Source organism: Lontra canadensis, unplaced genomic scaffold (assembly GCF_010015895.1).
Source record: "Lontra canadensis isolate GAN:19392208 unplaced genomic scaffold, GSC_riverotter_1.0 scaffold28, whole genome shotgun sequence".
NCBI classification, from domain to species: Eukaryota; Metazoa; Chordata; class Mammalia; order Carnivora; family Mustelidae; genus Lontra; species Lontra canadensis.
In genome coordinates, this window is record NW_022631022.1 from 17738149 (window position 1) to 17808538 (window position 70390).

Genomic DNA, 70390 nt, shown 5'->3' on the forward strand with positions numbered 1-70390 from the left:
ACCTTCTGTCCTGGATGACTGCCTCCCTCTCATGTGGCCCATCCATGGAGATACTGGCCTGCCCCATATCCCAGGACAACTCAGGACCAAATCTGATCTTGACTTCATTCTGGCTGGAGCATGGAGAGGGGTTCTGGATGGACATGGCAGGACCAGTCTTCCCCACTGTGCAGGTCTTGGCAGCCAAACCTGCTCCAGCCTGATAGGCGGCTGGAGGCAGGGTCTGGTTGAAGAGGAGTGTCCCTCAGGAGGCATCTGAGCTGCTTTCACATCAGCCCCCATTCTGAACCTACTTCTGGCTTCCAGTTGCCTTCAGAATCAAGGCCAGTCCCCTCCGGCTGCCCTCCAACACCTCTGGATCCCCACCCAAAGCCCTCTCCGCACCTGCACATCCACCTCGGGCCCATCCTGTGTCCTCCATCCCACCCCACTCCCCTTTCTCGCTTCCCCCCTTCTCTTACCTTTCCTTCCTCTTCCTTCCTCCTAACTCTTCCCACCTCTCAAGGCCTGGCTCAAGCCCACGGCTGGCCACAGGAGGCCCTTCAGGAGGCCCAGCCACCTCCTGTGTCCTGAGATCATAAGGTCCTGGAGCTCTCAGCCAGGGTTCTCTGGGCTCTCACCATAGCTTGTTGGAGCGGTGGGCTGGGCACATGAGGAGGGAACAGAAGAGATGTGATTTATTGAGCACCTACTATGGTGTGTGCCAGGCACGAGGCTGGGCATTTCACATCTGCTACTTTTCTCATCTGGTCCTCATAGGTTCTTGTGAAGTGGTACCATAATCATTCCCATTTTACAAGCGAGGGAATAGACTCAGGTCTGATAGCTAGCCCAAGGTCATACAGCTAAGAAGTGGCAGGACTGGGATTTGAACCCAGGTCTCATTGCTTCCAAAATCTGGTCTCTTCCCACACCACCACGCCTGGGGACTCACTCAGTCCCTCTCAACAGTTGCTTCTGGAAGGGAACTAGGTTTTGGCCTCAGGCAGTCATGGATTTAAATCTCCTATCACTCCTGGCTCTGCCACTCCTAGTTACACAAATCTGGAAAAAAGGCCTCAAACTCAAGTTTCCTCACCTGTGAAATGGGGAGAATCAAAGTACCCACCTCATGGTCTTTGTGAAATTGAAGGAGTTAATGTGTGTAAAGTGCTAAACCAGTGCTTGGCACAGAGCAGACTCAATAAATAGAAGTTCGCCTCACCTCCCACCATACAGATGGGAAAACGGAGGGCCACGGAGGTGATAGGATGTGCTTGAGCCCCACAGGGAAGGAGGGGGTCTTCTGCTTCCAGGTGGTGAGATGTCAGGCTAGGACTGGACTTGAGACCAGAGATGGTGAGGAAGGGAGCCTGCTGAGAGGTCTTGGGGTCCTCTTCCCTGAGGACTGGAAAGAACACTTCCCCAGACCCTGTGGTGCCCAGCCTGAGGGCCAGGCCGGGTTGCTGGATGTAAGGTGACCTGGGTGTCCTGGCAACATGGGGTTACAATGTGCGCACATGTGAGTGGCTATCTACACGGCTCTACAGAGCACTACATAGCTATACATATACACATCTTACATACATATACATATACATGTTCATGTTCATATACATATCTTCCTAAGTTTGCAGTAGAAAAAAAATGCAAGACTCTCAGGGCCCTGGCCCCATTTTGTCTCAAAGACTCAGGTGACTGAGGCTCCCCAGGAACATATCCAGGGACAACCCCTTCCTGTGGGGGAAAAAGATGACCCCCACAGAATGGGGCTCCAAGTTCACAGCTACGGGGCTGGTGGGGACTGTTGCCCTAAAACGGATACAATAACAGATCTGCTCTAAGAAACCCCAAAGGTGGGTGACCCCTGCTGCCATCAAGCCCCAGAAACCCCCACCTGCCTTCTTCTGGCTTTTGCCTTTGGGCCCTGCCTGCTTCCCTTCCCCCTCCCTCCCTCCCTCTAGTGCTGAGTATTAAAATAGTCTATAAAAGCAAGTGACCAAAAATCTATAGCTCTAAGAATACCTGGTTATTTTCTGCTGTCTTTTGTTTTTCTGGTGTGGGTTTTTTTTTTTTAAATGATAATTATTATTGTTATTGGTATATCTCCTAATCACAGTTAAACCTGAAGGGAGAAAAAAAGAAGAGAGAAGAAGGAAGGAGGGGCCCCGCTCATAGATTGGACGGCAGTTTGGAGCGCACTGGCTCAGACCTGGCCCCAGGTTCCCTCTGGGGGGCAGCAGTCAGAGGGGGCCCCCCAGAAGAGGCGGCTCTTGCCCCAAACAAAGAAAGAGGGGGTGGCAAAGAACCTGAGGATGTCTTCCGAGGCAGAGTGACATGCTGGCCAGGGACGGCACCATAGGGCCTCCCCGGGGGAACGAGGCCCCCGCTGCCCCCGCTAGCGCCGCCGGCCCTGGGGACCAGCGGGAAGGCCGCCACGGACTCCCCCGAGGAGTGCGGAGAGGCTCTGCGGAGAGTCTGCGCCCCGTCCTGGGGCAGGGCCGGCTGGGAGGCTGAGATGAGCTTGAGGTCCTGGGTGAGGCGGCCCGGGGTGAGGGGTGGCGTGCCGCGGCGCTGCGGTACCTGGGGAGCCGGGGGGCTGGAGGCGGGCGGCAGGAGCAAGGAACCGTGGGAGCCGGAGGCCCGAGGGGGGGCACTTGGGAAAGTTCTTGGGGGGCCGGGGCTGTGGCCTGGGGGGCTGAGACCTCCGCGGGGGGGAAAGGCTACGGGAGAAGCCCCCCCGGAGACCCCCGCCACGAAGGACGGCCGCTCCGGTTGCCGCGGGGGCGTCTCTGGCGTACTTGGCGGGCCGGCGGCCAGGCCGGGGGACAGCTCCCCAGGTGGCTGGCCCAGCTGCCCGGGGCTGGCCGAAGGGGACCGGGAGGAGGGCGGGGGCGGCAGGAAGTGCTCCAGGAGTCCCAGGCCCCCCCGGGCCCCCGGCAGCGGGGGCGGCGGCTGGTTGGCCTGCGGCGAGCGGGCGCCGGACTGCAGCGGCGTGAGCAGCGGAGAGTCGGACGAGGACAGGGAGCCGCCCAGCGCCTTGTGGAAGTGGCCGAAGCCGGTGGCCGCGGTGGCGGCTGCGGAGGCGGAGGGCGTGGGAGCCGGGGAGGAGCCGCCGAGCCCGGGGGGCGGGGAGGAGCCGGACGAGGGCAGGAGCGGGCTCAGGCCCGCGGGCGCGGAGAAGCCGGCCAGCTGCTGGATGTGGAAGGAGGAGGAAGACGGCGTGTCCACCTGCGACGGGCTGCTGGCGGGCGAGGCGGAGCCCAGCGCCGACGGGATCAGGGACTGCAGCCGCTTCAGGTGTCGGGGCGTCTGCCCCGCGCCGAGGCCGCCCAGCCCGGGGCCGGGAGGGGGGCGGAAGATGGCGGCGGGCAGGCGGGGGTGGTGGGTGAGCGCGATGGCCACCGAGGTGGTGGCCGCGGCGGCCTGCAGCGGCGCCTGGATCAGCGGCGTCCAGATGACCGGCGTGGGGGTCGGGGTGGCCGAGGCGGCGGCCTGGACGCGGTGAGCGCAGTGAGCCATCTCGCGGTCATGCTGCACGATCTGCTGGATGATCTCGTTCTCCTGGTAGTTGAAGACGCCTGAGTTGAGGTCGTGCTGGACTTTGTGGAGGAGGATGGAGTTCTTCTTGCCTGGGCCACGGAAGGAGAGCAGGGGCTCAGGCCAGAGCGGGAGGCCAGGCGGTGGGCGAAGGGGTTCCCCTCCCAGCCGCCACCCGGCCCGGTCCCCTCACCGATGCGGTCCAGGCGGTCCAGCGCCACAGTCTCGAAGGCCCGCCGCATCATGGGGTACTCCTCCAGCACTTCATTGAAGTTGTCCACACTCAGCGAGTAGAGGCGGCAGTAGGTGTCGGCCCTCACGCTGGCCGTGCGCCGGCCCCGAGTCAGCAAGCAGATCTCTGCCAGGACAGCGGGAGGGGGTGCTCGAAGGGGCCTCCTGCTCGCCCCTGACCTGGGTTCCCAACGTCTGGTAGGGACGCCTGACGGTCACAAGGCCCCATCCCCAGGGGTGACCACACTAGATGCCCCCAAGTGGGTGCCAGGCTCTTCCTGGGCCCCAGCTCCCCCCCACACACAGGGCCACAGGCCCTCACCTCCAAGCAGGGGCCAGAAGAGCCCCAAACATCGCCCTCAGTATCTCTCCAGCCCGTTCCCCTGTCCCCCTAGGGCTCCGCCGGCCACCTCACCTCCAAAGTAGGAGCCATCTGCCAGCTTGGTCTCCTTGTTGCCCTTGGTGAGCACACTGACCACGCCATGCTGGATGAAGTACATCTTCTTGCCGATGGTGCCCTCGCGGATGATGTAGTCCCCGGGCTGGAAGACCTCGAAGCGCAGCTTGGTCAGCATGGAGGTCACGAAGTTGGGGTCCGCGTTGGCGAACAGCGGCATGGAGGCCACCAGCTTCCGGCAGTTGAAGTTGATGATCTCCTAATCCGCAGACAGGGTGGAGAAGATGAGGGAGCCGCCCTGCAGGAGGGAAGCTCCCCTCCTGGCCGCAAGCCCCCGCACCCCCCCGCCACCGCGTACCTCCCTCAGTGGCTCGCTCAGCTCGCCCAGGATGCTCTCCTCGTCGAACATCTTGCCTTGGTAGCGGTGCTCATAGTAGTCGTGGATGCGCTGCCGCGTGTCGGGTGGGAGCTTGTGGAAGGACATGTACTGCTCCACCTGCTTGTACTGAGTCGCGAGAGAGGGAGAGGGCGTCACCTCCTGAGGGCCTCGGCCTGCTGCTGACCAGAGCTGGCACGGACCCTGTGGGCCTCCTTGGCCCAGCCTGGCTCCTCGATGCCGAGATCCTCGGTGGGGGTGTGCCCCAAACCATGGTCCTGACTCCCAGCTGCCTGGGGCGGGGGAGGGCTTCCATCAGCGTGCCCGGGGCTCTGGAGCTGGCTGGGGACAACAGGGGCTATCCAAAGCCCCATTCCAGGCCAACCAACCAGAGTCCATCAAGTTTCCTCTGCCCCTGGCTCTTTCCTGTGTCACACTGTGGATGAGAGAAGGCTCACGGGTCCTGGAGGAACTCTTTGCTACCAGTGATCACACTGGCTGGGCAGCAGGGTCGGGCCACAGTGGGTTGAGGGGACCCAGAGGCTGAAGTCAGGATGCCTGACCCGTCATACACTGTGTATCCAAACACGGCCCCTGGCTGGCTCCAAGTCATTTTGTGGAAGAGTGACTCTAGCCCACGGGGATGGCCAGGGTAGAACAAGTTCCTTAAGCAGAGGTTGGGGATAAGAGATTTGAGACCTGAAATGCCCAGGGCTCAAGCAAATACGAAATGCTCCCATCTACCCGGGGTGAAGTTGTGGGGTCTGCTCCAGCATCCTGGGACTGCGGGTGCAGAGTGGGGGTCCACAGGGGCATGTTAGGCAGAAACAGAGTAGGCAAGAGCAGAGTTTTCCCACACTGAGATGGAAGGGAAATTCCTATACCCCAGGAACAAGCAGAAGAGGGGAGCCTGTTTTCACACATTGGTGCTCCCAAGAGGCGGGGATACAGTATGGCTGCAGACAGATGCCAGCAGGCAACCGAGGCCTGGGAGATGAAGTTTCCATGCATTCCTCCAGCCAAGCTGGCTCTGTCTGCTCGAGGTTGTGCCCAGCCCCAGGAGACAGGGACTTCCCTGCTGGCTATGGGAACAGGGGCAGAACAGCTAAAGCTGTGTTTTAGAGAATTCCCCATGCCTGGAACATCCATAGTGGTGGGGAGGCAGGGTCTGGAGACGGGGCGGGAGTTGGAAGCTGGCTAAAGTGGTCTAGGCGAGAGCGAGAAGTGGGGACCAAAGGGAGGTAATACATTTCAGAGAGATTTATGGGTGAATCATATTGGAGAGCCATTAGCTAAAGAACCAGATAAAGACAACTCTCAAATGGAAAGTCACAAGCAGCTTGGCTCTGCCCTCGAATTAACCTTGGTGCTTCTTCTAAACTATCCCTGACTGGAGTCCCGACTGAGCCCCCATCCCGGTCCCACACCTAGCCCTGATCCTGGTTTCACACGGAGTCCTGACCTGGTCACAGGCTGGGCCCTGATGCAGGCCCACATTGATCCCTCCCCTGGCCCTGGACTAAACCCTGGCCTTTATAACCTGACTCCTCCTCTCCTTCCTCTTTCCAGCTCCCTCATTCCTAACCCAGAACCCTTTGTTCTAATCAGGTTGATTTCTTTCCCACCCATCAAGCTCATCATGGTGGCTAGCCTAGAATTCTCTTCTACCTTCTTTCTCTGCCTCCCCAAACTGCCCCTCCCACCCTGGGCTGGCTCTGCAGACTCCTGAACTTTCCTTCTGGCAGGATGGGACCTGGGCCTCCATGTCTTGGTCACCCCAGCAAGGGACAGTACATGGGGCAGACAGGCAGGCAGCCAGTTAATCAATACACACTAAGCCCTGCTAAGTGCCTGACTTAGCAATTCAATAGAGAGGGACCCCAGCAATTCAATAGAGAGGGACAGACCTGGGTCCTGCCCTCACGGAGCCACCACCTGGACAGGCAGGACATGGACACTGAACAACAGACTGCACAGAGGAATCAAATATGGCAGGAGTCCCAAGTGTGGTGAAGGGGAATTAGAGGGCACCAGGGGTTCACATGATGGGTGGGGCTGACGGGGTCACAGAAAGCTCACCAAGGTGAAGTGCAGGCTGAGAGGTGGAGAAGTGGTCTGGTGAAAAGGAGCGAGGAGCGTTCCAGGCTAGTGTCCGTGCCAAGGCCCTGTGGCAGGAGGGCACATGCAAGGAGCAGGCCTGGTGAGGCTGGAATAGAGGGCTGTAGGGCCCATGGCATGATCTGGGCATGAGAAGGGCAAGGGCCAGATTATGCCCCTTAAATGCCAGGCTGAGGAACCCCACTGTGGAGCTCCTCTGCATCTGCAAGTAACAAGAAGACTCTGACGAGTTTTAAGCAGGATGATATGATCAACTTTACATTTTTTAGGTGCCTGATCTATCTGCCATGCAGAGTATGGAGTGGAAGGTGCCAGATGGAGCTCATTTAGCCAATAAATGTTGAAGAGCCTACTCCATGCTCACACAGTCTTAGCAGTTGGCACACAGCACTCCCTCCTCATAAACCCCATGATATGACCCCTTCTCCTTGCTGTCTCCATCTTACAGATAAGCAAATGGGCCACAGAGGTGGGAAGTAACATGCCCACACTCCATGGACAGCTGGGTATATCACTTGGACCCCACTGTACAGGGAGAGCTAGAAGGACCAGCCAGAGGGGGAGGATGGAAAGCCGAGAGTGTGCAGTTACAGAAACCAAGTGCCAAGCCAAGAAGGGAGTGATAACTGTCAAATACCACTGAGATGCCCTGCGGGTGGGGGGGACCCAAAGGGAACCATTGGCTTTAGTAATGCAGAGGGCACTGGCGAACTTCAATTCCATGGGCTGAGCCACGGATTCAGCAATCATAAACAACCTGCGGTTTTGTTTGTTTCAGGAACTTGCCCACGAGAAAGAGGCGAGCAGCCGAGGCCAGAGGATGTAGAAGGCAGAACACGTCAGGGGTCTGGTGGGGACCCACCCCGGCTGCCAGCCCGTGCTCCCTGGGGACCGCGGGTCAGGTTCTCCTGAGTCAACCCAAGAGGGACCCCAGCTTTCCGCCCTACCTTTTCCTGGTACTGGCGCCGGGAGGAGTCCAGGGACTGGATGAGGGCCGTGGCGTGGCCGATGAACATGGCATAGCAGGTGGCACCCACAATCATGCTGAGCATGGTGAGCCAGACGTCCGACATGCCCACGGGTGCCTGCCGTCCGTACCCGATGCACAGCATGTGGCTCATGGCCTTGAAGAGTGCATACGAATACTGCTTTCCCCAGGAGTTGTTCTGCGGACAAGTTGGAGGGGGTGCTGTGAATGGCCGCCACTCTCACTAGCAGCTAGAAAGGCCCCTGCCACCTCCCACCCCTCAGCCTAACTTTTCCCAGTGGCTGAGCCCAGCAAGCCCAACCTTGCTGCTGGCTAAAGGCCTCGGGTGAGGGGCAGGAGGCCCACGCTGGTGACCTGCGGTGACAGTGAATCCCTGACTTGGGCCTTTCTCTTGCTCTGGGGGATCAGGGACCAGTCCCCAGCAAAAGGAGGGGAGCCAGCCTCACCCCCTCTGACTTCTCAGTCCCCATAGGGCTGCCTCGAGCCCCCCTAAGCAGCCAAAGTCTCCAGGCTGAGCGACCCTGCTGTCCTCCACTTGCTGAAATAGCTCTATGCCCCCCCCCCCCCCCCCCCCCGCAAACTACTGCCAAGTGAAGCCCATTTCCCCACTGACCTCAATTATAAAACCAGATATGCTTCCCCTGGGGGGACAGGCTACGGCAGACCGAGCCAAAAACACTGTCCTCATTTTGGGTGAGCAAAGTCTAAGCGCTGCAGAGCTAACTCGCCTCCTGGGTGAGCCCTGCCGGAATGGGTCCAGGGCTGAGGGCCCCCTAGTCCACCCCCACCAGGAACTGGGCTGTCTGGAACAGACACTGCTTGGGGGCTGGAGGGAGGAAGGGAGTGAGTGAGGCTCCTGGCTATTTTTGTCTCCAAAGCCAGTCAGTGTCTCAAGGAAGTCTCTGTGTGGGAACACTGGGCGCAGAAGGGCCATCTCCTGAATTTAGTGCGCGTGTGGGCCTGTCACCCTCACACAGAGGAAACTGTCCCTGAAGAGGAAGCTGCCAGATGAACCCCAGCATCTGCCACCTCCCCCACTGTCTCCTGTTCACACAGGGGACATGTTAAGCAATGACGCGCAGGGCCCGCAGAGCGGTGCCCAGAGCCCCAGACCCCTCCACGGTCAGCCGGCCGCTCCTGGCACCTGGAGAAAGGCTCAGCACTGCCAGCCACGTTCAAGGTCACTCAGATGGTCCCAGACAAAGCTGAGCGGGTCTGGTGGCTCTCGGTGCAGACCAGGTTGGGAGGTCAGCGGGGCTGATCCCGGGGTGCTGGCCTCGGATCCCAGCCTGGGGACCTGGGGTGGCCCCCAGCTGCCTCCAGTCAGGGCTTCCGGCCTTACCGCTGAGCCTCTGGGGACCAGGAAATTCAATCCGTATGGCCAATTCATTTACACTTAGCTCATCAAAAGGCTGTTTTGTAAAGGCCTATTTGATGCTGAAAGATGCCTCAGGGTCTCTTTCGCCTCTTTCAAAGCTGGTTTCTCCTCCCCTGGGGCTCTGGGGATTTGCCGCCAGACCCAACCCTGCAGACCCAACCACATAGACTGGGCTGGAGAAGGAGGGAGGCAGGGTTCACCAGACCCAGAGAAATGTTCACGGGTCTAGGGGGTCCTCACCCGGCCCAGTGCCCACTCTATCTTTGGGAGACGATGGGGGGAGCGGGGTCTGCGTTATGGCTTCCCAGCCCCCATTCCATCTCCCTCTCCCCCTCACAGGGCTGGTGGTAGGGAGGTGGTCCTCACCCCTGCAGAGCAGTGTGTGTCTGAGAGGTGGGGCTGGGGGCAGGGAAAGGAGCAGGTAGAGGACAGCCCAGCTCAGCAGAAGGGTAGCCCGGACTAGGCGCTGTCCACAGTGCTCCTCACAGGTTTCTCTTTCCTCGGGCTCAGCTTTTAGGGTTGGTCTGCCTCTGGGGAACCAAGGGAGGAGGGCCGGAGCCCCCAGCCAGCTTGGCCACACTTGATACGGTCTGAGAATGGCCAGATCTCCGTCTCCTTGGGTGAAGTCAGGGCCGAACACCAGGGCTCCTGACGGCGCGGGAGGCCAGAAGAAGGCCGGGGAGCGAGCAGGGCGCAGCTGAGGGCCCTGGGACGGACCTATATCAGCTGGAGTCCTGCGCCCATGGGCACCAAGGGGGCAGCCCAGGACCCCACGTGCCGGGGCTTGGGACTCCCAGGCTGTGGAGTGACTCTGCCCACCCAGGCAGCACCCGCCCCACTCTTGCCGGGCACTCACCACCATGTTGTTGATGGACACCCAGCAGTCGTCGGGGAAGTCCTGCAGCATGGGCACCAGGAACTGCAGGCAGCCGTCCCAGTGGCAGAGCAGAAGCATCATGCCAATGAGGTTCACTATGCGCACCACGGCGCTCGCCAGGTCGTAGGTCATGTGGAAGATCTGGAGGCAGACGGAAAGAAACGTTAAGATGGGTGGCCGGCCGAGATGGGGTGGCCCCGCTCTGCCAGCCCCTGCGGCGGCTGCCGGCCACCGCCATATGCGGACTTGGCGGAGCAGCCAGCCTGGGGCGGGTGCAGGTGCGTGCGGGGTCAAGGGTGGCAGGTGGCAGAAAGGTGGCTTGGAATAAGCAGGCTGGGGGACCCAGGGAGACGGCTCCTGGGATTCAGGCAGATGGGGGAGCCTCCCCCAGGAAGTTCAGCCCTGCAGGCCGGATATCTGAAGGGAGGGCCCCTGGAGTCCCCGGCAGCCCCAGAGTGGGCGGAGAAGCTGTCTCCAGGCCATGAAGACCACAGGGAGAAGAGTTAACGGGCACGAAGCTCCTCAGGGGACCCGTCTGTCGGACCAGGGCCATTGTGTTTCCCCAGACCTGCTGCTTTAGGCGGAGGACCTACCAGGGGCTGGGCAGCGGCAGGGCGGGGTGGGGGTTGGGGAGAGGGGTTCTGCTCGGGGCAGCCACAGAACTGAAGGGGAAGTAGCTTGGACACACGGGCTCCCCGATCACACAGACCTTGATCCCAGACCCACTTCTACCCAATTCCCAGCTGTGCAACCTTGAGCAAGTCCCTGAACCTCTCTGATTATGTTTCCTCATCTGGAAAATGGCAATGAAAATTCTTACCCGAGTGGACCGTCAGGGGTATTAAATTATACATATAAAGCTCTCGGTACTATAGAAGTATTCCACAAATTGCGAACCATTACTCATTGATGGGTTGTTGTTAATAATTAATCTTTATGATTTGTTCATATGTATTAGTAGTCATGCTCTCCCGTATCGCTTAATAAAGCACAGAGCCTGCAACCACAGCCCAGCGCCAGCGTGCACCTCCACTCCTGTGGCTCCTAGGAGAGGCTGATTAAAGCCTGGTGGGGCAGGGCCAGGGTGGGCACATCCCAGCATCCTTGCCCCGCCCCCCAGAGCTGCTGCTTGGTCTGGTATCAACGGGGATCCCCATACTGACGGGGCAGTGAGGGGACAGAGATCTGGAAGGAAGTCAGAGGTCTCTGGACTCTGGTCTTGCCCTGGTCTAGGAGACTCTGGGGGCAGGATGGGGTAGAATTTGGTGGCGGAGGGCAGGTCAATCTGATAGTAGTGACTTCAGTTTCCCCTTCTGAAATGTGGGCATAGTTTGGGGTAAGGTTTGGAAAAGCCAAACATGAATACTGCTTGTTGGTTGCGTCCAGGGTCGTGCCCACCTGCACCCGCCTTAGCACAACTCTGGATGTTCCAGCCAAAAGACGATGGAGACTTTTCAGGATGAAGTGGATCCTGGAAAGGTTCAGGGAGGGTGGTGGTCCATCACCCCTGTGGCCCTGGTGTCAGAGGGACAATAATACCACATCTGAGTGGGGGCATGTGGGCCCACAGCCATCATCTCATTTAACCTCACAACAACCCTTTGCTGAAAATATTATTAATCCATTTTATACCAAGGCTTGGAGAAGGAAAGGGACTGGCCACCGTCATGGTGGCAGTGGGAGAGGCACGTCTGAGCCCAGGGCTGCCAGCAGATTATCAGACTGGCCCAGTGTGGGAATGATGGTTTCCAGGAGTTATTTTGCAGATGGAACAACTCAAACCCAATGTGGCTGAGCGATGTGGCTGAATTCACACGGCAAAGGGACCCAGGCGCGGCTGGAACTCCCCAGCGTCTCGCCTCAGTAAGGCCCAGGCTGTCAGCACACCACTCCCCACCGAGCTGCTGCGTCAATGTCAACGTCAGGGGTGTGGGGCATGAGACACCGGCCAGGGCAGGATGGGTCTGGGGCCCACGTCTAGGAGCCAGGGCATGCCTGAGTGTGCAGTGGTGACTCTGGCCATCCGTCCACTGCTGGCCTTGCAGCGGGGCCTGGACCCTGAGCCTGGGAAGCTCCTCAGCCTCTCCCCACCATCCCCAGCAGCTCCCAAGCACCAGCACCCCAGCTGTGGCTCTGAGGGGAGATCTCACTTTGGGCTCTTCACTGCTTAGGTGAACGCAATAGCTCTATGACCTTGGGCAAATCACTAGCCTTTCAGAGTCCAAGATGACCAGGATGCCACCAGCTCCCCAGACTCAAGAGGGTAGGGAAGGCAAGTGACGTGGAACCATCCAGTCTCAGAGATGGCCAGTACCTGCCCTCACATCCCACTGCATCTCAGCCTCCCATCAGCTAAGACAAGCTAGATATCTGCCCCCCATTTCTCGAGGTTACTAGAGAATTAAACTGGCTAAGAAAGTCCTCTGGGCCCTGAACACAGCATGGGTAGGGTCTTTATTACAAAACTCCTTGGTTTCCTAGACTGGATGTTTGTGTCCCCCTAAATTCATATGTTGAAGCCCAAACCCCCACTGTGATGGCATTAGGAGTTGGGGCCTTCAGGAGGTGATGAGGTCATGGGGAGGTGGAGCCCCATGAATGGGGTCTATGCCCTTAGAAGAAGAGACACGAGAAGGAGGAGCTCTCGGCTGTGCGAGGCCACAGCAAGCAGGTGGCAATCCACAAATGAGGACGAGGGCCTCAGACAGAAGGTGACCATGCTGGCACCCCGATTTGTCCTTCCAGCCTCCAGAACTGTGAAAAATAAATGTTCGTCGAAGCCCCCAGGTACGTGGTATTCTGTTCCAACGGCCCAAGCGGGGCCGTACTTGCGGGGTCTGTGGGAGAGAGTACTATGTGGCTTCTGTAGTATGCAGTGTATCTTACAGGTAGCCTGGGACCCCTTTGAGAAAGTGCCCTCCCACCCCGGGGCAGCTCACGGAATCTGCCCCGGGCATGAATCCCTCTGGGCCTTCGAGACAGAGCTATCTGGATTGGTATATTTTCATGCAATACCTGCTTTCCTTTGGGTATGACCTATGTTTCTGGTTCCTTCGTAGCTCATCTTCCTCCAGGATCGGGTCCTTGCCTAGTTTTGCCTTTATCATGACCTCAGCAATGACTGGGGCAGAGCACGTGGTGTGCTCTCAGGAACTGAGAAGTGCTTCATGACAGAGGTAAAGGGCAAGGTGACGGTGACTGGGATGGGAAAGAGGGGTTCAGGGCCGCCACGAGTGTACGGGGCGGCATTTGGAAAAGCCCCCACTCTGGGCAGGTGCAGCCAACAGGAACTCCGCCTCTGCCTACACGGGAAGGAAAAGGTACCTTTTCCTGGAGGTGGGCACAGACTCACGAGTCCTGCAGAGCTTCGGGGTGGTGGTGGGGGAGCTGGGCACTGGGCTAACGAAGCAGGCGGTTGCTGGAAGGGGGCCCGGTGGAGGTGGGGAGGGGTGGGAAGGGGGGAGTTTTGGGTGCTTGGGAGGGGTACTGTGGCTGGCTCTCAAAGGCCCAACATAGCAAAACCTGAACTTCCTGCCAAGAGTTGGTGGCAGGGGCAGAGACACCCATTTAGGCGAGGAGGGTACCCCGGGCAGTGAGCACACTCACCCCAGGCCCAACCCAACGGCACCCAGATGTGGTTGCTGAGAGTGAGGCTGGCTGTTGCTGGGAGAGGCAGCTAAATCCTTGTGTGTCCCCGCTGTGGGCTGGGGCCGCAGGTCATCCGCAAGTCAGCTGCGTTGCATAAATATTTATCTTGCTCTTTATACTTCATTAAAACCCCCTTTTATGATGTTGGTTCTGACTGTGGGGGTTGAGTACCTTCATTTCCAGGCCCTGCAAGGCTCGCTGGGTGGACAGCCTGGACGGCTCACTCTCTGTGCCCCATGTGGCCCTCGGGGGAGGCACCGTAGTGTTCCCACTACAGTGCGGAGACAGAGCGACATGTCTTCCACCTGGGCCAAGCGCCTTCTCTGCTCTGAGCAATGGGTCCTTATCTGTGTAATGGGTCAACAACTGCCAGCTCCCAGGGCTGTCTTGGGGATCAGAAGAGATGATGTCCACAGCTGGTATACAGTAGGTACTCAATGCATGTTTGTTCCTTTCCTTCCCTCTCTTCCCCAGCCTTCAAACAAAGAGGTGGATTCTCAGTCCTGGGGCAAGATCAGCAATTGGAGTTTCTACCAAGGCCTCATCTTGGGGCCGGGTTGAATTCCCTCCCAGGGTGACTCGTTTTCTCCTCAGGGAAAAGGAACAACTTCTCCCTGCATCTCCGGACCCAGTTACTACACTGGGGTCAGCAATCCCAGGCCTGAGAGGATGGCTGGTGCGTGTGTGTCATGGAGACTGCCTGGAGGTAGCCAAATGGAGGGCCATACTGGGTCCCTTCCTGGGGCCTGTAGAGAGCGCCGACCCCTACCCCTAGGACCACTCCTGGATTCTGAGAGAGACAAAGAAAAATCAAAGAAAAATCAAGGTCCGTGGGGGAGGAGACTCATCAGGAGGCTCGGCCGCGGCCCAGCCTCCTGCCTCCAGCCTTCCTCCCACGGCTCCTGTCCGCTGAGAGAAAGAGGATGCTGGGATGGGTCACCGGGGTGCTGGGCCTGCAGGGGAACATCCGGGGTTGGGGGGGGGATGGACAGACCATGGTTTCTAACAATAGCCTCTGTGCCTGTAACAAGCTCACACCTCAGAGGGAGGGAAGAGGCTTGGCTGGGGAGGAGAACATTGACCTAGATCGCCCGGGTTGGAGGCAGAGGCTGGCGTCCTCTGAGAGGGTGGCCTTTGTCTGCCGAGACCCTCCACCTCCCCTGACTCCCAAGACCTGCTAATAACACTTGAGGACTCCCTGACAGGGCGCTGGGCTGGGCTGGGTGAGGCAGCTGAAGCCAGGGGCCTCGGTCAAGCTGTTTCCTCTTCACAGGGGGGCTGACATTCTAGCCCCCACCCAGGGCCACAACAGTGTCCTCAGGGTCAGCTCATGTCATCCTTGCCAGGGGAGGCTGGAGTGGGGACCAATTCCCAACCCCCTAGAACATCAGGGCACACCTGACATTTGGGGAAACTGAGGCCCCCCAAAGGAAAGAGACTCACATAGGGAGTTATCAGAGCAGAGAGAGCAGGGTTTTCTCTACTGAATATCTCCTTTTCCAGGTCTCACGTAGACCTGGGACCTCTGGGTGTCCCTGCTATTGCCTCCAGGCCAAACTGAGGTGAGAAGGTCCAGGGCCAGAGCAGGCTGTAGAGGATGTGGAGACGGGGTTCCTGGGGCCAGCTGGGGGAGCCCAATCCCATCCCAGAGGTGCAGCGGAAGCCCTTGGCTGGGGGGTGTGCCCACAGAAGCCAGCTTAAAGCAATTTCCTCCCCAGCTGGTAGGCTGGAGAAGAGTGTGTGTAGAGGGGGTGGGGAGTCATCTGTCAGGCCTCCTGGGATCTCCCTCCCTGCCCAGGACACTCAGTACCCATGTCCAGTTCAGAGTCCAGACTGAGGCCTCCTGGGATCTCTGTCTACCCCAGGGAACAGTCGGGGCAAGAGCCTGCCTGGGCAGTTCTGGATAGCCCAGAGGGCAGCCAGGCCAGAGAGGCAGTTGGGACTGAAGCCCTGGACTGGGCTCCCAGATGTCTGGTGCATGGAAGTGAGAGAAGCACTTAGTTTCTCTTCCAGGACTCACTCCGCCCAGCCATGGCCAATTCTGTCAGCTCTCCCCCAAATAATATGGCCTCCAGAGCCCAGGCGTCAGGAAGCAGCAAGATGGTTCCCAGGGGGCCGGAGCCTGGAGACTTGAACCAGTGCCAGAGAAGGGAAAGAGCAGCTACTTTCCTGCTTTTAATGATAGTCTAGCTGCAAGTTCAAGACAAACAGAAGGCTGGAGGGGGTCTTGGGGACTGAGGGAGCCATCGTGGTCCAGAAGTCCGCCCAGAGGCCTCTAGAGACTGTGGTATTTCTACTTGGGACAGAAACCAAAAGACAAGCCTGTCAGGGAGTTCCAGGAAATCTGCCTCCATCCTTCCTGCCCCTAACCCTCACCCTAACCCTCTCCCCACTCAGGTCTGAGATCAGATCCCCAGGCCAACAGCTCTCTGTGCCTGGATGTCCTATAGGTAGCTCAAACCCAACCCAACACACAGAACACCCCACCCCACCCCTCCACCTGCTCAGCTGCCTGTCTTCCCAACCTCAGCTGGGAGGCGTCCCTAACAGAGGAACAGACAACAGAATCAAAGTCATCCTGCTTTCAGGCCACCTAAGAATGCAGGAACCCAGAGTCAGGAGGCCCAGTTCCAACATCCTACCCCTGGGCCACCTGGAGCTTCTGACCCTGTTCCTCAGGACAAACAGGAAGAATCAGTCCCGCCTGCTTTACCTTGCTGGCTAGGTGTGAGGAGCCAGCAAAATAAAGGGTAAAAAATATTCGAGGGGCTCCTGGGTGGTGTAGCCGGTTAAGCATCCGACTCTTGGTTTCAGCTCAGGTTGTGATCTCAGGGTGGTTAGATTGATCCCCGCATCAGGCTCTGCGCTCAGGGTGGGCTCTGCTGCTGGAAAGTAACACCCCTCACCCACCCACAGAGGCATAGAGGGTTATGCAAACAAATGGGCAGGGAGGGACATTTCCCGAACCATCCACCAGGCTTCCTGCTAAGCATCTTATAAACATCGTCTCACAACAATCGAGTGAGGATGAAACCCACTCTGCGGATAAGAGACTAAGGCTCAGGGAAGGTGTCCCCAAGGTCATGGAGCCAGGCAGCGTGGAGCCAGGATTTTAATTCGGGTCTCACATGCATAATCCTAGCTCAAGCCCCCGGACCTTCCCCTGCCCCAGGCAGGGACCGGTCATCGCTGCGAGTCCAGAGAGCTAACTGGGCTCTGCTCCAGCCCCTCCAGAGGCCTGGCTGCCCGTGTGACCTTGGGCAAGTCACGGCCCCTCTTCCGTCAGCAGGAATGCCGCCAGTTCTCCTAGACAAAGAGAATTTCCGCCATGGAGTGATGCTTCCAGGCTGGTGTGGGCACTTCTGCAGCACAGGCCTTTGTGATACCCCTGACCTTAATCTGCCAGCACCCCGACCATCGGCCGTGTGTGCTACTGGGGGGGCCCAGGCTGCCCCTGGGGTGGGGTGGGGGCTTCATGCCCCGAGCACAGGAACTTCCGTCCAACCAACCAAGTAGAGGGATCCTGGGGACCAGAAGACTGGCAGTGAGCCGTGGCAAGAAACGCACCTCTACATGAAGCTCCTGCAGGCTCTGGCCCGCTCCGGACCCCAAGGTGGGTGGCCTCACAGAGCACAACTACCCCCACGCGGGCTCCTGCCGGTCAGCCTGCCTGCTGCTATGGCCCCAAGGCATAGTTGGGTGGTGGCAGACTGAGACAGAAGCGCTCGCACGGTCAGATGGTCACCTGCCTTTTTCCGAACTGCAGCCCACAGTCCTCCCCTCTTCCTCCCACAGATGATTGCATTCAGCCCGTGGCTCAGCTAGGTTTGTTCATAATGGTGTTGGCCCACCCAGTTCTTTCACAATTTTTTATTTCATTTCTGGAGCTGGTGCTCTGCCCCCAGCCCCTACGATCTCTTTACAGTTTGCGTGCACACAACTCCAGGCTCCTTGGATGCTTCTCACTCCCTGCCGCTAGCCCCTGTGGCTCTTTATCAGAGACCCGCCCCAGGCTGCTGGAAGCTGCTTTGCCTGCTAGCACCAGTGGCAGGCGGGGAGTGCCCTGAACCGTGGGCTGCCATGCAAGGGGATAGAAAAATTCCAACTCTTTGCCCGAGGTGTGAGGTACATTGTCCCCAGAGCTCCCTGTGGCACTTTGCTTGGCTTTCTTCCTTCCATTCCCTGTCCCTCTTCCCCAATCCCTCAGCAGATAATTCCTGGAAACACTCCTGCCTCAGCCTCACTGGGGGAAAAAGCCACTTTCATGCAAATCCTCACCTCAGGGTCTGCTCCAGAAGAGCCCCCAGGACACCTAAGATACATGACCACTAAATTGGCACAAAAACCCAGATTTCTGCTTCTCATGATCAATCTGTAGATCTCACAACCCTGGGCCGATTCTTACTTGGCAACAAGTGGCTATGGTGGAGTAGAGACAGACGGAAGATGTATTTTTCAGTTTTCCCCAGTCTGCCACACTCCCTACTGCCTCCCACTGGCCCTTTTCACCCATCACATTCCCTGCCTGGCCCCTCAAGTCTCCTGAGTTTGCATTCCCTACAGTATAGCCCAGTGATTAACTGTGCAAGCTCTCGAGTCCAGGTTCACCAATTACTGATTCTGTGACCTCATATAAATCCCTTTCCGCCTCTTGGTTTCCTTTTGTAAAAAATGAGTACCGCTACAGTTGTTAGAGACTTAAAAGGGATACCATCTGCAAAGTGATTTTCATAATATCTAGCCCAGGATAAGAAGTCAAGAAGTCAAGAAATTACTATCATTTGTCCTCTTGGAGAAGATGTGCCTGCTACCATCTGCCAGCCCAAATCCAGCTATCTGAGACTGCCTGCTGGCCCCTCACCCACCCTGTGGGAAAAATACCCCTTCCCCCCAAGAGGTTTAGGTCTGGCCACTCACCTCTTCCCACTGGTGAATGTATCGAATGAGGCGGGAGAGACGCAAGAGACGCAGGAGGCTGAGGATCTTGGTGAAACGGACGATACGCAAGGCCCGGGCTGTCTTGTAGACCTCAGAGTCAATGCGTGTCTCTACGATGAGGAAAATGTAGTCCACAGGGATAGAGGAGATGAAATCTACCACGAACCAGCTTTTGAGGTACTTCATCTTAATCCGCTGTGGGTCCAGGATGATCTCAGTATTGTCCTCCACCACGATCCCTGTGCGGAAGTTGAGGACCAAGTCGATGAGGAAGAATGTGTCCGACACCACGTTGAAGACGATCCAGGGCGTGGTGTTCTCGTCCTTGAAGAAGGTGATGCCCACCGGAATGATGATGAGGTTTCCGACCATCAGCAGCAGCATGGTCAGGTCCCAATAAAATCTGCCCAGAGATACAGGGGTCAGTCGCCAGGAGGACAGAGAGAATAAGTTACAGACTATAGGAGAAAACTCCAAGGGAGCGCACGTGTGGAAGAGGGAAGTCTTGGGAAGTTCTGAGTCACTGCGTGAGATAGGCACAAGGGTACCATGGGCAAGATATGGACAGTGGCATAGAAAAGCTCTCTTTTCCCCAAGGATACCTTCTGCCTGTCCCCGCCTGCTCCCCAGTGACAAGCCTCCCTCTCCCATCCCCGCTCCCCAGTGGGAGTCAGGCTGAAATGCAAACCAAACAATGAGATCCAGAGAGAAGTGTGAAGCTGTTGTAGTTTTAGTAGGACCAGTTCGACCTATAATTCCCCAGGCTCCAGCCAAGCTGCTCCATCCTCCCTGAGGGTCAGCTATGGCCTGAGACAGGCTGGCAGGCAGACAAGCTACAGACCGTGACCAGAGAGCAGGTGAGGACCAGACACATGGTGGGTACCTGGGTGGCAGAAGGCCTGGGATCCAGTCCCAGCTCCGTCATTGACAGCCTGTGTGATGTCAAGCAGGTGCCCTGCCTTCTCTGGCCCTCAGTTTCCTCACTGTGCAATAAGGGGTGGAGTCTAAACACTGCATCCCATAATTCTGATCTGGCCTTTACCCACCCTGGCTCTCTGGGGTCCCCCTTTAGTCTGTCCCCTATAGTCAGAAAATGCCTGGCCATCTCTCTCCCCCAGAGGTTTGTGTTCTAACAGAGGGTTGGGGAAGGACAGTGAAATCTTCAAGGGCAGAAAGTGTTAATGAGGGGATTTCAGGCACCTGTGTGTTGCCACTCAATGCAATGGAGTGAGATCAGTGGGGGCTTACAGTACCATTTCTCCTAAGGTGTCAAAGCAACTGCAAGGTCTTCCTGAGGGAGGTGGGAAGGGCCCCTCAGGGCGAAACCACCTGGCCTAGCAAGGGCCCCTCTGGAGTGTGCAGACAGCACAGACAGGCACAGACCCCGTGTCTAGGAAGGTATGACCGATCAATCCCAGGGACCCTGCCCGAGTACCAGCTACCCTGGGGCTGGCCCCAAGATCTGAAAGCTGTACTGCATAGCTATTCCCTCTGCTATTAGTTTAGACAGTTACACAATGACAGATAAAGGTATTAAGTCAGGCAGAAATGAGCATGTCCTCTCCCAAGAGAAATAACCTTTCAACCTTCTTTAATTCTCGACTGCGAGAAAGCCAGGAGAGAGGAGACAAAAAGACAAGCCTCCCTCGAGCCTTCAGAAGGTCCCACTCCAAAACTAAAGTGTTCCTGCCAGAAGGGTTCCAGGGATTTTTGTTTGTTTGTTTGTTTTAATTTTTTAAAGTTTTTTTAAAATTTTATTTACTTATTTGACAGAAAGAAAAAGATCACAAGCAGGCAGAGAGGCAGGCAGAGACGGGGAAGCAGGCTCCCTGCTGAGCAGAGAGCCCGATGTGGGGCTCGATCCCAGGACGCTGAGATCATGACCTGAGCTGAAAGCAGAGGCTTTAAGCCACTGAGCCACCCAGGTGCCCCAAGAGTTCCAGTTTTGAAAAAAAAATATTACTTCAGAGCAAACTGCTTTCTTTGCCAGATCCAAAATGGTGCTACGAGTCAAAGAGAGAGCGGGCTCTGCCTCACTGGAGGTGGGCGAGAGAGCCATCCCATACCACACAGCTCAGGGAAGGGCAGCTTTGGACAGCTCCTTTGAAAGCCAAACCATTCACGGCCTCAAGACAGGACCCCAAGCCAGGGCCTCTCAGGCTTAAAGCTTCTCATTCTAAAGCTGATGCTAAGGTCAACTTCAGCTGCTTCTCTGCCCTCCAGCCCACCACCATTTCTCTAGCCCCAATCCCCCTATGCCATCTGGGACAACCCAACCTAAGACTCAGGAGCCCACCCAGCCATCACACCCACCACATGGAAGACAGCACGTCCTGCTAATGACACGTGGTCCGCAGGAGGATGGTTTCAGCTTCTATGGGATGTTCCTGAGCTGTGTACACTCTCTACACAGCCTCATGCACGTCATTCAAAGACAGCTGCAGACACTCATTAGTAGCTACAAACAGGTATCCCCATTCACACGCAGAGTCTGCAAACACCCCTATATACACATGGCCACCATTCCCTTTCATTTCATCTCTTGGGAAAAACAAAACAAAACTGGCATCGAGAGGCTACTGAGGGCCCCATGGTCCTCTGTACATAAAGCTAATAATACACACAGGCTAGAAGAGTTTCTAAAATTAACAGAGCGGCAGCAAGGCGGCTGGGAATGCTGACTCGGGTAGGCCTGCCACTCCAGCGGGTTTCCACACTTTCCCCAGCTCTAGTTCTCTCAATTACAGACCAAATTTGAGACAGTAATTAACAGGAGAATGTTTGCATTTAGTGGTCTTCATAAAACCAAATTACATGAGGCAAAAACAACCATTTCCTTGCATTCTGACTAATTATTTCAATCGTGAGTTTCCAGATGCTAAGAGATATTTCTGGTGCCTGATCTGGGCTGGGGTCGGAATGCTGGAGCATTCCTTCCCAGAAACCACTATCCTGTGGCATCACAGAGTCACCCAAAGCGCAGCAGAATATGGTGGGGAGAGAGGCTTTCAGAGCCGGCCAACCTGGGTTCAATTCCTGGTTCCATCATTTACTAGCAAGTTACTTAATGTCTCCATGCCTCAGTTTCTTTGTCTGCTCACTGAGAATAATAATGGTATCTAACTTAGAGTTATAAAAATGATTTGAATTGATATATGTAAAACCCTCTGGTCGATAAGGAGCTCAAGTCAACAAATTCACAGTACAGAGATGAGGGAGGAAGATGAAATCTTCCATAGAAGAGTCAAAGCAAAGCATCTACTGGGGGTGGGGGTGGAAGAGAGCTCGAAGTGCTGGAGGCCAAGGACCACAACATTCTGTGAACAGACAACAGAACCAGTCTACCTTGGCAGACAGATGCCCTGAGCTCAGGGAGATCGTGGTCTAGTCAGAATGCAAGGCTTAGACAGAAGACAAGTTGGGCAATGATGGAAGAAACCATCCTAGGCAGCAGCCCAGGTATGGCTCACAATGGCCCAGAAGGCTGAGACCAGAAAGTGCTCCTGGAAGAGCTGGGCTTTGGGAGCTGCTATTGGCCTTGCGGACTACCTCTCCTTACTCTTACAAGATGGTTGCACAGATTTCCGAAAGGAGGGCCAGGTGAGAGGGGGAGTGAGAGAGAACCAGCACCACGGACAGCTCCCGACACGCCTGCCAACCCCATTCTGCTGCTCTACCCAGGCAGAATTCGCCGCAGGCTCCCCGCTGTATCTTCAGCTCCCAGACCCCGATTCTCGCCAAGCCCAGTGATAAGAAACATCTCAAGTGATTCCTTAAGGATCTGGGCTTTTTTTGTTTTGTTTTGTTTTTCCTGGGCTTTTTTTTAGGGGTTCCTTAGTGACTGAATTCATAAAGACCCCATTTCACATGTATCAAGCACTTAGTTCATGCTTTCCATGCGTTACTTCATGTAATCCTCACCCCAACACTCAGGTGGCTGCTGACATCTGTGTTCTGCAGATGATGACACTGCGACTCAGAGAGAAGTATCTACCCAAGATCACACAGCGAGTGAGGGACAGAACAAGATCCCAAGAGGTCTGGGGGGACTTGAGAGCCTGACTGCTTAGGATTTCAGGCACCTCAGTGGGATGCAGGGAGGGAGACCAGCCTTACTGGCACCTCTGCGTCACAGAGGGAGGTAACCTATCACAGTGGCTGTAGTCCTCTCTTGTAGATGAGAGAGGAGAGAGAGATGGGGCCGGAGGTGACTACATTTATAGTGGTGAGCCCTGAATAATGCATAAAATTGTTGAATCACTATGTTCTCCACCTGAAAGATGTAACATTGTATGTCACCTCTGCTTCAATAATAAAATTTTAAAGAGAGAGAGAAAAAGAGAAGAGAGAGTTGTGAAGAGTTTTGGAGGGGACCCATGCTCCTGATGCCACAGACTTCTGAGGTACTTCCTGGGTGGGGGAAGTAGCACGCCTCTCAAATATTAAAAGCATCCTGGTTAATTGGACACAGCTGTGCTATCCTGTAGAGGAAGCAGAAAACCTAAAGTCCGTGGAGGAGGGAACAGTAACATTTCCAAAACCTCAAGCTGTATGTGCCATATTTCCCCCAGCACCTCACTGCCCCTAGAATCAGTCATGATTAGCTCCCACAATCCAGGGTATGTGTCCGTGGTGGCGGGTGGCAGGGCCCGGCAGGGAAGTAAGGGACAGCCAGACTCAGAAACGCTAGAGTTGGTGCAAGCCCGAGTTAGAGGCCTTGCTCTCTCCAAATCCAGATGACCCGCCCCATCCCAGTGTTCTCTAAGCTAAAAGGAAGACACCTCATCCCAGTTGCAGCCCAGGACCCCAGGCTTGTCCTTCCTTAATCCTGGACCTCACTTCCTATCTGGCATCCAAGTTGGCAGGTGGCCTCTTGGCAGGTGGGCGTGGCCTACAGGCCAGGAGCAGGTCTCGTGCAGAAGAAACAGGAGATGGCAAAAAGCCAAGCAGCCCTTTTACAGGGACACCTGGAATATTTCACGGATCCGTCTCCGAGGTAGGTTATCCCTCAAGGGAGCTGAGGCAAGAGAAGACCCTGACCCTGAACTCAGAGACCAAGGACCAGACCAGACCTCTCCTTCCCCAGAGGCTAAAGAGGAGTGAAGGATAATAAAACGGGGGCAGGGGAAGTCAGAAGAGGGATGTTCTCCTCCAGCCTTGTCTTGTTCACACACACCCATGCTTGCCTTTGAGTGCATATGCTCTCTCTCTCCCTCTCTCTCTCTCACACACACACAATACAGTTTTATATACACTCTCATCTATGCACTCCTGCTAGTTTTCCCCCTGTACACACACGCATACTTTCTTGCACACCAGCTTGCATACATTTTGACCCAAATGACATCCACTAGGAATACTGCCAGCTGGAAGAGAGTGTCAGTTGTTGGCCCATTACATTTTTTCCCATCCTTCAGGATTCATGCTACATCTTCCAGGCTTCTCCTGCCCCTCACTGATGGACCTCGGCCTGGACCAAGTCCCGGCTTTGGACATCCCAAAACACTGTGGCTCTCTGAAGGCAGGGCCCTGGTTCCAGGCATGGCTTGTGATCCTGCCATACTGACTCCAGGCCAGGGTCTCCACACTTTCTCCCAGTGAGTGGCACACCCAGGGCCCCATCATTTACCCCCTCCCTCTTGGTAGACACCTCTCCTAGCACCAGACCTGCATTCCCACCTGCCACCTGGAGGGCCTGCTGGCTCCTACACTCGAGCCCAAGGCTGAACTCAGCAACTTCCTCCTTAGAGCTGAATGGCGCACTCAGCATTTAAATCACCTGGGCTCAAAACCTCAAAGCTAGCCTCAGCTGCTTTCTTTTTCCTGCAGACCCTCCGTGCAGTGACACGTCTTGTCCAGCATCTTTTTTTTTTTTTTTTAAGCAGGTTCCACACCCAGAATGAAGTCCAAGGCAGGTCCCAAATTTGTGACCCTGAAATCTAGACCTGAGCTGAGATCAAGACTTGGGACACTCAACCGACTGAGCCATCCAGACACCCCTTGTCTAGCATCTTCTACGGCGGCTTCTGAATCTGTCCCTGACTGCTCTGTCACGCTCCTCGCCTGGATCCTTGCCCCTGCCGCCTACCTGTCTCTAGCCTCCACGCTCTTTCCTTCCAACTCACATGATCTCTAAGTTATCTTTCCAAATTTTATGATTACATCACCCCTTGCTTGAGCCCTCCTGGCAAACTCCCCATGACTACAGAAGAAAGTTCAAGCTCCAAGGTCTGGCTCCCCTGAGCCCCACTTCCTGTTCTCCCTCCTGCTCCCTTCACAGCAGCCACAGGATACCCACCCCCTGGCTCTATCTCCGTCCACATTCTGGCTCCTCCTCCTGAGAACTGCCCCTGCCTCCTGGACCCCCATCTCGTGAATTCCCTTCCCTCATCAAAGACCCAGTTTGACTGCCTCCTCCTCCAGGAAGCTGGCCTAACGAATCATGCTGTCTGGGAGTAGCTGTCTCCTCCATCAGGCACCACCTAGCTCTCCTCTCAGCCTGCCAACAAATCATGGAAACTAGGAATCCAGGAATCCTCGAGTCTGAGACAGCGATGGGAGCGGGGAGCTCCACCTGGGTTCCCGACCCAGCCCTTGGTTTTCCAGGCCCAGCACAAACGACTGCCCTGGGTGACAATGAGACGAGAGCAGGATGGTGGCCAATGTTTTTTGGACACTTAGTACATGCTGGACACTAATCAGAGTTCCTTATGTGGATTATCTAATTTAACCCTCATAAAATCCCCATGAGGGAGATACTATGATGGTGCCTGTCTTACAGATGAGGAGACTAAGGCACAAGAAGTTGAGAAATTTGCTATATATATGGTGGATCAAGAACTAAGCCCAAACAGCCTGCCCCCAGAGTCCCACCTTTCCCTTAAGCAAGCTTTAGCTGATCCTGAGGATGTTACTTTCCTAAAGCCCACGCACCTGTGAGTCAGGAGTGGGGCCAACCTCCCCCCCCCCCCACCTGGGGCCACTTCCTGCCTGTGCTAGGAAGGTTTTCAGGATCCTTTGAGCACCCTGTCATTTTCTGGCCATCCTGCCAGCATCCATCTGCCGCACCTGGGGACCCTGGGCATGCTGGCCCTTGGTTCACAGCCTTCCATTCCATTACAAACCCTGCCATTGTCCTGCGTGACTTCCACTCCATACATCAAGCCCAAACACCCAGGCCCTCAGTGGCTCCGTGTCCTGACTCTCCTGCCTCGCATGTCCGTCACCCACTCCCGCAGCAGGGGACGGACCATGTCACCCCCTCCAGGGGTTCCATCTCTCACGCCCACCTCCTTTCCCTCCAGCTCTCTTAGCCAGTCATGCTAAGTCTGTTCTGTAGCGTCTGCCTCAGGAACCGTGAGTCACAGGACCCTCCTGCCTCCTCCCTTCCCCCGGGACACAAGGGTCCTGCCCTTCTCCCTCGTTTACCCCGTCCTTCTGGCACCCACTTCACAAGATCATGCCTTGGATCAGGGCTACCATTCACCCTTTGCATGTTCCACAGGGACTGTGAAAAAAATCCCACAGCCTCAGACCTGTCCTGCTAAATATATGAGCGCCTTAGCTCCCGTGCCTCAATTTCCTCATCAGGGTTTCCATACTCTGCTGGCCCTCTCCCCCACCCACCCCACCTTTCCAGGAGACCCTGGGAAATTTTCCCCACCATTCTCCTCTAGCAGCCACTTCAAAGTATCGTCTCTCTCCTCAAAGCTCTAAAACCACTCTTCTACCCCACTCTCAGCAGATACCACCACCCTCCACTTCACAGAGAGAAAAGCAGCCACCAAAACTCCCCCTTCCTCTTTCTGCCACCAGACTCCTGCCCTGCTTGCCTCTCCCTCATCTCCCCACTCTTCCTCCAGTCGCAAAAGCATTGGCAACACCCTCCCGTCTCCTGACAGGAGTCCCCTCTGCCTTCCCAGGGACCCTGACCCATAGGTTATCCCCTCTTGTCTGATTCCTCAGCCTCCCTCCCTGAGTGTCCTTTCCCACCAGCTCATTGTTTTAAGCTCCCTACATTTAAGAAATAAAATGAAACCACTCCCGAATCTCTAATCCCTCTGCCTTATCTCTTTGCCCATCAGAAAGAAGCTTCCTGGGAGAGGCCCTCTCACCTCCATTCCCACTCCCCACACTCCTGCCGACCCTCGGCAACCACATGCTGTTCCTGGCTGAACCCCAGCATCACCTGACCCCTCGGGCCACTCTGCCGAGACACTGGTTTCCTCCCTTCTCTCTGTCTCTCCGTTTCCTTCCTCTGGTGGGGTCCTCTTCCCCTGCGTGACCTTCAAATGTGTTTGCTCCTTTGGGCCCTGGCCTCTTCTCTCTCTGCACCCTCTCCCTGGGTGACCTTGCCAGTTGCCCAGGCCTCCGTGATTCTGCTGGCTTTCACATCAGACCTCTCTCTTAAGCTCCACACCAGTGTGTTCACTTGCTGACTACATCTGACCCCTGGATGCCCCCGTCATTCTTGCCACATCCAGATAACTACACAGCTTCCTCCCAAACCCTTGTGCTCCCAGCCCGGGCTCCTCCACCATCCAAATGTCCATCGAGAAAGAGGAGAGTTCACCTCTATCTCCCTCGCCTACCAACACCCAGCCAGTGGGACGCAGAGTCTCATCAGCCCAACATCCGGCCCACCCCGTGGCTTCCTAACTGGGCCCCTGGCCTTTCCAGGACCCTGCATACTTCAGAGTTCCGGGTGGGCTCCACGTGCTCCCAGCAATCCACTCTCCACACTTTGCCAAGCCAAGTCCTTCTGCGCTCCCAGCTAAACCAAGTCCCACTGTCGTCCCCTAGGCCCTTCTGGATCTGGGTTCTGCTTCCTTCCCATGTCTTGCCACCCTTCCTCCACTCATCGCTCTGCTCCAGACAAACCAGCAGCTTTCCTTGCCCCCAAATGCACCACGCTTCCTGTCCTCCAGGCCTGCCGACCTGCCGGTGTCTGCCTCGGACTCTCCTCCCCACCCCGACCCTCCCCAGGCCCCCTGGTTCAGAGGAGGTGTTGTTTCTTTGAATCCTCAGAAATCTGGTTAGGTGCCCCTTGTACGCATTGCTCTAGCATAGTATTTATCACGCTATGACGGAATTGTGTGTTTGATTTGTTTATATCTGGTGGCCTACACAACTCCCTGAACTTGGCACGGGGCCTTTTATGCGGTGCGTCCTAATACATGTGTGAACAGTGGGCGAATGAATGGAGGTGTGCTTTAGGCCGCAGAGCGGAGTGACAGGTGGCCCAGCAGAAGCCACAGGAAATGGTAGCTCACTGAGACCCACGAGGCTTTCACAGGCTTCCGATGATCTGGGTGGAACGTGTACTGTCCAAGTCCCCAGGATTCCAAGACTCCCAGGAACATCCATTAGAGAATGTTCCCCCCCACCCCCGAACCTGGTGCTGAAAACCGTGGCGGAAAAGTCATAGAGAAGCAAGGGGCAGAGCTGGTGGGGGCAAGGCGGGGGAGGGGAGGAAATGAACAAGAGACAGACCAGGAGAAGCATGGGGATTGGGGTTTCCGACAGAGTGGAGTGACAGAAGGGGCTGGTAGGGAGACACTGGCCTCAATCTAGGCTTAGCGGCACAGGCCTGTGGTGGCAGAACACCTCCTCATTAGGGGCATGCCCTCTCAGTGGGGATTTTAAGGATTCTCCCTCCTCCCAAAATAGGCAAAATAGGTGAAATAGAGCCTAGAGCTCCAGGAGGTGGGGGCGGGTAGGAAGGAGAGAGTCCCACCTTCTCCTAGAATCCGCCACTTTGCAGACCCAGGATGAGTCATGTCCTCAGCCCTGCCCTGCCCCCCAACCTCGACCCCAGAGAGCAGAAACCATTGCTCTTCCTTTTCCTAGGAACACATAACTGGGCCTGGGATTGGGAATGAGAAGCACAGGAGCCTCTCGGCAAAATTGTCTTATTGCTAAATGGCTGGGTGGACTAAAGGCTGTTGCCAGGGGTAAAAAAACTGCCAGAAACAAAAATTAAGAAACTACCCTAAAAGGTCAACACTGATCACGGCTGCGTGGTGGGATTAGGAGTGATTTTGTTTGCTCTGTCACACGTTTCTAGATTCCCTACACTCCTTCTATTTCTAAGTTCTTTATTTTCTTAAAAATGTTCAAATACTTATTTCTTTTATAATCAAAAAACAAAATTCGCCTTTAGCTGGTGCCTGGTGGCCTGTGCTGGGGAGAGTCCCCTCACTGGAGTCAGGAGAGAGACACACACGGGGTCCTTCGGCAAACTCCTGGGAGCCAGCATCAACGTGCAGAAAGCGTGTTAGCATGGCACGGAGGTCAGGATGAGCAGAGTTTTTGGAGGAGGGCGGTGATGAAGGAGAGAGAGAGGCCATCTGAAGGGCAGGCATGACAGGCAAAGGAGACCACGTGCCTGCCCACGACACACACGTGGGCAGCCACACAGAAGAGCCTCCTTCCTTGTCTCCCTCCCTCCCGTGAAACGTGGATCTTCAACCAGTCCCTCTCTGTCCCCTCCCTGTCCCAGCTCCTGCTCAGCACTCTCTGAGGCAGAGCTGCTGCCCAGCCCTTCGCCCTCCCAGAGAAGCTGCCGGCTGCCTGGGCGCTGGATGGGGTCTTCAATTCCTGTGCCCCGGGGCTGGCATTTTAGACTCTCCCTTCCCCCCAGGCCGGAACTCCACACCCCACAACCTTCCAGAGCCAGGCTGGGCCCCGCAGCTCTTGCCTCTGAGGGCATGACTCCCCTATTCTGGCCCAACCTCCCTGACTTGGGGGGGGTCCCCCCCCATAACAGATAAATTGCTCTCTTCCTCCCACTCGCCTCTGGCCACTAGGCTCTATTTTTAACCCACCTCAAACCCTCTGACTCAGAATCACAGGGCTCCCAGGTAGCTGCTCCCTGGGCTGCCTGGGGCCGCCTCCAGAAGTTTCAGAGCCAAGGGTGTCTAGTGCTTTTTTTGTGGGTAGGTAGCTGGGATCTGGGTGTATTTTTATTTTTCAAATTGTCTATGTGACTTAAGGAAGAAAATTTGGTTTTGGTTTTGAAGACCCAAGAAGACCCGTGAAACCCCTGACAATTTGCGCAGCCCTTCCCGGTCCTGGGCTGCAGCCCTAGCCCTTCATCACCCAGTGAGGGCCAGTCTCGGCTGTTCCGAGGTGAGCTGAGGGCTGTTGCTGATAGAATCTTCCCCCTTGTGTGATCTTTCTGTCGTACGGTACAGTGCTCTGCACACAGACACCTCGGGATTGTATCTAGACACAGGGCTGCACTAGGCGGGGGGCTGGGGGCTGACATGTGCCTGGCTAATAGGCTCCAGTGACAGTGAAGCTGCTGGTCCCGGGACCACACTGGAGTAGCCAGACTGTAGCAGACGGGAATTCAGGCCTTCTTTGAGTGTCTACATACCTGGCTGTGTGGCCTCAGATCACTTAACCTCTCTGAGCTTCTTTTCTCATGCGCAAAAGAACATGAATCCCACCTCAAAGGATTCTGGGAGAATTCAGCGAGATATTTATAATACGATACACAGTGTAAATCCTCAGTATATGCTGGCTGTTATCATCATCATTATTCTTGTGACCACTAAGAGGCAGGTCCTGGCCTGAGGGCTTTGGGGATACTGGAGCATGTGGACTGGTCTCACCACAAGGAGTCCTCAGTCTTAGGGACGGACAGACCCACCCCCACAGGGGAGCTGATGATCCAGACCAGTTCCATGGGCAGATGACCCATAAGCTGGAGGGGGCGGGTAGTGAGGAGACCGTCTGCTCTGCAGTGTGGACCAGGAAGAGTGGGAGGGCAAATCCAGCCAGGTTTGAGCACGAGGGCAGAGAGGAGCAGGGAGCAGCATGGCCTGCTGCGTACGAAAGCCCCAGAGAGGAGGCGGCCCGAGCCTGTGCCCTGGGCAGGAAGGTCAGTGTCGCGGTTACGGGAAGGAAGACCATGCTACACCGTAGGTGTCCAGCCCAGGGGCCCGTGAGTCTTGGGTTCTAGATCCCTCTCCATCTCTAAACTGCCGTGCACCCTGAATAAGTCCCTGCCCTCTCATAATCCTTTCCTCAGTTTCCCCAGAAGGCGGGAGCTGGCCGATCTCTAAAGACACGCCAGTTCCATGAATCCCTGCAGTGCGGAGGCTAGAGGGGCCAGCCGAGGGCAGCCAGCCAGATGGAAACTCATGGAGAGAAGAATGCAAGCCTTAGAGAACTCTGGCCCCCTGCTTGCCCCCACCCCCAGCCTCCCGACCCAGTACTGGTCTAAAGAGAGTCGGGGGCATCCTGAATGCCAGACGGAGTTGTCCGGACTCTTCCGGGGCTGTGGGAAGCCATGAAGGCTGCAGAGGAAGAGAGCTCCTCGAGGAAGGGATTGTGATGGCACCTTCTCGAAGGTACAACTGAGCACGGCCGGGCTGTAAGGAACACCAAGATACCAACCCACTACTTCTCTGAAGGGCTGAGACTTTCAGTCTGTGCACGCACAGATACACTAGCATAAGAGTGCACACACACACACATGCACACGCACGCACGCGCGCACATACATACCCCAACGCGTACTGCAAGTCATCTGCTCTACAGCGCCCCGAGATGCCAGGATGCTGTGTTCCCTCAGGCTAGTGGCCTAACCTCTCTGAGCTTAGTCTGACAAGACTATCTGGGGGAAAAACGGGGAGGCGGCGAGCAGCTGGAGCACTTGCCCACCCAGCTTCCAAGAAACAAAGGCTCAAGCACAGCTGTTCCTACACAGGAGACTGGAACAAAAATAGCAAATGGCTGAGGAGTAGCACGTGAGCGTAACCTCAGGGGAACTTGGGTAGGAGAGAGCTCACCTGCTCCCGAAGGAGGGGGCGCCAGGGGGACGGGCTCAGGGCAGAAGTGGTTCTCTGGTGAGGATGGACGCCGCGGGAGGGCCGTCCTGGAGCAGGGAGCTAAATACTGGCTCTGGGAAGGTCGACGTGGCCCCCTTCTTGCTGGGGATGGGGGTTCCCCTGGAGGTGCCTGGGCTCTTGACAACAGGAACCAGATGGGACTCCGCTGCCTTCTGTCTAGGAAAACACAGTCTGACAAGGACATGGAGCAAGGGCCGTGGTCCTTGGGGTCCCGCCAGCCCCAGAGGGTTAGGATTCTGGTTGCTGACAGAAGAAAAGGTAACGAGTCCCTGCAGAGGGGCCTGTCACACATGGGCTTGGACGGCAGGCTGGGGAACAACCATGTCACCCCCCAGGCTCCGAGGAGCCCTGAGGGACTGAGGCAGACGCCCTTTGGCCAGAGACCTGCGGACTATTAGTGTAGGGAGGGCCTTGGAGGGGCCCAGCCCGCCGGCTCCTCAAGTGACCGAAGCAGAAGCAATCTCCCCAAAATCATACCCGCCCAGTGCCACACCAGGCGTCTGAAGTCACACGAAGCTCCCAGGTGTGGCCCGCCAATTTCAGCTTCGGGGGCCTGGGGTCTTGCTAAAAGCCAGCCCTCTCCAGAAGCACTGTCCACATTTGGAGGGAAGCGAGGCGCCTGGAGGGGAGGCCTCAGCCCAGTCCTCACAGCTGGATGGGGCAGAGCATTCACTGGCCTCTTATTCACTGCAGGGGCCCCCTCGGCTCTGTCCCCAGAAGCTGGGGAGTGACACAGCGGGAGGATGACTCCTCAGAGCCTCTGGGACAGGATGAACAGCTTGCCGCATTTCCTTCCCCTGCCAATTCCAAAGCCAGTGGTGCTGCAGGCCTGTCCCCCAGGACTCCTCCGGGCGCAGCTGTCTAGGATGACCCGCACTCCCCATGGAGCCTCACCTCTGAACTCTTCCGGGGCCAGGTCTGAGCTTCCAGGAGGGGACAACTGTCTCCCAGGAGAGGTGGCTGGGAGGAGAAGGGGGCTGCTGTCCTTTGCCCAGAGAACAAAAAAAAAAAAAAAGGAAAGCCTGATGTCCACTCCCACAGAGGCCATGATCTCATGTGGGGGCTGGAGGGGTGCTCAGCGGACCAGACACACACTGCCTGGGAGCCTCCACCTTGTTCCCCTCTGTCCTCCCGCCCCCCAGGCACAAAGGGCTGGGAGAGGCTCCGTGGAGAGAGGCCCGTGAGGCAGGAATTCCCACTGCCCCAGGAGTACTGGGGCTGCACAACTCCAGGTTCAAGCCTGGATTGGCCTCTGCAGAGTCTCGGGAAAGAGGGAGGGAGGGAGGTTCTCATCAGCTCCACTCATCAGCTGCGCTGTCCCTGCCCTGCTGGCTCAATTTGTACTAATGGGGTCAGGATCGCGGGTTCAATACCTATTTGGGCAATTAGCTTTGCTCTCTTCTCAGCCTCAGACTGAGCCCTGACCCTGGACACTGAGACAGGAAAGGACTTTGCTGAGGTCATACGGAGGAACAGGAGGAGGGTCAGGAGGGCCAGCTCAGCGTGGGAGGGGTGGGCCGTTCTAAGCTAGGAAAGCTCAGGAGGAGAGAACACGGGGGTCCAGGGTGGGCCGGCCCCAATGCTGCAGCGTCTCCCCCGCTGGACCATGTTTCTTCTATGAGGCGCTGATGGCCCTGATGGGGCCTGGGGGCTCGAGGGTCTCTCCTGTCCCTGCAGGAGGGAAAACCACTGTGTATGCTGTGACGGACGATAGGTGGGAGAAGCTGGCTTTGGCGACAACCGGCTGGGGACTCGCGTTAATCATTGACAGGGGCTGCTCCAGCCTACGTACGACAGGGAACTGCAGGGTAATTACTTCTGGGCTCCAGGCCACACGCTCAGTGACATTAATGCGGCGGCAACACCTGCCTTCCAGGCGTAGTACAGCAAGAGAAGGGGGCTGTCTCAGAGGTTGGGCAGCTGGGCCCAGGGCTGGGGACAGGAGAGCTCCCTGGGCCACAAGGACCCATGAGGAGAGGCCAGACAGACACACACACACACCCGCACACCTGCAAATATATGCACACATACCCAGACAGCAGCAGGGTCAAGACCCAGGGCAGGGGGCTCACGGTCCTTAAGGCAGAAGCACTGAGCTTAATAAGTACAAGTCCAAAGAGGCAGATTTTGAGTAACTGGCTCTTAGGGGCTACCAACACCATCCCACCACCCCCAGCCCCTTAGCTCCATCTCCCAGAAACCTACTTCCAAGAAAGCGTGCAGAATGGTTCTCTCTTTCCTTCAAACCCAGCTCTGATCTGCTTCCTCCAGGAAGCCTTCCCGGACCATCAATCCCATACTGATCCACCCTAAGAGGAGCTGAAATCCTATTTTCTTTGCCAGGTAGGTAGTGACCCCCGTCCTCCAAAATGGGTGACCACAGTCTTGGAATGGAGCATCTGATCTCTGAGGGGGCACGACCCATCCCCACCCCTTAAGCTTGCCCCTCCCCAGGCCCAGAAGACAGTACATGAGCCAGCCCCATGTTACATATTAATTTCTGAAAGCCTCGTTCACGCAGACATAACACGTCCACCCACATGGATAAATGCTTAGACAGACACAAAATCATCAGCATCCAATTATCAGGCCCCCGCAGCTGCCTCGAGCAGACCCGGAGGCCCCGCGGCCGGTCTCAGAAGTTTGTGGGGCTTGGAGTGTTGTGGGTGGGGTGTAGGGAGTCCCTCCATCAAGACAGCACACATCCCAGCCAGCTCTGGGCTTCCACACCGCCCAGCCCGAGCCCCGCTGTGCGGGAGCCCTGAGCTAGCCACCTGGCTAGGCAGACAGACACCAGCCCCAAACAATGAGAGAGCGGCGCGGGGCGGGGAGCTGTCACGTGTCAGGTTTGGTGGCTCTGGTGTCAGCAGCAGTGGCACTGCTGTTTATTTATAATTTGTACTTTCCCTCCCAGAGAGGACCAGAGGCAGCTGGCTCAGACACTAAGAGGTGTAGGAGCTCAGGGAGCTTAGAGAAAGGGAGGGCTTCTTAAAGGGGAGGGCACCAGGTGGAGGTGGGCCCCACGCACACCTTGCCCGGAGTCCTGAGGCCTCAGGGAGGCATTGGGGTTGGTTCCAAGGCTTTGTTCGAGGACTCCAGTCCCTGAGCCCAGACCAACCTCGGTCTCAGGTTCAACCTGGATCCTGGTCACAGCGTGCCTAAACTGTGGCCTCTGAGAGATACCTGACCTTGATCACACCCTGAGCCGCAACCCTGGACACACAGTCCTGAACCAGGACTCCACTTCCTCGCTTCTCTGAAGGATGCAATGGATAGACCCCATGACCACCAATTTCTCTGGTGGGAAGAACACAGACTCCACGGGCTACGTGTCCCCTTGAAGAACAGGTGTATCCACGGCATCTGGGTATGGTTCCAAAATCCCTAAGTTCCCCGCGCCAGTCAGGGTCCTGATCTGGCATGCCCAGAGTGGGGGGTTAGGGCAAGCACATCCAAGCCTCCAGACGCTGCCTCTTCAGGGACGGAAAGACTCCCTTCTCGCTGGATTGGCTTAAGTTAAGAAGGGACTCAGAAAATACCCATCACCCTAAAATTCGGGCATGGAGCTGGGGCAACCGTGTAAACTCCAGGGTCAGGGCGCCTAGGGGGCTCAGTTGGTGACGAGCCCCGCGTCAGGCTCTCGGCTCAGCGAGGAGTCTGCTTCTCCCTCTCCCTGTGCCCCTCCTCATGTTCTCTCTCTCTTGCTCTCCCTCAAATAAATAAATTAAAAATCTTTAAAACAGAAAAATGCTCCAGTGACAAAACCATTCAGGACCTCTGGTTGGGATCTAGGGATAGACTGTGCAATTTTAAGATCTTTGCTGCCAGACGTTACATAACCCACTGGGTTCTGATTTCATCTCTGACATGGAATTATTCTGTGACTTTGGGTCAGTGGCTCCCTCTTTCTGGTCCTTTGCTCCCCTTTGATGAAATGAAGGCTTTAGGCCAGCGGCTCGCTTAGGCCTGTCCGGACCTGGTGTGCTGGGGCCTGTTGCCTCTCCCACGGCAGCTCCCACAGCACCTTCCCCCCCTCCGACAATGTGTGCTCAAACATTATCTGCCATGTTTTCATTCTCAGGAGAATGTTTTCTTGAACTGTGTTTGTAATTTAGCTTTCAAAAGCTAACAAAAAAGAAGAGGGAGGAGACAAAGAGGGACAAGAATGTGTTTAGATTCCTGGTGGCATGATTTCGGGCAAATCTTTCTCTTTCTCCCGTCAGAGACTCCGTTTCTTTATCTGTAAACGGGGGATAGCAGAATGTAAGGTTCAGGCCACCGTGAGTAAATAAAACAGGAGACAAAGTTTCCAGCAGTTTGGTACCTATATAGATAGATGGCCCATTAACGGCGGTTACTGACCTGGCAACCCACCTGGCTTCAGTCTCTGTTGGGTTGAATCGAGGGTTGTAAACTCAGAAGCCTACGGGTGGTGGTGGGGAGGTCATCAGCTCAGGGTGCATGAATGACACGGCTGGGCATGGGACATTAGGGACAGTAGGTGACGGGAGGGCACACGCCAAACTAAACGGGGTGGCCTCTAGTCTGCTCCAGCAGCCCGCTCTAGTGTGGGAACGTGGGCCCAGAGCTGCCAGAGCTTCCAATTTTTCAGAGGAAGCCCGAAAGCCAAATTTTTATGTCACATCTTTCCATTTTAAAACACCATCTTGGATTTGTTATGACACACTCTGCTGCCCAAACAGAACACATCTGGGTGCTGTATTTGGTCCATGGGATGCTGCTTAGCAACTTCTGATCTAAGCACTGCTGTCTCATGTTGAACAGCCTTGGTGGTGGGGAGCGCACCCTCGCTTTGTGCGGTTGCCACCCCGATCCTGGGCGGGGGCTGATGATGAAGAGTGTCTTCGAGTGGCCTCCTAGGCTTGGGAATCGCAGATTTCCAGGGCCCTGGCAATGCTTTCTCAGTAAAGCCTGGCTGGCAGGGAACATCCTCTCCCAAGCCAAGGCAATGCCCCTGCCCTCCCCACGGCCCGCTCTGGCTGGGAATCGTGGATTCTTCAATATCCCCTGGGCCCCAGCAGGCTGGCCTGGCCGGCCTTAGTAGCCCTTCTATTAATTAGCCACTGGCAGTCGCAGCTTTGTAAGAGTTCTAGAGCCAAGGGGCGTATGCGTGGCAGCTAGTGGCCTCCTTCCATCTGTGACAAGCCCCGCCTCCCTGCTGGGACCACACCTTCTACTCAGGGCAAACTCCCCCAGGATGGCCAGTGTTGTGACAAGGGGCCACTCAGGCTGCTATGACACGGTCATCTCCGTCATCTGTATGGAGCCTGCTGCCTCCCAGGGTGGGAGGCGGCAGAGAGAAGTGACAGGCAAGTCCAGCCCATGAGGGAGGCTGCTAGGCATGGTGTGGGCCAGTGGAGGGGGCACTGAGGTTCAGACAACCCCCATTGTCTCACTCACAACCTCAAGGTGTCAAAACCAGCTGCTTTTACTGGATGTCTCTTCCTCTTCCCAGGCAGCCATTGTCAGGGCCACCTCACACCCACTCTTGGGCCCGGACACCTCTGGTCTCTCTGCTGACATCTGCTCCTTCCCAGAAACCTCCATGCCGCACAGTGGTCACTGCACTCCCGGCCGCTCCTCCTCTGGCTGGGTGCACTGCTCTGGCCCTTTGAATGGGACAGAAGCCACCCAAGTGACAGGACGGGATGCCTTGGTAAGGGCCCTTTGGCTATGTGGCCTCCCCCTGCCCACCCCCATCGGCCAGCCTCCAGGGCCAGCAGGGTCCACACAGCAGTGCAGGAGGTGAGGGAGGGCTGTGAATACAACACCCACAAGCACGTGGCTGACCTCCGAGGCTAACGGTTTCTCCACCCGGTTCACAGAATTCTCCCGGCTGCGCTCAGTGCTTGAGGCCACCAAGAGTAGACGGTCTCTGCCCCCAGGGAGCTCCGTCAGGGAACCCAGGCTAAGCAGAGAACGTACACATGACCTGAACCCCACTCCTCGGAGCTCAGCTCTGGGCTGCGCAGCACAGCCTCAGTGTCACCTGGGCCCATGGCAGAAATGTAGATTCTCAGACCCCGCACCTAATTCTGACTTGGTGAGTCAGAACCCGTAGTTTCACCAGATCCCCAGGCAAGTTGGATGACATGACAATGTGACAAGTGCCGCATTCGAACAAACACAGAGCTCCATCCCAATGCCCTGAGGTGGTTAGGCAGGGGACAGATGGATGACAGTGGCCGCATGGCCCGAGAGTACACCCCAGAAGACCCAGGGGCCCAAAAGCAGGGGAAAGGAAGGCAGGTGGACAGGCAGACAGGCAGACAGTTCAGTACTGTGTGAGGCCGGCCACCTGACATAAGCCTCACAGCTCACAGCTGCTAAGGGAAAAAGGGGGCCAGGGCCGGGCAGGGGAACAGCCCCCAGGCTCATCAGGCCATGGTCAGACCGTGGACTGAAGCCTCTCGAGGGAGAGAAGCTGGAGCCCTGGCCTCCCCACCCAGGCAATGCAAGGGGGCCGGGCCCCATGGGGCTTCTGTACACCCCGCATCCGGGGAGCACCTCTGCCCCAAGCTGGGTGCTGGCCTTTGCTACCAGCCCAGGCTTATCAGGGGGAGCACATCCTCATCACTGGAGAATCCTGCTGCCCACTGTGCCCGCTGCCAGCACCGCCCAGGCAGCTCACCTTGGAATTCCCCTCTGCACCAAGGCGCCCTTCCCCCGCCCCCAGCACCGCAAAGCCTGCAGCTCCTCTCTGGGCCTGGCTTTCCACACAACAGACAGCGTGAGCACCCACATTCCTGAGAGCAGAAGCCACGTTTTTGGGCAATGGCCCCCAGGAAAGACCGCCACCACCCCACCCCCTAGCCACCAACCCAGAGCTGGGCTGCTCCCTCCTTCCTCCTCACCACCTCCTATGCAAACAGTCCAGCCCGATTTGAAGGGGAGTCCACTGGGTGTGGGACTGAGGAAAGAGAAAAGTAACTAACTAGTCCCCAGACTACCTTCTTCAGCATCTAACTCTGCTCCATTTTCATGCCCATCCTGCCAGCCAGCAGTGGGAGGCCGGGGCCTCAGGTTACAGACAGCCCCAGGGAGCTGGTCAGCACCTGCCCCTGCCAGACCAGGCACTCTTTTCTGGGATGGTCTAGCTAGAGTGGGGTTCATGAGCTACATGGTCTTCAACTTAGGGAGTCCACAGACCCCAGAAACTCAGCGTCCTATTGTGTCTGGATATACGTGCATCTTTCTCCATAGACACTCTAGAGTTTCCTGCACGTTCTCACTTAGGTCCCTGACACAGGTTCAGAAGCATTGACCTGAGCCAAGGACGGAGGCCCATGTGGTCCATCCAGGACTATGGGAAGGAGGCAGTGAGAGTGGGGGTGGTGTGGCTCCCAGCAGAGTCACTGGGCTCAGACAGTGCCCTGGAGCTGCTTGCCTCCACAGGGTGACCACGGGTGTACAGGTCTGACGTGGGCAAAAGGATTCCCATTTTGCTAGGTGGGAAAACTGAGGCTCAGAGAAGGCTCATAACCCAAGCAGAGCCCCATAGCAGAGAGGGCTGGGCAAGCGATGTGAAGTGGGACAGTGTCAGTGCCTGGGGCTGGAGGCCAGCTCCAGAAGTCAGGGTTAGGGACTTATCAGGCCACTGGCCCAGGTTCCATGATCTCAGGGTCCAGCGCTTTCTGTTCCAAGGAAAGGACCCTTTAGGACACTTCTTCCCTTCCCTTCTTCACAGCTTCAGAAGGCTCAGGCTAGGAGAGATAAGAGCAGAGGGAAGAGAGGGAAGAAGCTTCTGTCTGCCTCCCCTCTCAAGGCCAAGATAGAGTCTGGCGCACAGGAGTACTCCATCACGAACATCCCACATGGGGACTTCCCTTCCAGCCCCCAGTCCGCCCACGCAGCTCCAAGACACCTGCTCAGACAGACACCTAGCCATATGCACACCCAGGCGTACCCCCTGAGCCCAACACTTGAAAGCCTGACAGGCTTCTGGGAACAAAACCAGGTACATTTCACTCGGATCCCTTGCTCCTTTCCTCTCTCTTTGGAAAAACACTATGTTTTATTTGTTCGGGGTTCCCAGTGCCACTCTGGGCTCCCAGGACATGGCTCATGCAGAAGGAAGGAACCATCTGGGACTCAAGAGCCCAACCAGCCTTGGGCAGGAGCCCAGGGAGCACCATCCTGAGGGGCTGTGTGTCCTGGCCTCTTCCCTCACCAAACCTTAAATATAAATTTTAAAAGGCAACTGGGAAGTGAGGGGGTAGGGAGTGGGGGGGAGGGGGCAGACTAGCCTGTAGAGCCCAGAAAATCCTCTTATTAGCCATGGCCCAGGTTCTGCAGATCCCTCAGAGCACAGTCCACTTGGGCCCTCAGAAAAGGCATCCAACCTTCCTCCCCCAGGAACGGGAGATGCCAGAAGCAGCCCATGACAGTGAGCCTTGAACTCCAAACCGCAAACTCAATCTATCATGGTTTGCTGGCGATTCTTTATTAAACCAGTTCTGCAGGATCAATGCTTCCTGCCCATCAGCGTGATGAATAAATCCTCGACTGGCCTGAGCAGGGCTTGCAAAAGCTCTTGGGAGGCTGAGCTGGGCAGTGGGAATGGGCTCCACGCAGAGGCCCATTGGCCGGAGGCTGAAACTCTGCTTGGGGTGTTGGTGGGGGTGAAGCCAGTTTGAGTGGTGGGTTTCCTAAGCTTAGAAGACTCAGCCAGGCCCTTGCCTCTTTAACCTGGTGCAGCTGTTTTGTCCTAGAGGTCTGACCCCTGCCCCTCCAGACACACATAGCTGGTCTTTCTTGGATTTCTTTTCTTACACTCCACCCAGCCCCAGAGATGTGGGCTTCCAGCTACCTGTCTCTGCTGCTTGTGGTACAAGCACAGATTCAAAGCCCAGTCTGACCCCTTATCCTGTCGCCCATTTATCAATCCTGCTGCGTGCACCCCTCCCGATCCCCACCACTGCGCAGCCCCCAGCCGCCCCTGCCGTGTCCGGGGCAGCCTGCAGTTAGTGAGAGAGTCTGCAGCAGGGGGACTGCGGACAGACAGCCAAAATGGGCAGAGGAAGATGGAGAAGGCGGGGAGATTCCCATGAGGCAATCAACCCTGTCCTAATCCTTCACCATCCAGGATAAGGGAGAACTGGGAAGACAAGGCCCAGTTCCCAGAAGGTGCTCGATCAAAGCCTGTTGTCTGTGGAGGCTGGGGAGCTTGGGGTTGGCCCCTCACCCCCCGCCACCATTCCACGTGATGGGGTTGGCTAGGAGAACCCTGACCAGAGGCTCTCCGACAACCAAAACAGTGGGGAGATGAGCAAGGGGAGGGAGGGCCTCTGAAGGCCCTCAAGTGGTAGAGATGGGCACAGCCTGCCTGCCACCACCTCCAGGGAGTTCTGAGGGGGGAAGGGAAGCCCAGCCTTCATCCCCGAACACCCCACCCCCGACCCCCAATGGTGCGGGATATACAACTCCTGCCCACTCCTTCCTAGCTCAGGCTGGAAGCCTTAAGTCCTAGCACTGACCAGAGGGGAGCCCACACTTTGGGAACCTGGTCCTGGGGAACAGCCACAGTTCCTGGTGGGAGGGTCCCACATTGGCTCACGCAACTTGAAGACTATGCTTGTCTGTTTATCCTGTGGCCTCCCACACTCCTGGAAAGGGAACGCTCGATATTAGGGTTATGAAGAGCCATCCCTCGAAAGAAAGAAAGAAAGAAAGAAAGAAAGAAAGAAAGAAAGAAAGAAAGAAAGAAAGAAAGAGAGGGAGGAAGGAAGGTGGGGTGGGGGCTCTGGTCACCACTATTTTAAGCCATTGGGTGTTGCCTGACTGGTCACTCCCAGCATGAGAAATCTCTCCCATTGGATGGAAAATGGCTTTGCTCTCATTACAAACCTAGCTTCCCTGGAGTTTGCAAAAAGGGCTCTGGGTTGGCAAAATGCTCATTTATATTGGCAGGCAAGCAGGGTAGGCAGGGAAAGGAGCGAAATAGGGGACAGGGCTGGGGGGGGGATGCGGAGAATGAATTAGACTCAGCTTTAAAGGGTAACGTTTTTTAGACCCTCACTTCAGTCCGATGTATCAGGAAAACTCAGGTGGGTGCTGGGGGACCCCAAGACCTTGACTGGGATAGGGGGGCATCCCTTATTCAACCTCAGAGGCAATCACCAACCTCATGTTTTGCAGATACCCCCACAGGCCCCGAGTGCTGCCTGCTCCTCAGTGGCATCTGACTCAGGGGCTGGGGGAGGGGGCAGGGCCCCTCGCCCTGATTGACAGTCACACCATTTGTCTGGGGACCCATGACTGAACCAGGGAGTCCTAGTAGCTACTGGAGTTTGGGCCTCCGGGGTGAGGATGGGGCACTGGATGAACTTGAGGTCAGAGACCAGCTGCTCATCAGTCAGGACACCAGGCATCTTCCCTGACCACTATGAGCAAGGTCATCCTGTCCTGCTGGTCCTGATGCCAGGCACCTGGGATGTCTGCTCCTGGCCCACCACTTGCCATGAAGGTCTGGACCCAGGGTTAAGGTGGGCATGGAGGGCTTTTATCCTGCACCTCAGTCCTCCAGGGGACCCAGCTCTCCCTCCCCAGCTGCAGCTTCCCAGGGCACCAGAAGGAGATGTGAACACTTGGGGTCAGTGCCCAAGGAGCTGGCACCTCTGCCAAGAGGTCTGTCTCCCTTCGTGGCCCTGCTCAGCAGGCGGAATGGCCTGGAACTGCCTCTAGGATAGCCACCCTGACTGCAGCCCAGCGCGGGGAGGTGGGAAGTGTGGCTTAAAGTGGCAGAGCCCACTCGCGGCTGTCTGCAGGGCTAGGCCAGGCTCAGAACCCCTTTTCAGCTGGCCTCTAATGCGGCCCAGACCCCAACAGGGCGAGGACTGGAGCCTGAAACACAGAAAAAGTTCCCAGCGCGGTGCAGGCAGAGGTCTGGGGGTGTCTTGGTGCCTAGAGGCGCCCCACATCTCTCGGAGCTCCCCGCGCGCGAGGAAGGAAAGTTAACTCCGGCTGAGAGGCAGGGCTGAGAAAGGAAGCATGCCTACGACCGCTCAGGGAACCCACAGGATCGCATCGGCCTCCTTACCTGAAGTCGCTGTAGGGGTGGATAATCCAAAATCCGGCCGATTTCACCCTCTCCTGCTCGCGCTCCACGGCTTTCTGGCTGCCAAACATCCTCAGGGAGAATTTGTTGACCCCGGGCTGGAGCATGGCCCCAAACTGGCGCTGCATGAAGCCGGCCTGGCCCAGGCGCACCTCGGCCTCTGGGAGGATCTGGTCGCCGGCGGCCGCGCCTCCCTCCACTTTGATAGCGGTGTCCACCGAGGGCTGCTCGCAGGAGGCGGAGGCCGGCTGCGGCGGCTGCTGGGGCGGCGGCGGCGAGGCTGCGGGCTGAGCCGAGGTGCCGGGGCGCTCTGGCTCGGCCGCCAGGCCCGGGGGCGTCCTGTCCTCTCCGGGGGACGCGTCGCCCTCGGCGATGAGCCGCCGCTCCTCCGCGGAGTCATGCAGGTGCCCGTGGCTGCTACCGCCCCCCGCTCCGGCGCCGCCGCCGCCGCCGCCGCCCCGGCTGCCCAGTGAGGCCAGACTCCCGCGGAAGCGCCTGCAGTCGCCGTTGGTGCTGGACTTGCCCGCGCCGCGGGCCGGCCCCTCGCCGTCCGCCGCCCCGAGGGCCGCGCCCCGGGGCTCCGTGCCGCCCGCGGCCGCCGAGGGTGAGGGCGAGGGCAGCGGCCGCAGCCGGATGCTCCTGCGGCTGGGGTCCTGGCGGCCCCCAGTCCCCTCCTCCTCGGCGTCCTCTTCCTCGTCCATGATCCACGCCTTGGCCCCCACCTGCTGCGGGAGGCTGTAGAGCCGCTTGCGCATGGACGGCGGCAGCTTGTCCATGGCGCTGGGGGCCGGGGCCCGGCCGGGGCAGGGGCGCGGGTGCGGCGCCGCGGACCTGCTCCAGGTCCGCCCGCCGGTCAGTCCGCCCGCGGGGACGCGTCCTTCGCCGCCGGCTCCGCGCCGCCTCAGGCGCCCATGCTTGGGCAGGCTGGGTGCCGCGGGGAGGCTCCCAGTCCCGCTCCGGGTCCCCGGGCTCGCCGCGCTGCGCCTCCTCCCGGGCAGGGCTGGGCGCGGGGACCCCGCGCTCCCTCCCTTTCTCCCTCCCGCGTTCGGGGGCGCGGCGCGCGGCCCGGCTCCAGGCGCCCCGCCCCCGCGGGGAACAATGGGCGCGGGTAGAAGCGGCGCTGCGGCCGCGGCGCTCGGAGAACCGCTCTGGAGCGCAGAGCGCACGACCCGCGCGCCTCCCGGGCGTGCGTCCCGCGGGCCGGCTGGCTGTCAGTCTGTCCCGCCGCCTTGGCTTTGTAGCCAGCCGCTTGCGAGCTCGCCTCGCCTCCTCTGGCCGAGCCCGGCCGGCCAGTCCCGGGGCTCCAGCCACAGCCGAGCGGAGCCCAGCGGCCCGCCAGGCTTACATCAGCGGCCGCCTCCCCCGGAGCGCCCTCCGGCAGCGCTCGGCTCCCGCGCCCCGGAATATTCATGAAGCCGCCGCAGCTCGCGGGTTGCCATAGGAGCGGCTCCCGCAGCCGGGCCTGCCTACCTGGGCTTCTTAAAGGAGCAGCCGCGCGCGGGCCCGGGGCCCGGAGCGGGAGGGGGCAAGGGGCGGGGGGCGGGCCCCGCAGGAGCGCAGGGTGGACCCTCGCCAGACCTTAGAGGCTGCGGAGGCGTCCTTAATCCTACACCCTCAAATACCTTTCCTTGGCCGAGGCTGGGAGCGCGCCCCAAGTCTAGGATTCCAGCTTGGGCTGCGAATTTCCACCCAAGACTGGGAGGGGGGGAAGGGGCGGGGGACGGGGTTTCCCGATCTCTCCTCCGAGCTCTAGGCTCGCCTTTCCTCAGCTTCTCGGCTGAGTCTCCGACCCGCCTCTGGGGAGACGGGCAGGTTGTCCGGATGCGGAGCCCCAGGCCTCTCAGCCAGGCGCCTGGAGGGGGGTTTCCAGGAAATGCGCTGCCTCTGGGCTGCTCCCGGGGTTTTCCTGTGACACCGGCGGGGGATAAAGCCCCGCCGGTCTTTCCCTTGCGGAGCCTCGCAGCAGCCGGGCGAGGAGGGCGTGGGGAAAACTCCGGGAGGCACCAGGCGCACGGGTGAGACCCAGCCCTTCGAGGTAAGACTTCGAGGAAATGCGCCCACAGCGGACTCGGGGTAGGATCTCCGAGCGCACCTCTCCGCGGGTGGTTCAAGTGGGGGTTCCTGAGACCAGCGGGGCTGCAGCGGCGAGCCAATAGGCAAGCTGCTCGGGCGGCCTGGCACTCTAGGGCTAGCTATCTGGGTTCCCATCCAAATTGTGACACTCCTATGTGGACAAACGCTAGAGGAGTTCCCGCTGCGCTCCACCTAGGCCCCCTACCCCCCGCCCCAAGCAGCTGTAGAATCCCCTCCCCCTTCGAGTCCGCTCCCCACCCCCACCCGGGGGCCAGCAGGCCATCCAGCTGTGTGTGCTCTCTCTCTGTGTATGGTCTCCGGGTTTATGGACAAACCCCACCAGTTCAGCCAGAGATACCTCTCTCTTCCCCTCCACACCCCAGGACAGCCTGACACCTCCCACCCGCACAGGTGGGACTGCCAGATCCCCTCTCCTTAGCCTGCGGGCCACCAAGATGGCCCAGATCTTGTCAGAGCCAGTATCCCAGATTAGCTCAAAAATGGGGATGAGGCATTAGAGGGAAAGGGTTAACCAGGGAAGGTTGGAAGTAGACCCTCAGCAAAGTGTGACAGGAGGGGGACAAAAAGGTCCCCTAGCCCTGCCATCTCTGAAGAATTGCATGAAGTTTTTCTTCAGAGGATTTTTTACTCTCATTCTGAGCCCACTTGGGACCACCTCCCCACCCCATTCAGAGCAGAAATTTTGGAAGCAAGATGGGAGGAGGGAGTCTGGCAGGGGCTTTTCTGCTCTACCCACTGGACCACAGGACCTCCCATGGGGAGGGAGGGAATGACTAGGGTGATGACATCACCGCTAGCTGGCATTTCTACTTTTGAGCAGCTCTGAGCTGACAGTTACTGCACAGATGCTTGGAGGCCTAATCCTTGAATGTCCTTGGGTCTCCTTGAGAAGGAGTGTTCTTAACGGGCTGGGAGCCCCGCCTGCCCTGATGTGCCAGCCATTGGAGGAGACCTCTGTTTAACTCATTTCTTTGGGCTTCTAGACACAGCCAGAAGCTAGTCTGCCCTACGCCAGCTTCAGGAAGTCAGCCCCAACAGGCTTCCCAACGACCCGTGGTAAGGGCATCCTCTCTTCTAGGCACCCTTGCCAGCCGCCCAAATCTTGGCCATGTCCCACCTTTTAGTCCCCATGGCCCATGAGCTCCCATCAGTCTGGGCACTGATTACACAGAGCAGTCTGTGTCCACAACAGGACTGAGCTCCCCGAGGGCAGGACAGATTTGACTCATCTCAGGGTCCTCAGCACCAACACTAGGAGGGACAGAGAGCAGATCAATAAAAGTAAACTATGCATGAGCAACTCTGGAAGTTAGCTAATGCCACGGAAGGGGATCCTTGAAGTAGACGGAGGATATGACTGAGGTTCTGCTTGCTGGGATACTGCTGCTGTAGGGTGGCCAGGGGCCAGAGTCCTTGGAATCCGCTCCCTCTAGCACCTCACCTACCCTCAATTTCGTTAGAACCACGCATAGGACTGCTCTTGGGTGCAAAATGACAATTAGGTAAAGCAGGCATGTGATGACACTGGCCTCTCCTGTCTCCCCTGTGTGAAAACCCTATTGGAGGATAGCTGTGGCCGGTAGAGGAGGAAGAAACTGAGCCTTTGCCCAGCCCCAATTGTGGGGAATCTTAGACTCATCCTTAGGAAAGAGGACAAAACTCAAGATAGGAAAGAAATGTGTACTAAAACAGGCTTCAACCCATGAGAGACTTGAGGAGGGAGACCTTGCTGAGCCTGGGGTAGTCAGGGAGGGCTCCCTGGAAGAAGGGGTCAGATTTGACAAGAGACACATATCTAGCACCTTACAGTTTACACTTCATCTGTTAAACCACATGAAATTTTTGCAGACCATTTTATGGTTTCAGCGGCTCTACCTGACATTCTTCCTCCCACCTGCAAGCAAGAAAACTAAAGCCCAGGGAGGTGATTGCCAAATGTCTCACAGCAAGAAAAGCTGTGGAGCTGGACCTCCGGGCAAGGGCCCCACAGGTCAGGCTCTTCTCGGCTACCCAGCTGACTCACACAGGTGGGGTGGAGGGCAGGCACAGGTGCAGGAGGGAGGATAGCTGGTTCTGAGTCTGGTTTGGTTGAAGCAGAGAAACCGTGAAAAATGGAGCTCCCACATTCTGTCTTCTCGCCATTGTTCCAGCCGGGTCTCATGCCTTCTCATTTGCCGTGCTGCCTAGAAAGCCTGGGGTCTATTCAGGTTCATCTGGTAACACAGTAGACAGGACCTGGAGATTCCCGCAAGGGGAAAGCCCTGCCTCTGGACTGACATAGACAGACCTATGGCTCTCAGCTTCCGTGGGGAACTGAGTGTCTCTGGGAAACAGATGTGCTTCCTGCAGGGCTGCCGGGGGCCTGGGTGTTCCTGGAATGCAAACTGAGAAAAAATCTGGGTCTAAGAGAGAAGGGGCTGGGGAAGATGGGCTTTCCTTCCCTGGAAGGGATACTAAATTCAGAAGACCAGCTGGGAGTGGGGTGGAGATGTAGCTGATTATTATAGGTCAGTCTCAGAACTTATTTGGTGGGAACCAAGGGGGTTGAGAAATTCTGAAAGTTTACTTGCTTGCTGGCTGAGGGCATCGTTCTTGCTTAAAGAGGCAGCTCGGTGGAGGTAGGGGTGTGGCTCCCACACTGTGTAATGCCAAGGTTTTAGCCAATTCTGCTTGAAATTTAACAAAAAGCGGGGGGAGAGAACAATGTAGGATATTTTAGGGTAAGGTTGTCAACTGTCCTTCTTAGAAGTCTGTCTTTATTCTAACATTATATCCTTGCCACATTTTCTGTGTTGAAATGCCCTTTTATGAAATCATAGTGCTAAGAGATGGTATTTTTTATGTCCTTGGCTAAATAAAAAGTTGGCATGGGATCCCGTGTTTGTTCCCAAAAATCAGTTTTGAAATGTTATTGGTCTGTGAATTCCAGAAGTCTGGGGCTCCCCGCTGTAAACAATAGAACATGTGACTGGGAAACACGATTAAGTACTTCTCTGTCCTTTACTGCCTGTGTATGCCTTAGTTTTCCTCATGTGTAAAATGGGTTTAATGATGTCTGCCTTCTAAGTTATTGTGAAGACTGAGAGAATGAACGCATGGAGTATGACATCTCATTTGTAGTAGGTGCTCAATAAACACTGAATAATGGAATAGTGAATAAAACTTGCAATAGCCAATGGAGGCCGTTGCCCAAGGAGGAAACACTTGGCCTTTGGAATCCAATTTAGATCATATATTTGTCTTAAAAATTGCTGTTGGGACAAAAGTGATGTCTTGCTCTGCAGGATTCTTTTCTTCAAATTCTTTGCCCCTGCTAAGTCTTGGCTGAGTCTCCAGAGGCATACTTTCTTCTCTCTGGGAGGAGCACTTGTCTAAGTGGGATCAGAGGAAACTGTCAGTTTCCCCACCATACACCAGTGCAAATTCATCTTTCCGTTTAGGGTAGATATGGTCCTCCCAGGACACCTTCTGCTCTGCTCTGAGACAGGTCTGCTCTAGGGGCTGGAATCAAGCCTGACCTGGGGACGAGGCCCCAAGAAGGAATACTGGACTCTGCTACATTCCCTCAGGTTTCCTGTCTCAGGGCTTCCCCATGAAGAAACTGGAAGGGGGAAGGAATGTAGAGAACAAGGCCAATTGTATGTAGATGTGTGGCGAGAAAAGATCAGTCACCTGGTCTTGACCAAGCCTTGGTACCCATGCTTGAGCACAGCCACAAATGGATGGAGGCCGAGAAGACAGGGAGATGCCCTAGATGGGCAGTGGTGAAAGACCATTCCAGAGGTTTGTAATCAAGGATCAGAGTAAGTGGTTCAGAAGCTCAGAGTAATGGTGCTCCTGAGTGTGGTCAAGGCGGACTTCCTGGAGGAGGTATAAAGTGAATTGGATTTTCTATACAGTGGTGTGTGTGTTTCTTATGGGGGAAGCAGTGAATGGAACAGCCTGGCGGGGGTGAGGCCTGCTGCATTCTCTGTGGGGTAAATGAGGAATTGCCAAAGGATTGGCCTAGGGAAAGGGTCCACCACTAAGGGGTTGCTCTAAGCTGACCTTATGAGAAAGGCTATTGTCCCAATAGAAGGAGGGTACTGGGTCCTTCTGACCCCCTCCTCCCAATACCCTCACCCGCAGAGTCTGGCTGCAGAAACTACTGGGAACCCACATGCCCACCCTCCCCCAATGACATTAAGGCTCTAGTGAAAGAAAGTCCCTACAGGCTCGGTTTCCTGTTGGGTTTGCCATCTGCTTTCTTCTCAGCTCTGCCTGGTTTCTTTAGGATCTGGGAGTGTGAGCCATGGCTTTGTCCCTTTCTGCAGTCCCTGCCCCTGTGCAGGACCCCACCTGTGAGTGCCCAGAGCCTGGCAGAGCCCAGAGCCCTTTCATTTCCAGGCCAGCCCTTGATCTCTCCATTCTCCCCATCCTGTACTCCCAGCTGCTCCCTTGGGACTTGGCCAGGGCACAGGCCAGGACATCATGCCCCCTCTCCTCCCAGGGAGGAAGAAGAAAGATGTGCTGACAGCCCAGGCAGGCCTGGACTCTGTCTCTGTGTCCCACTAGGGCTCCAGGACGTCTGGGCCACCTGGACTCAGAGCCAGGCTGGAGAGTGAGGCACTTGGTTGGGGGGAGGCCCCCAAGGTGCTGGCTGAGCCGAGCTGCCAAGCAGCTAAGTGCCAGAGACTCCTCTGTCCCAAGTCTGGAATTCACCGTATATCAGAGCTGAAGTGAGTTCAGACAGGGGCTATGGGATGGTTTCAACAGCCTGGGCTAGAGGAGTGAGGGAGGGAAAGGAAGACACAGGATCGCCAGGGAGAAGAGGAAGAGGTGGCAGAGAATTGGCAAACGGGGCGAAGTGGGGGCTGGGGGGTGGATTGTGGGGAGGACTGGGGGCCTTAGAGAGTGGGCTCAGCCTGCAATCCCCACTAATGCCGGGCTCCCCACTTTGGCCAAGCCTTGTTCCTGCAGTCCCCCCTGCCATGCCCACTGTCCTCTCCCTCACTCCTCTACTCATTCTTCTTACCCAATTTCACATCATTCCTGGTTTTGTTCAACCATTCACCTGTTTATTGATCTAGATGGCTTGTGGAGGACATACTATATCACATGAAAGATCCAACCCCTAATCTTCGGCCACTGCCGTCTGTGACAAGAATGAGACAGAGACAGAGACTCTTGTAAAGAAGCCAGGGACAAGGGTCATGTGATGTGGCCAAGTGGCTGGAGAGCAGAGGGAGGAGGAGGAAGGACATGGAGGAGGGGAACAGGGAGAGATGGTCCCGCTTGAACTGGCTTTTGCAGAAGGCATGTGTGATTTGGGAAAGTGGAAGCAGAGAGGTGGGCCATGCCAGGTGAAGGGCACAGTGTGAGCTAAAGAGGGAAAGGGGAGCCCATCCCTGGGATGGCTCAGCAGTCTGGAGGATGGCAGCCCTGGCAGTTGGGGGTGAGCACCAGGACCCAAAGGTAGGTTGGTTCTGGTGGCGATCGGACATGACTAGACCTGATGAGCCAGGACTTTGGGAACAACCAAACAACAAACAAACAACCCTGGGAGCCCAGGCCTGTACTCAGTTCTGTAGTAAGTGGACAAGAAAAGAATGACACAGTCCCTACTCTTGGAAGCTCACAGTGGGGTCGAGGAGATTAAAGCAGTGACACAAAACCATTTAGTCCCCTGCCAGAGGGAAGGGCTTGGACCCGATGCCTGTGGGGCCATAGCAGGAGCCACAGCCCTGGCTGGCAGCTAGTCCGGGAGCTCTGCTCTCCAGCTCCCTGCAAAGCACATCTTTTGTGCGGGCCCCATGGCCCAGCCTCCCTCCCACGAGCCCTGCACATCAGGATAACCTGCTATTACATGAGCCTTTCACTGGATGCCTTCCAGAGAAAGACAGTTCCGCTGGGTAATGAGAGCTGTGCCCCACAGGCCACACTGCAGGATCCAGAGCGGAGACAGTGTCAGGGAGAGGGTGATAGAGGCTGTGACAGGGCTGTGACAGACACTGTGACAGAGACTATGAAAGGGGCTATGACAGAGTCTATGATAGGGACTGTGACAAAGACTATAATAGGGTCTGTGATAGAGGCTGTGACAGAGTCTGCAACAGAGACTGTGACAGAGATTATGATGGGCTGTGATAGAGGCTGTAACAGGGGCTGCAATAGATGCTGTGACAGGGGCTGTGACAGAGGCTGTGATAGAGTCGGTGACAGAGGCTGTGACAGGGGCTGTGAGAGGTATTATGACAAAGGCTGTGACAGGTACTGTGACAGATGCTGCCACAGTGCTGTGACAGAGTCTGTGACAGAGGCTGTGATAGAAGCTGTGACAGGGGCTATGACAGGGGTTGTGACAGAGGCTGAGACAGGGACTATGAGAGAGCCTGGGACAGAAATGTGACTAAGCCTGGAACCACAATCAGAGTTGGGACAACAGCTCCTGGAGCCCAGGCCCACACTCCCACGGTTGACAGAGCAGTTGGCGGTGACAGCAGCAACACAGCAAACACATGGGCCCAGCCAGGCCCAGGCACTTGTGGAAACGCCAACAGGCTGAAGCTGCCACAGGAGGAGAGCGAGAGGGGCTGAGTGAGGCCGGTTCCCAGCAGCCCTGCCAGGAGTTCCTGTGTGTCCGTGGGTAAGCTTCCGGGCCTCGCTTTCCTTGGTAATGGCACCTCAGGGGAGAGGCCGGATCACAGAAGGAGTCTGGAGCGGGTGTGGATGGACTGAGAATCCCTGTGAGACTCGGAGCTATGACCAGCGGTCTTGGAGCCCCCCAGCGCCCCCAAGCACAGCCCGCTGACTGAATAAGGAACACACCTTCCTCACACACGATCAACCGCTCCCCTGGTGTGTGGGTGCTAGCGTGACGAATAAAACACCGATTTGTTTTCGAGTAAAACAATCCATGGCGGTGACCACTGACATTTATGGAGAGCTAGTTCTGTCCCAGGTGCCTCGCCCAGTGCTTAGCACTGATCTGCTCGTGTAACCCTTGCTGGAGTCCTGGTCAGGTAAGTGGTCTTATCTCCATTTTACAGATGATTAAAACGAGGCTAACGAGGCTCACTAACTTACCGAAGCTCCAAACGGCGGAGGAAGAGCCCGGGTCTGCAGGCAGGTACGTCTGACGCAGTGTCTTACCCTCTCGCTCACCGTTGACGGCTTTCTCAATCACAACCTGCCATCATGTCAGATGTATTTTGAAGTTTCAAAGCCAGAGACTTCTCCAGTGAAAAGGAGGTCCTCGTACACAAATTGGATGGGACCTACCATGTACAGCCTACAGCAGCCTTGTGAAGGCGGCCAGAGAAAATCACACGGTTGCCCTGACAGGCGCTTCCTCAAGTTCATGGTCTTTAATGTGCCTCAGTGCTGCCTGGTGATCCCACTGTTTCCCTCTCTGCCTTGTCCTCATGCCGTTGCAACAGTGACCACTCTCCCAAGCATTCGACCTCTTCCTACAGGATCCTTCCCATCAGCATTTAAGCCTGATCAGATCCCTTCAATCCCAAAAGGTCCTCTTTGAATCCCACTCTCTTCTTCTCTCCTTCCCCCCACATCTAATTTTCTTGAGAGGGAGGGCTTCCCTTGCTCTTGTGCCTTAGCGCACAGCGATCAGGCTCTGTTACCCCTGTGTCTTCAGTCTCTTACCCAGATCCACCTTTCCCCCCTTCCCTTTCTTGTCATCTGAGCATCATGTAAGGCAGCTAACCACTTCCCCCTTCTGGAAACATCCTCTTCCCTTGGCCAGGAACACATACTCTCCTGATTTCCTCTACGTCTCTGGCAGTCCTCAGTTTCCCTTCTTTGCCCACACCTCACCTCTCGGTATCATTCCTGACTCTATTACATGTGCTTTCTCTTTTCATGCAATCTCTCTGCTCAGACACTCTCACCCAGGCCCTTGGGTTTGGTTCCCATCCATGTCCTCAGCCCAGACCTCTCCCCTGGGCTCCAGACCTGTTTGTTCAATGGCATCTTGGATGTCTCACAAGCACCTCACACTCCACACACTCTTCTCCAAAGACTCCTTCCCCGCCCACTCAATGAATGTCACCACTAACCTTCTAGTGGCTGAAGCCAGAAACATGGGCATCATTCCTGACTCCTCCTTCTACCACCAGCCCTGCCACCAGCCCCCATATCCAATTAATCCCTAAGTCCTGCTATTTCTCCTCCATAAATCTCTCTCAAATACATCTACTCCTTACTGTGTCCACTAACATAACTCCAGGTTATTTCTTGCCCAGGTTATGGCAGCAGTCTCCTTGACTGGCCTCCCTACCACCAGCCTTGCCTTATTTTTTATTTTTATTTTTTTAACATATAATGTATTATTTGCTTCAGGGGTACAGGTCTGGGAATCTTCAGTCTTACACAATTCACAGCACTCACCATAGCACATACCCTCCCCAAAGTCCATACCCAACCACACTATCCCTCCCCGCCACTCCCCAACAACCCTCAGCTTGTTTCCCAAGATCAAGAGTCTCTTATGGTCTGTCTCCCTCCCAATCCCATCTTGTTTCATTTTTTCCCCTCCCTTCCCCCACGACCCCCTGCCCTGCCTCACAAATTCTTCCTATCAGAGAGATCACATGATAACTGTCTTTCTCTGATTGACTCATTTCGCTCAGCTTAATACCCTCCAGTTCTACCCATGTCACAGCAAGTGGCAAGATTTCATTTCTTTTGATGGCTGCATACTATTCCATTGTATATATATACCACCTCTTCTTTATCCATTCATCTGTTGATGGACATCTGGGATCTAGTTCGTTCCATAGTTTGACTATTGTGCACATTGCTGCTATAAACATTCAGGTGCATGTGCCCCTTCGATCACTACATTTGTATCTTTAGGGTAAATATCCCATAGCTGATTGCTGGGTCGTAGGGTAGCTCTATTTTCAAATTTTTGAGGAACCTCCATGTTGTTTTCCAGAGGGACTGCACCAGCTTGCATTCCCACCAACAGTATAGGAGGGTTCCCCTTTCTCTGCATCCTTGCCAACATCTGTCATTTCCTGACTTGTTAATTTTAGCCATTCTGACTGGTGTGAGGTGGTATAGCTCATTGTGGTTTTGATATGTATTTCCCTGATGCCAAGTGATGTAGAACACTTTTTCATGTGTCTGTTGGCCATTTGGATGTCTTCTTTGCAGAAATGTCTGTTCATGTCCTCTGCCCATTTCTTGACTGGATTATTTGTTCTTTGGGTGTGGAGTTTGATAAGTCCTTTATAGATTTTGGATACTAGCCCTTTATCTGATATGTCATTTGCAAATATCTTCTCCCATTCTGTTGGTTGTCTTTTGGTTTTGTTGACTGTTTCCTTTGCTGTACAAAAGCTTTTGATCTTGATGAAGTCCCAATAGTTCATTTTTGCCCTTGCTTCCCCTGCCTTTGGTGATGTTTCTAGGAAGAAGTTGCTGTAGCTGAGGTCGAAGGTTGCTGCCTGTGTTCTTCTCAAGAATTTTGGTGGATTCCTGTCTCACATTGAGGTCTTCCATCCATTTTGAGTCTATTTTTGTGTGTGGTGTAAGGAAACGTCAGTTTTATTCTTCTGCGTGCGGCTGTCCAATTTTCCCAACACCATTTGTTGAAGTGACTGACTTTTTTCCATTGTACACTCTTTCCTGCTTTGTCGAAGATTAGTTGACCATTTGTCGAAGATTAGTTGACCATAGAGTTGAGGGTCCATTTGTGGGCTCTCTATTCTGTTCCGTTGATCTATGTGTCTGTTTTTGTGCCAGTACCATACTGTCTTGATGATTACAGCTTTGTAATAGAGCTTGAAGTCTAGAATTGTGATGCCACCAATTTTGGTTTTCTTTTCCAATATTCCTCTGGCTATCTGGGGTCTTTTCTGGTTCCATATAAATTTTAGGATTGTTTGTTCCATTTTTTAAAAAAATTAATGGTATTTTGATAGGAATTGCATTAAATGTGTAGATTATTTTAGATAGCATAGACATTTTCACAATATTTGTTTTCCAATCCATGAGCATGGAACATTTTTCCATTTCTTTGTGTCTTCCTCAGTTTTTTCATGACTACTTTATAGTTTCCTGAGTACAGATTCTTTGCCTCTTTGGTTAGGTTTATTCCTAGGTATCTTATGGTTTGGGGTGCAATTGTAATTGGGATTGGCTCCTTAATTTCTCTTTCTTCTGTCTTGCTGTTGGTTTATAGAAATGCAACTGATTTCTATGCACTGATTTTATATCCTGACACTTATACTGAGTTCCTGTATGAGTTCTAGCAGTTTTGGAGTGGAGTCTTTTGGGTTTTCCACATAAAGTATCATATCATGTGCAAAGAGTGAGACTTTGACTTTTTCTTTGCCAATTCGGATGCATTTATTTCTTTTTGTCGTCTGATTGCTGAGGCTAGGACTTCTAGCACTATGTTGAATAGCAGTGGTGATAATGGACAGCCCTGCCATGTTCCTGACCTTAGGAGGAAAGCTCTCAGTTTTCCCCCATTGAGAATGATATTCTCTGTGGGTTTTTCATAGGTGGCTTTTATAATATTGAGGTATGTACCCCGTATCCCTACACTGTGAAGAGTTTTGATCAAGAAAGAATGCTGTACTTTGTCACATGCTTTTTCTACATCTATTGAGAGTATCATATGGTTCTTGTTCTTTCTTTTATTAATGTATTGTATCACATTAATTGATTTGTGGATGTTGAACCAACCTTGTGGCCCAGGAATAAATCCCACTTGCTTGCGGTGAATAATCCTTTTAATATACTGTTGGATCCTATTGGCTAGTATTTTGGTGAGAATTTTTGCATCTGTATTCATCAAGGATATTGGTCTGTAATTCTCCTTTTTGATGGGATCTTTGTTTTTGGGATCAAGATAATGCTGGCCTCATAAAATGAGTTTGGAAGTTTTCCTTCCATTTCTATTTTTTGGAACAATTTCAGGAGAATAGGTATTAATCCTTCTTTAAATGTTTGGTAGAATTCCCCTGGGAAGCTGTCTGGTCCTGGGCTCTTGTTTGTTGGGAGATTTTTGATTACTGCTTCAATCTCCTTACTAGTTATGGGTTTGTTTAGGTTTTCTATCTTTTCCTGGTTCAGTTTTGGTAGTTTATATGTCTCTAGGAATGCATCCATTTCTTCCAGATTGTCAAATTTACTTGTGTATAGTTGCTCATAATATGTTTTTTTAATTGTATTTCTTTGGTGTTAGTTGTGATCTCTCCTCTTTCATTCATGATTTTACTAGTTTGGGTTCTTTCTCTTTTCTTTTTGATAAGTATGGCCAGAGGTTTATCAATCTTATTAATTCTTTCAAAGACCTAGCTCCTAGTTTCTTTGATTTGTTCTGTTTTGTGTGTGTGTGTGTGTGTGTGTGTGTTTGTTTGTTTGCTTCTATTTCGTTGATTTCTGCTCTGATCTTCATTATTTCTCTTCTCCTGCTAGGTTTAGGCTTTCTTTGCTGTTCTTTCTCCAGCTCCTTTAGGTGTAGGGTTAGGTTGTGTACTTGAGACCTTTCTTGTTTCTTCAGAAAGCCTTGTACTGCTATATACTTTCCTCTCAGGACCACGTTTGCTGTGTTCCAAAGATTTTGAACAGTTATGTTTTCATTGTCATTTGTTTCCATGAATTTAAAGCCTTTATTTCCTTGTTGATCTTTTGCTAAGATTATCTGTCCAATTTCAGTGAGGCGTGTATTAAAGTCCCCTACTATTATTGTATTATTGTTAATGTGTTTCTTTGATTTTGTTATTAATCGGTTTATATAATTGGTTGCCCCCATGTTAGGGGCATAGATATTTAAAATATTTAAAATTGTTCGATCTTCTTGTTGGACCCTTTAAGTATGATATATTGCCCTTCCTCATCTCTTATTACAGTCTTTGTCTTAAAATCTAATTTATCTGATATAAGGATTGCCACCCCAGTTTTCTTTTGATGTCCATTAGCATGGTAAATTGTTTTCCATCCCCTCACTTTAAATCTGGAGGTGTCTTTGGGTCTAAAATGAGTTTCTTGCAGACAGCATATTGATGGGTCTTGTTTTATTATCCTTTCTGACACCCTGTGTCTTTTGAATGGGGCAATTTAGCCCATTTACATTCAGAATAACTATTGAAAGAGATGAATTTAGTGACATTGTATTGCTTGTAAGGTGCCTGTTACTGTATATTATCTCTGTTCCTTTCTGGTCTGTTACTTTTAGGCTCTCTCTTTGCTTAGAGGACACCTTTCAATATTTCCTGTAGGGCTGATTTGGTGTTTGCAAATTCTTTTAGTTTTTGTTTGTCCTGGAAGCTTTTTATCTCTCCATCTATTTTCAATGACAGCCTAGCTGGATAGTATTCTTGACTGCATATTTTCTCATTTAGTGCTCTGAATATATCATGCCAGTCCTTTCTGGCCTGCCAGCTCTCTGTGGATAGGTTGCTAATATTTCGACCATTGCGTGTTACAGACCTCTTGTCCTGAGCTGCTTTCAGGATTTCTCTTTGAGAAAAACTTGTAAGTTTTACTATTAGATGACAGGTTGTTGACCTATTTTTATTGATTTTGAGGGGGGTTCTCTGTGCCTTCTAGATTATTATGCTTGTTCCCTTTGACAAATCAGGAAAATTCTCTGCTATAATTTGCTCTAATATACCTTATGGCCCCCTGTCTCTTACTTCTTCTTCTGGGACTCTAATTATTCTAATATTGTTTCATCTTATGGCTTCACTTATCTCTTGAATTCTCCCCTTGTGGTCCAGTAGTTGTTTATCTCTCTTTTTCTCAGTTTCTTTATTCTCCATCATTTGGTCTTCTATATCACTAATTTCTCTTCTGCCTCATTTATCCTGGCAATAAGAGGCTCCATTTTTTATTACACCTCATTAATAACTTTTTTTATTTCACTTGTTTAGATTTTAGTTCGTTTATTTCTCCAGAAAGGGATTTTATTTCTCCAGAAAGAGATTCTCTAGTATCTTCCATGCTTTTTTTTGAGCCCAGCTAGCACCTTGATAGTCGTCATCCTGAACTCTAGTTCTGACATCTTACTAATGTCCGTATTGATTAGGCCCCTAGACATTCATACTGCCTCTTGTTCTTTTTTTTTTGAGGTGAGTTTTTCTGCCTTGTCATTTTATCCAGAGAAGAATCGATGAATGAGTGAACAAACACAAAAAGGGTAGCAACAACCCCAGAAAACTATACACTAACCAAATCGGAAGAGACCCAAAACTGGGGGTGGGAAAGAAGAAAGGAGGGGGGAAAACTGTATATAAAACTATATATATATGTATATATAAAACTGTATATAAAACTATATATATATATATGTATATATATATATATACATATACATATGTTAGACTGGTAAATAGAACAGAGCCACAGACTTGATTGATTCAGGGTGTATTTGGTCTGTTAGAAGAAACTGCCTCCCGAAATTTTAAAGAAAGAAAAACTTAGATATATAGAAAAATAAGGGTAAACACAATGAAGGGATGTCATATGACTGTAAAGATGAAAATTTAAAAAGGTCCTAAAAAAGAAGTTGATAAAATAGAAAGTTATTGAAAAAAAAAAAAAAGATGAAAGAATTTGATCAGGCTGGAGACTAGAACAAAGCCATGCACTAGATTTAGGGTATATTTTGATCTGTTAGAAGAAACTGTATCCCAAAATTTTAAAGAAAGAAAATCCTATATGTATACAAAAAATAAGGTTAAATACAATGAAGGGACAGAATATGACTATAACAATGAAAATTTTAAAAGATTTTTTTTAAAAGGTAGTGATAAGGTGGTGCCTGGTGGCTCAGTGGGTTAAGCCTCTGCTTTTGGCTCAGGTCATGATCTCAGGGTCCTGGGATTGAGCCCCACATCAGTCTCTCTGCTCCGCGGGGAGCCTGCTTCTGCCTCTCTCTCACTGCCTGCCTCTCTGCCTACTTGTGATCTCTGTCAAATAAATAAACAAAATCTTAAAAAAAAAAAAGGTAGTGATAAGATAAAATAGTTTAAGAAGGATAAAATAGGTAAGAGGGAAAATTATAAAAAATAGAATAAGAAAAAAAGAAAATTTTAAAAATTTAACTTTGAAAGACTAAAGAATTATGGGGTGGGGGGAAGCCATGAATTCTATGTGCTGTATTCCGTAGCTCTGAAGTTTTGCAGTTCTCATTGATCAATGAACTTAGTTTTGGCTGGATGTTCTTGCTGACCTTCTGGCATAGGGGCCTGTTGCAGTGATTCGCAAATGTTTTTGCCCAAGGCGGAATTGTGCCGCACCTTGCCAGGGTCCAGGCTAAGTAATCTCCTTGCGTTCGCACTGGCTTGGGAGCTTTCCTGAATGCTTTCCGTAGAGCTCTGGAGAACGGGAATGAAAATGGCGGCCTCCTAATCTCGGCCTGGAGGAGCCGAGAGCTCGGGGCCCTGCTCCTCAGTGCACCTTGGAGAAAAGCAGTCAATCCCTCCCATCTCCCTGGTCTCCAGCCACACTCTGTGCTCACCGGGCTGTGACTGAGCATTTCTGTCTCTGGCGCACGTCCCCATTTGGAGTCTCCAAACCCAGCAGATTCCTGCCATGAGCTCCTGCACCTGCACTCACCTGAAGGAAGTTGAGTCTCCATGGATCTGCTGCTTGTTGGGTCACTGCTGGAAAAACAGTGGCTGGACTTTGCCTCAGATCACGGTTTAAGGTAACTGAGCTGAGAGCCCCGCCTCTGCTCCATCTCTGTATCCGGCTTCCCTGCTCCTATACCTGGGAGCTTTGCTGCACTCACACACCCCTGGTCTTTCTGTGACCCTGAGGTTTCTGAGACCACACTGTCCCTGCGAGGGCTCCACCCCTCACTTAGCCTCTGGGGCAACGTCCCTTGGTGGAGCAGACTTGTAAAAGTTCTGATTTTGTGCTCTGTTGCTCCTCCACTTGCTGGAGCTGGCCCCTCCCCCATGGTCTAGCTTCCCATCGCTTTGGATTCACTTCTCCACCTGTCCTACCTTCCATAAAGTGGTTGCTTTTCTGCTCATAGAATTGCTGCTCTTCTTCTCTTTGATTTCCTATTGCGTTTGTAGGTGTTTGAAATGGTTTGGTAACTATCTAGCTGAACTCCTGGGATCCGATGATATTTAGGTCTCCTCCTCCGCCGCCCGCCGCCGCCTTGCCCCTCCCCCTCTCCAGCCTTGCCTTATTATAATCCACTGTCCATGATGCACCCAGAGTGGTTTTCCAAAATGTAACTGGGACATGTCTGCTTAAGACTATTTAATGACTTCCACTGGGCTAGGATAATGGCAAATAGGCTTTTTACTGGCCTGGTCACCATTATTTCTTCAGCCTTCCCTCTCAATAGTGCCCTCCTTTCCCTGGCACTCTATCCTCAGGCACTTTCCTAGGCTTTCTGCCTGCGGTGACGGTTACACTCTTATTAATAGCTGCCTGGTAATTATGGTGACATTAGTCGTCGGTGATTATGGTGGGGTGGTACATTTAAAACACTGCCTACCACATTTTAAAGGCAGTCCTTGGATGCAGAAACCATCCCCCAATGCTCCCTTTCTCCAGCCTCCTGGAAGGTTGGTCATGTTTGCCCATCTCAGGGTCATGTTTGCCCCTGCTCAGGGGACCTTCCCGTCAGGGTGTAAGCTGTCTTCCTGTGTTGACTGTTGGATGCCAGCCTGAACCTATGTCTAGTACTCAGCTCTTTCCAGCCTTGAGTTGAGACCTCAAGTTGGGGAAGTAGTGGCAATGGTGATGATGACAGAGGGGCAAGGTAGTAAATATGAAGATGCTGCCACTATCAGCACTGAGTGGGGACACAGGCAAGGTTCACCACAGGGCCAGAGAAGAGCAGCTCCAGCCACTTTGGGGCCCAAGCCTTCCCTTTGCTGGTGACTCTTTTGGGGGCCAGTTAACATGGTGCTTTGACCTTCTCAGAAGCTTAGCTCTGTAGCCCTGACCTGCCACCCAGTTTCCATGTATGCCCAAGATTGGTGACCTGACCCCCCATCACAGGGCAGTGGGTTGCCAGGCTGGGCCTCTGAACACTCTTGGTGTAGACAGCATCCAGTACTGGTATTATCTGCATCTATAAATATTCAGGGGGGCTATAGCCTCCTAAGCTGGGGAAGGAGATTGGGGGCTAAGAAGAAAGGAGATGAGCAGGCTGGAGAATGATAAGAAGGCGTCTCGCCGAGTGGCGATCTGAGCGGTTGTACCCAAAGATAATCAAGTTGTAATCCTGGAACCTGTGAATGTTACTGTATAGGACAAAAGAGACTTCACAGATGTGAGTGCTGATCTTGAAAATGGGCAGATTATTTTGGTGTGGCTGGGGAGGCCCTGAAAGCAATCATTAGTGTGCTTGTAGGAGGAAAGCAGAGGGAGATTTGACACAGAATGAGAGGGCGATGTGGCCACTGAAGCATGATGCTATGCTGCTGGCTTTGAAGATGGATGAAGGGGCCATGAGCAAAGGAACACAAAGAACGTAGCTCTAGAAGCTGGAAGAGGTGAGGGAAAGATTCTCCCTGAGAGCCTCTGGAGTGGGGACAGCCCTGCCAACACTTTGATTCCAGGACTTCTGGCCTCCAGAGCTGTGAGAGAACAAGGTGTATTGCTTTAACCCAACAGGTTTGTGGCCATTAGGAAACAAAGCAGTCCCTTTTTGTCCTCCTTCTCTGTCCCCTCTGTCTTCCTCTTGAGTTGGGTCAATCCCCTTGATGTTAGCAGGGAGGCCAGACACTGAGCAAAGGAGAAAACTGGGCTCCTCACCCCTACCTGGGGCCCAGTGCCCTCTGGTTCCAGGGAAGGGAGGCTTTGGGAACATTGGAAAAGGGGCACCTCTGCAGAGCTGTAGTCCCACGTGGGTCACTGGTAGAGTGGCTTTGCTGGCAGCAGGCACTGAACTGGGAGAGAAGAACTTCCAAGAAGCCATATGGGGATTGTGGCTGACAGGGTGATGCTTCAGCATATGTGGGCTCCCTTTTTGGAACACCCAGAAATACTTGTGGCAGAGGAGGAAGAGGGCAGAGGTCTTGTAGGAGCCAGAAGAGAAACAGCAGGAACTTTGGGTGATGTACGTTAATGGAACTTTATTTATAGTCCCGGACTGGGAGGGTCTGATAACACTGGTGTTACATTGTTCTTCTAGCTCACAACTCCTTCCCTGCCTTTATGCAAGGTGGCTGATTAAGCAACAAATGATTCCCAAACTCTTTTAATCCCCTTTTCGCATTTCAATTCAGTTTTGATCTTTGTCTTATGGAGTTGAAGGAGCACTTCCTATATGGGGAAGAGCATTCCCTTTTCTATCATTTATTGCTACAAATACTCATCCCTGCACTTGTATGGAGTGTTTGCCATGCCAGAAATTTTCTCTTTTTTTAAAAGATGTATTTACTTACTTAAGAGAGAGAGAGAGAGAGCAAGAGAGTGTATGGGGGGGGTAGGAGGCACAGAGAGAGACAGGGAGAGAGAGAATCCTCAGACTCCCCACTGAGCTTGGAGCCCAATTGGGGGGGGTGACATGGGGGGCTCACTCTCACAACCCTGAGATCATGACCTGAGCCAAAATCAAGAGTCAGCTGCTTAACCAACTGCACCACCCAGAAATTTTCATTTCTTATATAGTGAAGCATGTCAACCTTTCCTTTTATGATCTCTGACCTAGAAAGCACACTTCAAGAACTTTTCCCCAGCTCAAAAAATACTCATTTACATTTTCTTATCAAATATACTTCATATACATATATAATCCATCTCCCCCTATTCATTAACAATGTCCCTTTTCTCATACAGTACATTTCTTTATATACCGACATAGATATTCTAGAGTTTGTATCTATTCCATGATTTTCCTTCCTATTCCTGTTCCTATACCACAACCCCCCCAAATTACTGTAACGTACTATTATCTTAAAAAAAAATAAAAGAATCTTTTTCCTCTACTGCTCATCTCTTTTAGAATTCTCCTAGCTCTTTCTTGCACGATTAACTATATAATTATTTGATTGTGTTAGAAATCATGTTGGTATTTTGATTAGGATTGTACTGGATTTACAAGTGAACCCAGAGGGAATAGATATCTTTATATCACCGCGTCTTTCCTTCCAAGAGGAAGGTCTGTCTCTATTTAAATCTTCTTTTGTTTCTGAGGGAAATCATGCCATGCTTTCAGCCCTGGTGCAGCTTTTTCTCTCATTTTTGTTTCTTTTTGTTAGTTTCTGTCAAGTTGGGGGAGGGTAGTTTTGTAAACCTGCATTTAAGCCACCATGATTCCCAGAAGTCTTTAGATTTGCACTGAATCAGGGGCGAAGGCGGAGATGATGCTCTGAGACTGTGGATGTGGGTGAAATTCAGAAGATTAGATGCTAAGTGAAAGAAACAGAACCTTACAAAACTCCAGCATCTGGAGGGAAAGTGAATATGGTGGATATGGATGAGAGAGGGCACACAGAAGGGAGAGGTGAAAACTAGCTGGGGGGGGGGGGGGTCAAGTAAGCCAGAGAAAGACATTTCAAGAAGGGCACAGTCAACAGAGGTCGGTGTTGCTTGGAGTTTGGGGGGAAATGACTGTGATGAAAATGTGGGTTGTGTTGGTTGTGGCTGGTGAGCAGTAAGCTGACCACATAATACAAGGTTTAAACCGGCACGCTTAAGAAGATGCTGGGACAGCAAGGGCAAACCAGGATTATTTCTGGCGACTTGAGACACAGGGTGACCCTGATGACAGTGACTTCTGAGAAAGTGGCCTCAGCAAATGATGTCCATGGTACCATATTGTATGGGTTGAGGAGTCAAGACAATGAGAGTAGGTTGTTTTTCTCAGAAGTTTGGCCAGCTGGGTCATAGCTGGAGGAAATTAAAGTTGGAGGAGGGTTTACTTGCTTGTTAGTTTTCTACACTTGAGAGATTTGTCTTTCTGGGGAGGAAAAGGACTTAGCAAAGAGGGAGAGGTTGAAGATGCAGATATAGAAGGAAAAATTAATAAATAAAGACAGGAGATTTAGGAGGGAAGGAAGCAGCCCCAACAACTTACTGAAGACATGAGATTAGTCTGGAGGAAAAGGAAGGATAGTTTCTGATGTGAGAGGTAAGTAAAAGAACGCATGATAGGCCAGGGAGAAGTTGAGGTGCAGAGAAGGAATTTGAGAGAACTCTTTAAACTTCTCAAGAATGGTTGCCAAAAAGGAAGTGGGCAAATCCACATGGGGCAAAGAGCCTCCAAAAGGAAAGGTTATCCTAACATGGTTTTCCCCCGCCCCTGATGGATTGAGATGGTTCTGAGTGAGGTCCACTGGGGGTGGGAGGCTTGACAGACCATCTAAGCTCAGTGCCAGGCCCTAAGCTGTCAGGGTTCTGGTTGGTGTGTCTGGGACTGGAAGCTTCTTCCATTCTAGGCACTTTGGAAAATCGGGGTTTTTCTCCACTGGAGAACTACCTTAGAGATCCCTTGTAAGTCTGGACCATTGAGGAAATCACATCACTGCCGTGGTGGGCAAGGATGTTGAGAATGTCCAGGACCGGGTTCCACAGGGATATATATGATGTGACAACAGACCCGTGCTCTCATCTGTCACCTAGCTTGGATAAACCAGCCCTTTTGAGGAAGTCCTTGTATGCTTTGACAATTCCAGGAGAAGGACAAACCGGAGAGAGAGAAATACTATATTTCTTGTTACTTCAGATGGACTTGAGTAGTTAATATGAATATTTATGAAATATTTCTCTTATTTATGCCCCAACTTGATGAAATAGGTTCATATAATAAAATGTTATGGAACCATTTGAAATGATATTGGAAAATAGAACAAGTAAATTTGAGGACATGAAAAAATATCTAGGACATATTAATTGAAAAACACTAGTATGAACATGGCAGTCTGATTTGTTATTTCTCATTTTATTTATTTACTTATTTTTAAGTAGGCTCCATACCCAGGGCAGAGCCCAACAGTGGGCTTGAACTCACAACTCTGAATCAAGACCTGAATTGAGATCAAGAGTTGGATGCTTGGGTGCCTGCGTGGCTCAGTCGGTTAAGCATCTGCCTTTGGCTCAGGTCATGATCCCAGTGATCTGGGATGGAGCCCCACATTGCTTCTCCTTCTCCCACTCCCCCTGCTTGTGTTCCCTCTCTCGCTGTGTCTCTGTAAAAAAAAACAAAAAACAAAAACAAACAAACAAACAAACAAAACAGTTGGATGCTTAACCAACTGAACCACCCCAGTGGCTCAGCAATCTGATTTTTTAAAAGAATATATAGTATGCATAGACAGATGTAAAACTGTAAGAATATATACTAGTTAGCAGTCTCTGTTTCTGAGTGGTGGAAGTGGAATTAAGGGTGATTTTTCTTTTTCACTTACATTTATTTTTAAAACATTCAACAATGTGTTTGTATTGCTTTTTTTGGTAAGTTAAATAACACAGTTATTTTTTAAAAGGATTGCCGAGCAGCAGTGGGACCCCACCTGATCCTGAAAGAGAAATCTGTTAAGGGGCCCGTGGATGAGGTTGAGTGCAGTCCCTCAGCAGCTTCCCTTTCCGAAGGGAAAGCAACCTGGCCGAGTTTAGCAATGTACGTAGCCCAGAGCCACTCACAGGTCACCCGTGGGACACATCCGAGAAGAGCTGTCCTACATTTCCCACCTGGGGCTCCACAAACAGCCCACCCTCCTTGAGCCGGCATCTTCAGTCCACATCCATAAATGAAACCTTTCCCCATCCCTGACACGGGAGACCAGGTCTACCCAGACCACATCTACCCAGACCAAAGGGGAAAGGCACATTGTAGGACCAGAATCCAGCACTCAGAAGGATGGCCCTTTCAATTCCGGCTAGAATCCTTGATGAACCCTACAGCATTCACATTTCAGTTGGAGGGTGAGCACGCTTACCCTGGCCTAGTTTGTTGGTCTATCCTCCGTGCTCAGTGAATCTGGACGCAAGGAAAGCCCTTGGGGCAATTCCTGGGCCCAGAGGCTTTGCTCCAGTTCAGCCCCACTGGAGAGGAGCTTAGTGATGCTTCTTACCTATATTTGGCTGGTGTGTATAGGGGCATAGTTGGTGGATATGAGGGGGTCTCTGTTGGGCCATTGGAAAAGTCTGGGCCTCTCCCTGGGCCTCTACTCTTTCCTGACCCCTGAGCTTTTGATCCCTACATCAGATGTCACCACGGCCCCATGGGAAGCCGGAGAGGCAGCCAGATCTCTCTGCTCTGGGCAGCAGAGCCGCCTCCCAGGATGCTTTGCTGGAACAGCAGGAGTGAAGCGGGGCAGGTGAGGAGGGATGGGTCTGCCTCTGTGCCGGCACAAAGAGTCCATGCCATCTCTGGTATCTACTAGCTTTCTCTGAGCTTCTCACAAAGACAGTGAAGGAAACATATAATTCATCTCTGACTCATGATAGACATTCCATAAATCCTTGTTAAATGAACAAATGAGTAAGGGAGTGAATTAATCCATTACCTAATTTTGTGGGCGCAGAGGCCTTATGTGGCTGGACAAGGAGACCAACTCTTTTTAGACTAGGAACATGTCGATAAAAATACCTACAGTGCTCAGCCATGAGTAAAAAAGAAATGCTAAGATGCCAAGGTTTGTGACTGTGATTCAAAATTTGTACATATTAATCATTCGAATGTATTAATCGTGATACTTAAAAAGTCTCTCCTTGGCACTGGAACCACAGATTATCAAGTCCAACCATGTCCAAGCTTCAGATAAGAAAAACCAAGGGCCAGGGGCACTTGGGTGGCTCAGTCATTAAGCATCTGCCTTCGCTCGGGTCATGATCACAGGGCCCTGGGATCGAGCCCCATATCAGCCTCCCAGCTTGGCAGGAAGCCTGCTTCTCCCTCTCCCACTCCCCCTGCCTATGTTCCTTCTCTTGCTGTGCCTCTCTCTGTCAAATAAATAAATAAAATCTTTCAAAAAGGAAGAAAAAGAAAAACCAGGGTCCAGAACAGGAAGGGAATGTCCAAAGCCTGGTGAAAGGAAAGCACAGTTTAGTCCTCTTGGGCCCTGGCCCTGTAGTGCTCTTCCCACCATCTATGCCAGTGTTACTGGAGGCCTGCTGCTGTGGGGCAGTGGGGAGCAGTTCCCGTTATAAATAGATATTGGTTGGGCACCATGTAGATGCTGCAAGCCTACTGTGTGCCAGGCAAGTTGCTAGGGGCAGGTGATACAATGATGGAGTAGATGGCGCTTTAACAAGAGAGGAGATGAGCAATTATGGTAAGGAAAGTGCACGTGGCTTTGGGAACCTGGAGGAAGGACACCTAGCCCAGACTTGGGGTGAAGGGTCTGGTGGGAGGAGCTTGGGACGGGAAGCAGAAACTCCACACATTCCTCTTAGAGCCTCTCCAGGGCCATCCCCCCCACACCCCCACACACACCATTCCTGCGCCACTCTGTCTCCTGCTTGAATGAGAGCACCAGATAAATGTCACACCTCAGAGGCTAAGGGGATGATAAGCAGGACAGGCTGCTCAAATGAAAGAGGGGTGTCAGGCTCCAGAGGGAGGCCCTGGGAAGGAAGAGAATTGACATCTTGTTTGCGGGGGATGTGGGGTGGGGGAAGGCTTGGATCCCATGGCAGAGGCTCGAGCCCCAGGACCCTTTCAGCAGCCCCTTCAACCCCCCAGACAGTCAAACTGGGTTCTGCTGTTCAACCTCAGGTCTGTGTTGTCCGGAGGCCAAAGCTTCTTTAGGAGGTCCTAGAGGACTCCTGAACTCTGTCTTGTTTTCCACCTCCTTCCTCCCATCCTCTGACTATCCACCTGGCCAACAACTCATCCCTCCTGCGTCACCAGCCCACTCAGCCATTTTTTTCATCCTTCCTCATTTGGAGAGCTCCTAGAATTCAGTTTCTTCTGAAGAAGTTTGGAGGCAGAAGCAGAGGTGGTGAGAGAGGAACATCCATGATCTCCTGCTGCCTGGTGGTACTACCCATAGGGGTAGCCTAGGTGGGGGTCTGTGTATCAGAACAGAAGAGGTATTTTCATGAGGTCAGTGGGGAGAGCTTAGTAAAGGAGAAAACAACAAGGGATAGGACAGCACCCCATCAAGAAACAGCAGGAAGCAGCTTCTACTTTGGGGCCTAAAGGAGCCTACGTAGGGAGGAATTATAGAAATCTGGAGGGAGGAGCTCTCCAGAGAGGGCCACCTGGTAGAGCTGTGCTCTTTCATCAAGGCAGAGCGCCCATGCACGGTGGCCTGGCAGGGAAAAGACCACAAAACAAACGCCCCAACATCTCTCTCTTCCTGCCCTCTGATATTCTGTGGTGTCTTCCAATGGCCAAATCCAACTGGAATACGGAGGGTAAGAAAATCCTTTGATGTCATCCTTAAGGGTCAGGTTCTCAGGTACGGAGTTGGGTGGGTAAGACTGGATGGTGGGTCTAGAGGGGCAAACAGAAGGCCTCCTTCTCATCTGTCTATGTGCAGGACACCGTGCTGAAATGTTGTACAGCTCAACTCATTTAGGGACCATGAGACTCTCATGAGGCAGACATTATTTTTATCCCCATTTTATTTTACATTTTAAAGATGTATTTATTTATTTGAGAGAGAGAGTGTATATGTGCTCACAGTGGGGAGGGGGAGAGGGAAAGAGAGTCTTAAGCAGACTCTGCATAGATCATGGAGTCCAATGTGGGCCTCAATCTCAAGACCTTGAGGTCATGACCTGAGCCCAAACCAAGAGTCAGACACTCAACCGACTGCACCACCCAGGTTCCCCTATTACCCCCATTTTAGAGAGAAGGAACCTGAAGCCCAGAGAAGCTAAGAAATTTACCCAAAACCTCTCTAGCAAATGGTAGGCTATAGATCTGAAGCAAGAGAGCCTTTCTCAGGGCTATGACTTTGTTCAGAATCTGTTTAATCTAGACCAAAGCTGTCCAATAGAAATTTCTGTAGTGATGGGAATGTTCTATATTTGCACTGCTCCATGCAGTAGCCACTGGCCACATGTGGCTATCAAGCCCACAAAATGTGGCTAGGGCGACTGACTGAGGAACTCAGTTTTAAATTTTATTTTACTTCAATTCATTTTCACTTGAATGACTGCATGTGATTACCCTATGAGATGACACAGGTCTCAGACTTTACTCTGCAGGTCTTGGGTGGTTGGACCCCAGAAAGATGAGTTGCTGCCAGTCTCACTCTCCAGCTTAATTTTGGGGAGGGTGGACTGATTGACAATGTCATGTGGGTGCAGGCTGGGGCAGCCGTGGCCTGAGAAAAGATGTGGGGGTGGGTGTCCTCCCCCATCTCAGGCTGAAGAAGCTCATCAGATACTCCCCTCCACCCTCACCTGGGCAGGAATAGCCCTGGAGGTAGAATCATGGGTCAACAAGATGCGGGGGGAGGGTGCTCAGGGAAAGGGGACAGAGACACTTGGTCACCTTCCCCAGCTAGACATCTAGACATGCTGGTTAAAATAATTGGCTGTGATAGGTCTGCATTTCTGAATTTTACTGCTCCTGCTACTTGGCCTGGGGCAGGCCCCTGAGCACTTTTCATGCTTCTTGATCAGGATTCTTCATTGGGTCACTGGGGTTCCACAGATTGCTCTGGGGCGGGGGGTGTCTCAGGAGCCCCCAATGCCGTGTGCAAAAGATCACACATGTGTCTTTGTTTCGTGGAGAAGGTCCACAGATGCCGTTAGATTCCCAAAGGCATCTGTGACACACAAAAAACGGCAGAGCCCCTGATCCAGGTCTTTGGAAGAAGAAGTGCCTCCCGCTTGCCTGCGTCCTCCCCCAAGATCCCCTGCCCCTCCTCTGGGTTTCTTCCACTGCTAGGGCTCTGCGGTTCTGTGGGGGGCCGACTGTCCCCAGAGCCAGCTGCAGCTGTGTGCCTCTCTGCTCACCTGGACACCGCGCGGCGTCTCTATCGACTGTCCTAGTTAAGAGCTGTTGAGCTGACTGCAGAGGCCAGGTCTGCATCTGCGGCCTCCCGAGGTGGCGGGGCTTCGAGGTGGGGTATAGGCACTTGCCCTCTGAGTCTCTGAGCTGGCTGGGAGGAGCGGGAGTCCTGGAGCTGTGCCTCCTTGATGAGTTATTGAAGCTTCCTGAGACTCTGTTTCCTCGTCTATAAACTGGGGACAAGACTGCCTCCCTACAGAGATGCTGTGAAGATTAAATGAGGTAATAGTCATAACGCGCCAGGAACTCCGTAAATATTAGCTGTTATCTGGCACAACTGGATCCAGAAGTTTTCTCAGCAGTGGTCTGGCAGGAGACTGCGCAGCTCTGCTCCCGGCAACTAGGGCTTCCCGTGGTGGCCCAGCCCCCATTTGGACAGCTCTGGCTGTGAGAAAGTTCTTGCCTCAGTCAGGAACACTTTGAGTTGAAGTGACAGAAATTCAACTCAAACAGTTCACCCAAAAAAAAAAAAAAAAGAGAGAGAGAGAGAGAGCGAGAATTTATTGGCCTAAGAAATTGGAAAGGGCAGGAGTTGAGGTGACCCTGAGGGCTTTTGAGACTCAGATGTTATCAGGACTTTCCTTGTCTCTTTCTGCAACTCTTGATTTTGTTTCTCCATGTGATTGGGGAGAAGACAGCCCAGAGCTCTCAACATATATTATCACATCTCAGTGAATCAGAAGAGACAGCTTCTTCCGTCCAGTGACAACATACGAATTTCCAGACAAGGATTGAGCCTGGCCAGCCTTGGGTCACATGCCCATCCTAAGCCAATCACCATGGGCAGGGCCATGGGCAGTTATGACAGGCCAGGCCTTGTCACATGACCCAAGGAAAGAAGATGCTAAATGGTAGCCATATTGGAACCATATGAAGTGTGGGAGGGTAGAATCCCCAACAGGAGGAATGCTGTTTCTAGAAGCCTATGGAAAACCAGTGGGTGTTCACTACTCTTTCTACTTAGGTTGGATCTAATTCTCTGTCCCTC

General features: G+C 53.6%; 1 protein-coding gene across 1 annotated transcript; it reads right to left on the reverse strand.

Moving 5' to 3' along the window:
- Window positions 1–1947: 1947 nt before the first annotated feature.
- On the reverse strand, window positions 1948–43183 carry HCN4 (hyperpolarization activated cyclic nucleotide gated potassium channel 4). Its single transcript, XM_032865007.1, has 8 exons — window positions 42390–43183; window positions 18450–18873; window positions 9864–10025; window positions 7589–7807; window positions 4506–4652; window positions 4166–4406; window positions 3713–3877; window positions 1948–3611 (listed from the first exon to the last, which is right to left on the reverse strand). Exons 1-8 carry the CDS (start codon window positions 43181–43183, stop codon window positions 2152–2154), a joined length of 3612 nt encoding a protein of 1203 aa, XP_032720898.1. The 3' UTR covers window positions 1948–2151.
- Between the last annotated feature and the right edge of the window lie 27207 nt (window positions 43184–70390).

Coding starts and splice junctions, on each gene's coding strand:
- HCN4 (XM_032865007.1), bottom strand. CDS start 43,183: ATGGACAAGCTGCCGCCGTCCATGCGCAAGCGGCTCTACAGCCTCCCG. Junction 7,808..9,863: donor TGTCCATCAACAACATGGTG/GTGAGTGCCCGG, acceptor ACTTGTCCGCAG/AACAACTCCTGGGGAAAGCA. Junction 3,878..4,165: donor AGATGGCTCCTACTTTGGAG/GTGAGGTGGCCG, acceptor CTGTCCTGGCAG/AGATCTGCTTGCTGACTCGG.